Genomic DNA, 71,787 nt, shown 5'->3' with positions numbered 1-71,787 from the left:
CATGCCTGTAGGGAGGTGGGGCATGTTCGTAAGAACTGCCCCGCCTCCAAGGCCGCCAAACCACCGAAGGCGGCCAAGGCTCATTTGCCGTACCTTGTGCGGTCGATGGGCCGGCTGCTGGCGGCCACCTCCCGGAGGAGGACGGGGACTCGGTGGGGGATGCGGGAGAAAATCTAGAGACCACCGCCAGGGAGGCGGTGGATCTGCTCGTGGCCGCCGCCGAGACCATCCTCATTCCTGCAAAGGAACTCCGGGATTTTTGGCCCAGAGCCGGGGTCGCTGCAACCAAGCCCGACTGGCCCTGGAAAAATGGTCCGAGCCAGAGCTGATCAAGGGGTCCGTCCGCGCCGCCGTTAAAACCTTGGCCGCGGGCGGGCCCTTGACAAAGGCGCAACACCTTGAGCTGCGCGAGCTCGAGGGACTCCTCGCTGGGCTGCGGAGGGAGTGGAGTTCAACAAAAGACTCCGCTCCCTCCCCCACAATAGGTTAAGGTAGAGGTTGCACTATGCTTTTGCCATGAAGACAACCATAGCCAGCCTCAACATCAACGGCGGCAGAGGGGCACGCCGTAGATTTGACAATTTTTCGCTCCTGCGGGAGGGGAAATATGCGGTGTGCTTCCTGCAAGAAACCCACACCGTTCCGGGAGACGAAGCCACGTGGCTCCTGGAATGGCAAGGAGAGGTCCGCATGAGCCACCTCACCGCCATTTCTAGTGGGGTGGCCATCTTGCTGGGCCCGCATTTTCAGCCGGAGATCTTGGGGGTCGAGGAGCCCGTGCCAGGCCGCTTGCTGCACGTAACGGTTCGCCTGGGGGACGTGCCGCTCCATCTCGTGAACGTGTACGCCCCTCAGCCCGGCCCGCAGCAAACGCGCTTCTTTGAAGAGGTGTCCGCTCTTCTTGGCTCCGTCGACGTCGAGGCGAGGGACCGCTCCGGTGCCCCGCAGTGCATGACGGCGATGGAGAAGTTGAGGGACCTGGTCGGGTCCTTCGACTTGATGGACGTCTGGCGAAATCTCCACCCCGACTCCAGCGCCTTTACTTGGGTGAGGCCTGGAGTAGGATGGTCCAGAGTCGACCGCCTTTACGTGTCTCGGGCGTACGTTTCCTGCGTCCCGGCTGCCTCCATGCGGCCGGTGCCGTGTTCGGACTACCACCTGGTGTGGGCGGAGCTCGCTTCGCTCCGCGCGAGGACGGGGTCCGCGTACTGGCACTTTAACAACCGGCTGCTGGAGGACGTGCGGTTCCAGGACTCGTTCCGTCGATTCTGGTCCGACTGGAGAAGGAAGCAGGGGGGCTTCCCCTCCTTGAGGCTATGGTGGGACGTGGGCAAGGCTCACGTCCGCGTCTTCTGTCAAGAGTACGCGAGGGGGTCGACCCAGAGGCGGGCGGCCAGAGTCGGGCGCCTAGAAAAAGAGGTGCTCGACCTGGAAGCCCGTCTCGGTCAAGTCGTCCAGGACCCGGCCCTGCGGACGGTGTACGAAGTGAAGAAGGCCGCGCTGAAGGACCTGCAGCTCGTCGGGTCCCGAGACGCGTTCGTGAGGTCGCGGATCCGGTTCCTGCGGGATCTGGACCGCGGCTCCCCCTTCTTCTACTCGCTGGAAAAAAGGCAGAGTGTCCGTAAGCAGCTCTTGACACTGCTGGCTGACGACGGATCTCTCGTCTCGGATCCGGAGGGCGTCAACAACAGGGCGTGAATATTACGGGGCTCTGTTCTCTCCGGATCCGTCAAGCGAGGAAGCGCGTAGAGTTTTGTGGGAGGACCTGCCGAAGGTCAGCCCGGAGGGCGCCGAAGATTTGGAAGCTCCGCTAAGCCTGGCGGAGCTGACCAGTGCCCTCGACCGGCTCTCGAGGGGAAAATCCCCGGGGCTGGACGGGCTGACCGTGGAGTTCCACAGGGCGTTCTGGGACGTCCTGGGGGGCGACTACGCGCGGGTCCTGGGGGAAAGTCTGGCGACCGGGGAGATGCCCCTCTCTTGGCGCAGGGCAGTCATCGTCCTGCTGCCTAAGAAGGGCGATCTCCGCCACCTTAAGAACTGGCGCCCGGTCTCCCTCCTCAGCACGGACTACAAATTCTTCGCCAGAGCGATGTCTGCTCGTCTTGGTGCCGTGCTGGACCACATGATCCACCCCGACAAGTCCTACACGGTCCCGGGCCGGACAATCCACGATAACATCCATCTGGTCCGGGACCTCATCCATTGTTCCCAGGAGGCTGGTCTGTCGGTCGCCTTCCTATCCCTCGACTAAGAGAAGGCGTTCGACAGGGTGGATCACGACTATCTGCTCAGAACTCTGCGCGCTTTCGGGTTCGGGATGCATTTCGTCGCCCGGATCCGACTTTTGTACGCCGCCGCGGAGTGTCTGATTAAGGTTAACGGGTCCTTGACGGCGCCCCTTCGCTTTAGGAGAGGGGTGCGCCAGGGATGCCCCATGTCCAGCCAGTTATACGCCGTTTGCGTGGAGCCTTTCCTGCGCCTCTTGTGGACGAGGTTGACGGGACTGGCTCTGCAAGGGCCGGGCGTGGAGGTCGTCCTCTCAGCTTACGCCGATGACGTGCTCCTCGCGGTAGAGGATCCCGCTGACCTGCGGAGGATGCGTGAGTGCCAAGAGATTTACTCGGCCGCATCCTCCGCCAGAATCAACTGGGAGAAATGTTCCGGACTCCTGGTGGGTCAGTGGCGGGTGGACTCCCTGCCGGAGGAGCTCAGGCCTTTTGCCTGGAGCACGACCCATCTCCTCTATCTGGGAGTCTACCTTAGCCCAGACGAGGGAGCCTGGCCGGCGAACTGGCAGGAGCTGGAGGCCAAGGTCGCCGCTCGCCTAGGGCGCTGGACAGGACTGCTCCGAGTGCTGTCCTACAGGGGTCGAGCGCTAGTCATAAACCAGCTGGTGGCCGCAATGTTGTGGTACCGGCTGGTCACTTTGACCCCTCCCCCTGCGTTTGTCGCCAAGATACAGAAGAAGCTGGTGGACTTCTTCTGGAACAACAGGAAGCACTGGGTCTCTGCCGCGGTCTTGAGTCTCCCGCTTGAGGAGGGCGGTCAGTCGTTGGTGTGCGTCAGCGCCCAGCTCGCGACTTTCCGTCTTCAGACCCTGCAGAGATACCTTTACGTCGAGCCCCCTCCTAGGTGGTGTGCTCTGGCGACGTATTTCTTCCGCCAGCAGCGCGACCTCAATTACGACACGCAGCTCCTGTTTGTGAACTTGGGGGGTGTCAGGACCGCCCTCCGGGAGCTGTCTGTCTTTTACAAGGAACTCATCAGGGTCTGGAACAAAGTCTCCACCAAGCGCAGCTCTCCGCCGGCTGGAGTGGCGGCCGTCCTGCAGGAGCCGCTGCTCGGGAATCCGTACCTCCACGACCGAGGTTTCATGTGGCGGTCGGAAGAGAGGGCTGTGGCTGGTGAGGTGACCAGGGTCAGGGACCTGCTCGATGGCGGAGGAGCGGGCTGGATGGCGCCAGAAACGCTGGCGCGGCGCCTAAATTCTGCCAACGTCCGCCACGCGGCCAATGCCATCGAGTCGCTAAAAACAGCTCTGGGCCCTGACTCCGTTTGGTGCATCGAGGAGGCTCAAGCACGTGGGGAGATCCCGTCCCAACTGACCCCCGTCCGGACGGAATTCCTCATTGGCGCCAAACCCCGGAACCTCCCTCGGGGGCCGGCGCCTCACAACTTGAGCCGCCTCGGGGAAATCCCCTCCGTGCCCTTCAGTTCCGTGCGGAGGGGTTTCCTGTACGGGCTGCTCCTGCACACTCTCAACTTTGCCATCCTCGCCGGACGTTCGGACACGCCATGGCGTACCATCCTGCCGTCCGGAGGAGGCGGGGGTCCCCGATGGAGGGCACTCTACGCAGGGGTCCTCCCACTATTCATCGGGGACTTGGCCTGGAGGGTGGTGCACGGAGCAGTGCCGTGCAACAAATTTTTCAGCCGGTTCACGGACTCCCAGGCCGCCTGCAATTTCTGCAGTCTGGAAGAGTCCGTGTTCCATGTTTTTATGGAATGCACAAGGTTGCAGCCCCTGTTTTATTATTTGAAGGGGCTGCTCCTGAAATTCTGGCTGCACTTCAGTCCCACTCTCCTGATCTTTGGGCACCCTGTGCGGAGGGGAGCGGGTAGGTCCGAAGGCCTCCTCGTAGGACTGCTCCTGGGCACGGCCAAGGGTGCCATCAGCCGGTCCAGGCAGCGGGCGGTCGAGGGAGTCGTTCAACCTGACTGCCTGCCTCTCTTCCGCTCTTACATCCGGTCCAGGGTGTCCTTGGAGATGGAGCACGCAGTGTCCACCGGTACGCTCGCGGCCTTCCGCGAGAGGTAGGCACCGGAGGGACTGGAGTGCCCGGCAACCAAATTTTAATTTGATTTTACGTTTTAAAGTTTAATTTGTTTTAATTGCCGGTGCTTTTAGTGTCCCCCTCCCCTTTTATAGGGGGCACTTGGAAAAATGTGATTTTAGCGCCCAAAAAAAACCAACAAAAAAAAGAAACACAAAAAAAAATCACAAAAAAAGGAAAAAAAAAAAAAAGGGGCCTTGAAAATGTCTGCAGTGTCACCCAGGCGGGTGGCATGGTTTAATGTTTATGTTTTTTTTTTCAGGTAAACTCAAAAGAGTTTCATGCACAAGGACCAATTGTGGAGCAGTGGAGGTGTGTCCTGCTCAATTGGAGCTGAGCTGCTGAGAGGGGAGCAGCTACCAACTTTAGCTCCTGCCTGGAAGGCCTGGAGAGCCCTGAGAACAGCCCAGGAAGAGAAGGAAGGAAGGGGCTTCACCACCAACTTTCACCCAGAGGGAGAGGAGGAAAAAGCAGAAAACTTGTAACATCTTTACCTTTTCTACAAAGAGTTGGAGAGAAGGGGAAAGACCAACAACAACATCCAGTGTGGAAGGAGGGAGACTCTACCATTCTACAGGTGGGTGTGTTTTGGTGCAGTCCCCAATAGACTTTGTTGTATCGGTGGGGGGAGGAAAGAAGACCACTGAGGGCCGGAACATCGCGGGGGGTGTGTGTGTGTGGAAAGTGTGTGGGGGGGTCTTGCCTACAACTAGGCCCCACACACAATTGAACCCCCCCACCCCCCCAATTGCCTAGCCTGGGATAGCTGGAGCTACCAGGCTGAAGATTTCATTTCTTTAATCACCCATTTAACATCGTTAGGAGTGTGTGCCTGGTGGCTCTAGCTGCCCCAGGTGAAGACATCTTCTCCCCTCACCCGAAGACCACCCCAAAGGCTATTTTGTGTTTTGCCATCTGGGGATTGCACCCACCCACAGCTGCGAGGGGAGACCTGCCCTCGCAGCTCCCCCCCCTTCCCACGCCCCTCTCTCTTTCTCTGTTACTCTCTGTTTCTCCCCTCTCTCTCTGAGACCCCTTCCTCCTAATTTAAAAAAAGATAAAACAATTAAGACAACTGAGCAGAGGGAGCAAGGCCCCTCCCCAATTGCCAACTAGGGGAGAGGTATGCCTCGTTAAGAGCTCCTCTGCTCAGTCTTATCAAACGAGGCCTAATTAAGACCATTAAGGCCTGTGACTTTGGGGTGGGTGTAGCCCTTAAAGGGACCCCGTGATGGCGACCCCATCCACGCCAGTGGCAGGGCCAGCGAAGACATATGCGCAGGTGGCAACCGCTTCCACGGCACCTCCTGCGCCACCCGCTGCCCTGCCACCATTCACACTAATCACAAAGAAACACGGGGTCAAGAGCTACACTCACCCCACAATGAGCATCGAGGAGTGCGTGCGGGCGATGGCTGGGGTAGTCAGCCCCTCGGCCATTGTCGCAGCCTCCAAGATGTCTGGGAAGGCCGTGTTCTTCCTGGGGTCGGAGCGGGCGGTGTCCCTGGCCCTCGAAAAGGGGCTCACGGTGGGCGGGATGTTCCTGCCGGTGGACCCTCACGAGGCCACCGCGCAGAGGGTCATCGTGTCAAACGTCCCGCCCTTTGTTCCCGCTGAGCTCCTCCTCCCTCACCTACACCAACTGAGGGAGGTAAGGTCGGGGATCAACCCCATACCGCTCGGCCTCAGGGAGAACAGCCTGCGCCACGTGTTCTCCTTCCGCCGCCAGCTCTTTGTCCGGCTGGCGCGGGAGGACACGACGGAAGGGCAGTTTAATGTGATGCACGAGGGGACTGCCTACCACGTCTTCTGGACGTCGGACGGCGTGCGGTGCCATGCCTGTAAGGAGGTGGGGCATGTTCGTAAGAACTGCCCCGCCTCCAAGGCCGCCAAACCACCGAAGGCGGCCAAGGCTGGCGCCGCCGCCACCCCTCCCCCTAGTTGCGTCCGCGTGCCGGGAGCCATAGGTGCGCGGGCATCGTCGGGGGCCTTTGTTTTCACGGCCTCCGGCGGGGGGGAGGGAGAGCGTCCGACCGGAAAGAAGGCGCGGAACAAGGAGAAACATCTAAAGGCGGGTCCCCTCAGTGCGCCAGAAAGATTGACCACCGCGCTCGGCCCAACCCAGTCACCGGCGAGCGCGGGGTGCCCTGAGCCCGTGCCCGAGCCCTTGACCAATACCGCAGAGGGGCTCGGGCGAGGGCAAGATAAGGAAAAGGGGGGGGCGGAGCGGGAGGCCTCGGCAGACATGGAGGTCTCCCTGCCTCCGCGCACCCCCAGGAACAAAAGGAGGCACCGCCCCAATGAGGCGGAGGGGGAACAACATCCCTCCGCGGAGGAGGCGGTGCCCGCCGCGTGTCCCGCATCTCCCACCTGCGCCCCCAAATTGCGCTGTAGGCGGGAGGAATCTGTCCCCGGGGAGGGTGAGGCAGTCGAGGCTGCCCAGCCGCTGCCTCCTGGGGAGGGCGTGGAAGATCCGCCTGTCGTGGGGGGCGTGGGGCCAGCGGAAGAATGCGTAGCCGCCTGGTCGAGCGTCCCGGGGACTGAGGGGGCGGGGCCGAAAAGGCCGAACCTGAGCCCGCCCAGCCAATACCCACTTCCCCCGGGATTTGCTCGACTCGGTAGAAACTGAAAATGCCAATTTTATTGAATCCGTACACGCTGGGCTGGGGGGTGGCGGCGGGGAGGGAGAAGAACAACAACCCTCGCCCCCTACTGTGGAACTGGGGGAATTGGAAGACCTGGAACATTACTTTGACCAGGTCTCTCCCTGTTCCCCGGTTCCTGGGGCAGAGGGGGAACCCCTTCCGCTGTCGCTTCCCGACCCAGCACCAATTTTAAAAGAGCCCAGTGGGGACTCCTCTGCCGACGATCCTGGGGGTGGGATCGGGGCAGAGCCAGGGCCAGATGGAGCGGCCGGGCCGTTTGCCGTACCTCGTGCGGTCAACGGGCCGGCTGCTAGCGGCGACCTCCCGGAGGGGGACGGGGACTCGGTGGAGGACGCGGGTGAAGATCTCGAGTCCATCGCCAGTGAGGCGGTGGATCTGCTCGCAGCCGCCACTGAGACCCTCCTCATTCCCGTAGAGGAACTCCGGGACTTTTTGGTCCAGTGCCGGGGTCTCCGCGACCAAGCCCGTCTGGCCCTGGAAAGATGGTCCGAGCCGGGGCTGCTCGTCGCGTCCGTCCGCGCTGCCGCTTAAACCATGGCCGCGAGCGGGCCCTTATCAAAGGCTCAGGGCCTTGAGCTGCACCGGCTCAAAAAGTTCCTCGCTGGGCTGCTGAAGGAGTGGAGGTCAACAAACGACTCCACTCCTCCCCCACAATAGGTTAGGTAGAGGTTGCACTATGCTCTAGTCATGAAGATAACCATAGCCAGCCTCAACATCAACGGCAGCAGAGAGGCACGCCGTCGATTTAACAATTTTTCGCTCCTGCGGGAGGGGAAATATGCGGTGTGCTTCCTGCAAGAAACCCACACCATTCCGGGAGACGAAGCCACGTGGCTCCTGGAATGGCAAGGAGAGGTCCGCATGAGCCACCTCACCGCCACTTCTAGTGGGGTGGCCATCTTGCTGGGCCCGCATTTTCAGCCGGAGATCTTGGGGGTCGAGGAGCCCGTGCCAGGCCGCTTGCTGCACGTAACGGTTCGCCTGCGGGACGTGCCGCTCCATCTCGTGAACGTGTACGCCCCTCAGCCCGGCCCGCAGCAAACGCGCTTCTTTGAAGAGGTGTCCGCTCTTCTTGGCTCCGTCGACATCGGCGACTGCATTGTCCTCGGGGGGGATTTTAACTGCACCCTCGAGGCGAGGGACCGCTCCGGTGCCCCGCAATGCATGACGACGATGGAGAAGTTGAGGGACCTGGTCGGGTCCTTCGACTTGGTGGACGTCTGGCGAAATCTCCACCCCGACTCCAGCGCCTTTACTTGGGTGAGGCCTGGAGTAGGATGGTCTAGAGTCGACCGCCTTTACGTGTCTCGGGCATACTTTTCCTGCGTCCCGGCGGCCTCCATGCGGCCGGTGCCGTGTTCGGACCACCACCTGGTGTGGGCGGAGCTCGCTTCGCTCCGCGCGAGGACGGGGTCCGCGTACTGGCACTTTAACAACCGGCTGCTGGAGGACGTGCGGTTCCAGGACTCGTTCCGTCGATTCTGGTCCGACTGGAGAAGGAAGCAGGGGGGCTTCCCCTCCTTGAGGCTATGGTGGGACATGGGCAAGGCTCACGTCCGCGTCTTCTGTCAAGAGTACGCGAGGAGGTCGACCCAGAGGCGGGCGGCCAGAGTCGGGCGCCTAGAAAAAGAGGTGCTCGACCTGGAAGCCCGTCTCGGTCAAGTCGTCCAGGACCCGGCCCTGCGAACGGTGTACGAAGCGAAGAAGGCCGCGCTGAAGGACCTGCAGCTCGTCGGGTCCCGAGGCGCGTTCGTGAGGTCGCGGATCCGGTTCCTGCGGGATCTGGACCGCGGCTCCCCATTCTTCTACTCGCTGGAAAAAAGGCAGAGTGTCCGTAAGCAGCTCTTGACGCTGCTGGCCGACGACGGCTCTCTCGTCTCGGATCCGGAGGGCGTCAACAACAGGGCCCGTGAATATTACGGGGCTCTGTTCTCTCCGGATCTGTCCAGCGAGGAAGCGCGTAGAGTTTTGTGGGAGGAACTGCCGAAGGTCAGCCCGGAGGGCGCCGAAAATCTGGAAGCTCCGCTAAGCCTGGCGGAGCTGACCGGTGCCCTCGACCGGCTCTCGAGGGGAAAATCCCCGGGGCTGGATGGGCTGACCGTGGAGTTCCACAGGGCTTTCTGGGACATCCTGGGGGGCGACTACGCGCAGGTCCTGGGGGAAAGTCTGGCGACCGGGGAGATGCCCCTCTCTTGGCGCAGGGCAGTCATCGTCCTGCTGCCTAAGAAGGGCGATCTCCGCCTCCTTAAGAACTGGCGCCCGGTCTCCCTCCTCAGCACGGACTACAAACTTTTCGCCAGGGCGATGTCTGCTCACCTTGGTGCCGTGCTGGACCACATGATCCACCCCGACCAGTCCTACACGGTCCCGGGCCGGACAATCCACGATAACATCCATCTGGTCCAGGACCTCATCCATTGTTCCCAGGAGGCTGGTCTGTCGGTCGCATTCCTAAGCCTCGACCAAGAGAAGGCGTTCGACAGGGTGGATCACGACTATCTGCTCGGAACTCTGCGCGCTTTCGGGTTCGGGACGCATTTCGGCTCCCGGATCTGACTTTTGTACGCCGCCGCGGAGTGTCTGATTAAGGTTAACGGGTCCTTGACGGCGCCCCTTCGCTTTAGGAGAGGGGTGCGCCAGGGATGCCCCATGTCCGGCCAGTTATACGCCGTTTGCATGGAGCCTTTCCTGCGCCTCTTGCAGACGAGGTTGACGGGACTGGCTCTGCAAGGGCTGGGCGTGGAGGTCGTCCTCTCGGCTTACGCCGATGACGTGCTCCTCGCGGTAGAGGATCCCGCTGACCTGCGGAGGATGCGTGAGTGCCAGGAGATTTACTCGGCCGCGTCCTCCGCCAGGATCAACTGGGAGAAATGTTCCGGACTCCTGGTGGGTCAGTGGCGGGTGGACTCCCTGCCGGAGGAGCTCAGGCCTTTTGCCTGGACCACGACCCATCTCCTCTATCTGGGAGTCTACCTTAGCCCCGACGAGGGAGCCTGGCCGGCGAACTGGCAGGAGCTGGAGGCCAAGGTCGCCGCTCGCCTAGGGCGCTGGACAGGACTGCTCCGAGTGCTGTCCTACAGGGGTCGAGCGCTAGTCATAAACCAGCTGGTGGCCGCAATGTTGTGGTACCGGCTGGTCACTTTGACCCCTCCCCCTGCGTTTGTCGCCAAGATACAGAAGAAGCTGGTGGACTTCTTCTGGAACAACAGGAAGCACTGGGTCTCTGCTGCGGTCTTGAGTCTCCCGCTTGAGGAGGGCGGTCAGTCGTTGTTGTGCGTCAGCACCCAGCTCGCGACTTTCCGTCTTCAGACCCTGCAGAGATACCTTTACGTCGAGCCCCCTCCTAGGTGGTGCGCTCTGGCGAGGTATTTCTTCCGCCAGCAGCGCGACCTCAACTACGACACGCAGCTCCTGTTTGTGAACTTGGGGGGTGTCAGGACCGCCCTCCGGGAGCTGCCTGTCTTTTACAGGGACCTCATCAGGGTCTGGAACAAAGTCTCCACCAAGCGCAGCTCTCCGCCGGCTAGAGTGGCGGCTGTCCTGCAGGAGCCGCTGCTCGGGAATCCGTACCTCCACGACCGAGGCTTTATGTGGCGGTCGGAAGAGAGGGCTGTGGCTGGTGAGGTGACCAGGGTCAGGGACCTGCTCGATGGCGGAGGAGCGGCCTGGATGGCGCCAGAAACGCTGGCGCGGCGCCTAAATTCTGCCAACGTCCGCCACGCGGCCGATGCCATCGAGTCGCTAAAAACAGCTGTGGGCCCTGACTCCGTTAGGTGCAGCGAGGAGGCTCAAGCACGTGGGGAGATCCCGTCCGAACTGACCCCCGTCCGGACGGAATTCCTCATCGGCGCCAAACCCCGGAACCTCCCTCGGGGGCCGGCGCCTCACAACTTGAGCCGCCTCGGGGAAATCCCCTCCGTGCCTTTCAGTTCCGCGCGGAGGGGTTTCTTGTACGGGCTGCTCCTGCACACTCTCAACTTTGCCATCCTCGCCTGCCGTCCGGACACGCCATGGCGTACAATCTTGCCGTCCGGAGGAGGCGGGGTTCCCCGATGGAGGGCACTCTACGCAGGGGTCCTCCCACTATTCATCAGGGACTTGGCCTGGAGGGTGGTGCACGGAGCAGTGCCGTGCAACAAATTTTTAAGCCGGTTCACGGACTCCCAGGCCGCCTGCAATTTCTGCGGTCTGGAGGAGTCCGTGTTCCATGTTTTTATTGAATGCACAAGGTTGCAGCCCCTGTTCCACTATTTGAAGGGGCTGCTCCTGAAATTCTGGCTGCACTTCAGTCCCACTCTCCTGATCTTTGGGCACCCTGTGCGGAGGGGAGCGGGTAGGTCCGAGGGCCTCCTCGTAGGACTGCTCCTGGGCACGGCCAAGGGTGCCATCAGCCGGTCCAGGCAGCGGGCGGTCGAGGGGGTCGTTCAACCTGACTGCCTGCCTCTCTTCCGCTCTTACATCCGGTCCAGGGTGTCCTTGGAGATGGAGCACGCGGTGTCCACCGGTACGCTCGCGACCTTCCGCGAGAGATGGGCACCGGAGGGACTGGAGTGCATCATCACGCCCGGCAACCAAATTTTAATTTGATTTCACGTTTTAAAGTTTAATTTGTTTTAATTGCCGGTGCTTTTAGTGTCCCCTTCCCTTTTATAGGGGGCACTGGGAAAATTGTGATTTTAGTGCCCAAAAAAAAAGAAAAAAAAACCCAAAAAAAGGAAAAAAAGGACCTTGTAAATGTCTGGTGTGTCACCCAGGTCGGCTGGCACGGTTTAATGTTTTATGTTTTGTAGGTAGACTCTAAAAGAGTTTCATGCACAAGGACCCCCAGGTCCCTCTGCACCGCAGCATGTTGTAACTTCTCCCCATTTAAATAATATTCCCTTTTACTGTTTTTTTTCCAAGGTGGATGACCTCACATTTTCCAACATTGTATTCCATCTGCCAAACCTTAGCCCATTCGCTTAACCTAGCTAAATCTGTTTGCAGCCTCTCTGTGTCCTCGACACAACATGCTTTCCTAGTAATCTTTGTATCATCTGCAAATTTTGTTACACTACACTCTGTCCCCTCTTCCAGGTCATCTCTGTATATTGTAAACAGTTGTGGTCCCAGCACCGATCCCTGTGACACACCACTAACCACCGATTTCCAACCCGAAAAGGACCCATTTATCCCGACTCTCTGCTTTCTGTTAGCCAGCCAATTCTCTATCCATGCTAATACATTTCCGCTGACTCCGCATACCTTTATCTTCTGCAGTAACCTTTTGTGTGGCACCTTATTGAATGCCTTTTGGAAATCTAAATATACCACATCCATCGGTACACCTCGATCCACCATGCTCGTTATATCCTCAAAAAGTTCCAGTAAATTAGTTAAACATGATTTCCCCTTCATGAATCCGTGTTGCGTCTGGTTGATTGCACTATTCCTATCTAGATGTCCTGCTATTTCTTCCTTAATGATAGCTTCAAGCATTTTCCCCACTACAGATGTTAAACTAACCGGCCTATAGTTGCCTGCCTTTTGTCTGCCCCCTTTTTTAAACAGAGGCGTTACATTAGCTGCTTTCCAATCCGCTGGTACCTCCCCAGAGTCCAGAGAATTTTGGTCGATTATAACGAATGCATCTGCTATAACTTCCGCCATCTCTTTTAATACCCTGGGATGCATTTCATCAGGACCAGGGGACTTGTCTACCTTGAGATCCATTAGCCTGTCCAGCACTACCCCCCTCGTGATAGTGTTGTCTCAAGGTCCTCCCTTCCCACATTCCCGTGACCAGCAATTTTTGGCATGGTTTTTTGTGTCTTCCACTGTGAAGACCGAAGCAAAATAATTGTTTAAGGTCTCAGCCATTTCCACATTTCCCATTATTAAATCCCCCTTCACATCTTCTAAGGGACCAACATTTACTTTAGTCACTCTTTTCCGTTTTATATATCGGTAAAAGCTTTTACTATCTGTTTTTATATTTTGCACAAGTTTACTTTCATAATCTATCTTTCCTTTCTTTATTGCTTTCTTAGTCATTCTTTGCTGTCGTTTAAAATGTTCCCAATCTTCTAGTTTCCCACTAACCTTGGCCACCTTATACGCATTGGTTTTTAATTTGATACTCTCCTTATTTCCTTGGTTATCCATGGCTGGTTATCCCTTCTCTTACCGCCCTTCTTTTCACTGGAATATATTTTTGTTGAGCACTATGAAAGAGCTCCTTAAAAGTCCTCCACTGTTCCTCAATTGTGCCACCGTTTAGTCTGTGTTCCCAGTCTACTTTAGCCAACACTGCCATCATCCCACTGTAGTCCCCTTTGTTTAAGCATAGTACGCTCGTTTGAGACACTACTTCCTCACCCTCAATCTTTATTCCAAATTCAACCATACTGTGATCACTCATTCCGAGAGGATCTTTTACTCGGAGATCGTTTACTATTCCTGTCTCATTACACAGGACCAGGTCTAAGATAGCTTGCTCCCTTGTAGGTTCTGTAACATACTGTTCTGAGAAACAATCCCGTATGCATTCTATGAATTCCTCCTCAAGGCTACCCCGTGCGATTTGATTTGACGAATTGATATGTACGTTAAAATCCCCCATGATTACTGCAGTTCCTTTTTCACATGCCTCCATTATTCCCTTGATTATTGTCCGCCCCACCGTGAAGGTATTATTTGGGGGCCTATAAGCTACGCACACCAGTGACTTTTTCCCCTTACTATCTCTAATCTCCACCCACAATGATTCAACATTTTGTTCATTAGAGTCAACATCGTCTCTCACAACTGCCTTGATATCATCCTTTATTAACAGAGCTACCCCATCTCCTTTCCCTTCTTGTCTATCTTTCTGAATTGTCAGATACTCCTGTATGTTTAATTCCCAGTCTTGGCCACCCTGCAACCACGTTTCAGTCATGGCCATCAAATCAGACCCATTTGGAATGATTTGTACCGTCAACTCATTTACTTTGTTTCGAATGCTGCGTGCGTTTAGGTAAAGTATTTTAATACTAGTTTTTAAACCATGATTTTTAGTTTTGACCCCTCCTGCAGCCCCTTTATATTCATACATATTGTCCCTTCCCATCACCTTGTGGTTTACACTTACCCCAGTGCTACTCTGCTCTGTTGCCTCCTGCCTTTTGCATCCTTTCTTGGGGTTCTGTTCATCTGAGGTCTCACCCATTCTAACTAGCTCAGAGCCCTCTCCTGGGTTCCCATCCTCCTGCCAAGCTAGTTTAAAGCCCTCCCAACCGCACTATCAAAACCACCCACGAGAACATTGGTCCCGTCTCTGTTGAGGTGTAACCTGTCCGACTTGTACAGGTCCCACCTACCCCAGAAGCGGTCCCAATTCTTCAGGAAACTAAAGCCCTCCCTCCTACACCAATGCCCCAGCCATGTATTTATCTGACTAGCCTTCCTATTTCTACCCTCACTAGTACGTGGCACTGGCAGTAATCCTGAGATTACCACCTTTGAGGTCCTGGCTTTGAATCTTACTCCTAGCTCCCGAAACTCAGCTTTCAGGACCTCACCCCTCTTTCTACCTATGTCGTTAGTACCAATGAGGACCACAACCACTGGTTGTTCCCCTTCCCTCCCCAGAATGCCACTTCGGGCGATCTTTGACCAGAATAGTTAGTATCAGTAATGGTGACCATATAATTAATGTATTGTCAAAAATGTCAATTTTGTCAGCATGACTTCCGAGTGCAACATAGTCAAGTTTGCTGACCAGACAAAGATGGGAAAAAAATCAAAGTGTGAGGAGGACACACAAAATCTGCAGAAGGTTATTGACAGGTTAAGTGAGTCGGCAAAAATTTGGCAGATGCAGTATAATGTTGGAAAGTGTGAGGTCATGCACCTTGGCAGAAAAAAAATCAAAGAGCAAGTTATTATTTAAATGGAGAAAAATTGCAAAGTGCTGCAGTACAGAAGGACCTGGGGTTACTTGTGCATGAAACACAAAAGTTTAGTCTGCAGATACAGCAAGTGATCAGGAAGGCCAATGGAATGTTGGCCTTTATAGTAAAGGGGATGGAGTATAAAAGCAGGGAAGTCTTGCTGCAGCTATACAAGTTATTCGTGCGGCCACACCTGGAATATTGCGTGCAGTTTTGGTTTCCATATTTAAGGAAGGATATACTTGCTGTGGAGGCAGTTCAGAGAAGGTTCACTTGGTTGATTCCGGAGAAGAGGGGGTTGACTTATGAGGAAAGGTTTATAGGTTGGGCCTCTACTCATTGGAATTCAGAAGAATGAGAGGTGATCTTATCGAAACGTATACGATTATGAGGTGGCTTGATAAGGTGGATGCAGAGAGGATGTTTCCACTGATAGGGGAGACTAAAACTAGAGGGCATAATCTTAGAATAAGGGGCTGCCCATTTAAAACAGAGGTGAGGAGGAATTTCTTCTCTCGGAGGGTTGTAAATCTGTGGAATACGCTGCTTCAGAGAGCTGTGGAAGCCGGGACATTGAATAAATTTAAGACCGTGACCGCTAAGGGATTTATAGGTTATGGGGAGAGGGCAGGGAAGTGCACCTGAGTCCATGATCGGATCAGCCATGATGGTATTAAATGGCAGAGCAGGCTCCGAGGGGCTGTATGGCCTACTCCTGCTACTATTTCTTATGTTCTTATGGTCTTATGTTCCTCGTTCGTACAGTGATCAATATTCCTGCCTATCAGGCAGGAGACCGGGACTTAATACTGCGATGGGCAAAGTTTGAGCAGAGCCAGGATAACTCAGTCGGTAGAGCATCAGACTTTTAATCTGAGGGCCCAGGGTTCAAGTCCCTGTTCGGGCGTTGCTTTTAAATCGTGATTCTCAACTCCACTTTCATGCAGTATCATAAAACACTCGGGGTCGAAATTCGGTACCGCCGTTTGTGAGGCGGTGATTTTACCGCCGAGCGTTCGGTGCAGGATGACATCACACACTGGTGGCGTTAACTGGCACAGCGTTAGCTCTTGGCACCTCTGACAAAGAACCAACTGAATTTCTGCGCAGGTGTGGACGCCGCTTACCGTCGAAGGTCGGCATTTGCCGTACGTTAGCCGCCTCCCGCGCACAGTAACAGGTGGTGGTAGAAACTGAATTTCGACCCCGAGCATTTCATAATTATCATAGGAATAGAAGTCAACCATTTACCGCCCTCCAGCCTGTTCCACCATTATTCAGATCATGGCTGATCTGTGACCCAACTCTGTTTATAGAAACATAGAAACATAGAAAGTAGGTGCAGGCGTAGGCCTTTCAGCCCTTCGAGCCTGCACCACCATTCAATATGATCATGGCTGATCATGCAACTTCAGTACCCCATTCCTGCTTTTTCTCCATATCTCTTGATCCCTTTCGCCATAAGGGCCACATCTAACTCCCTTTTGAATATATCTAACAAACTGGCCTCAACAACGTTCTGTGGTAGAGAATTCCACAGGTTCACAATTCTCTGAGTAAAGAAGTTTCTCCAAATCTCGGTCCTAAATGGCTAACCTCTTATCCTTCACATGAGGAAAAACATTTTTAAGCAGCGAGTAGTTAGGATCTGGAATTCACTGAGGAAGGGGTGTTGGAGGCAGATTCAACTGTGACCTTCAAAATTGAATGAGATAAGTACCTGAAGGAAAAAAAAATTGCAGGGCTACGGGGAAAGGGCGGGGGAGTGGGACTAGCTGCACTGCTCTTGCAGAGAGCCGGTAGGGGCTCGATGGGCCGTATGGACTCCTACCGTGCTGTAACCATTCTATGGGCCGAAGTTTCGGGCCGCGCCTCGAACGGCATAGCCCCGAGCTGAACGTCCATTTCTCACGCTCAAAAGTGCGCAGGAAAAAAACTGCGAGATTCTCCGGCTCCTCGGAGCTCTTCACCAGCTTGGCACAGCGCGCAGGTCACAGCGGGGGGCGGAGCCAGACACTCGCGCCAATTCTCCAAGCAGTGGGTGGCGGGCCTCATTTAAATAAGGCAACATCGTGCTGGCAACCCTGCGCGTGTGCGTCGGAGCGTGCGCGCATGCGCAGTGTGAAACAAACATTGGCACTTGGCCATTTTTAAAGGGACTTGAGGAAAAGTGAAGATTTGTCTCGTGGACCCCTGGAAAGGCTTGTGATTTAATTTTAGTGATATTTTTGTGTGTGACGGTGTGCTTTTAGCAGCACTTTTGAATAAATCACCTGCTGAAATCAGTGAGTGCAGCTTTTCACTGCTAAACTTGCAGAACCGGTGCTGCATCGGTGCATGCAAATTAAGGACTGAGTGTTTTGAGAAATAAGAGTGTCAATTCAATACAGCAATGGAACAACGTCCACCAAGAACAAAGAATTTCTTGCATGAGGAAGTGGAGATATTAGTCAACGTAATGGAGCAGAGATGGCAGGAGCTCGATACCAGCAACAGAGGTCGCATAAAAGTGCCACTTAAAGAAATGAAGAAACGCTGGAACCAAGTTGCAGAAGATTACTGCGCAGTGGTGCATACCCTGAGATCTGGAAGTAAGTGTAAAAAGAAATGGCACGACCTTGGTCAAGTAGTTAGTGTAAGTAATATTTTCCATTTTTAATTCAATCGTAATTGTAACCTGGCTATCTGTATGTGCCACCTTGCAGACTGACACATTCTGTAAAAAGTTATATTTTACTCTTTGCAGAAGAAATTGGCCCACAGGGAGGTAACTCGGACAGGAGGAGGCACGCCCAATCTGCATCTACTGACACCCTTGGAACAAAGGATAGTTGCTATGATGAGTCGTACATGGAGAAAAGCAATCAGTACAGCACAAGCTGGGCCTGCACGCGAGGAAGAGGGTAGGTCCTGAAAATGCATCGTGGCCCTTTAAATCAACTTGCTGCCTGGCCTGCTATGTGTGAGAGTACTCATGCCACCCATCCGGCCCACTCCCTTGCTGTTAAACATTTGACTGTTCTGATGTATTTTGCAGAACATGATGATGATGATGACGATGCTGCTGAGGATCCTGAGGGTACAGAACAAGAACCAGTACAACCAGCTGCGGACGATCCAGACTGGATGATGGCAGCGATGACTGAAATGTCTGCAAGGGAGAGCTTCCAAATTAATGTTTATGAGCCCCCATCAAAGGGCATCAGAGTTTCAGCCCCTAGCATAGGTTTTGGTTCCACCTTCCATGGTTTTGATTCCAATGCTGTGGGTCCCAGTGGTGCTGCTGGTATAATGCAGCATTCTACAGTCAGTGCAATACCGTCCGAGCCTGCGCCTCCCACTCACATAGGTTTTGGTTCCACCTTCCATGGTTTTGATTCTGATGCTGCGGGTCCCAGTGTTGCTGCTGATATCATGGAGCAGTTTACACCCATTCACCCACCATCCCAGCCCACGGCTCGCACTCTAGTACTGCCGTCTGCAACACAGAGCGTCCCACCGTCCCAGCCCGAGCCTCTCTCTCCAGTTCTGCCGTCTGGAACACAGAGCGTCCCACAGTCCCAGCCCGAGCCTCTCTCTCCAGTTCTGCCGTCTGGAACACCGAGCGCCCCACCGTCCCAGCCCGAGCCTCTCTCTCTAGTACTGCCGTCTGCAACACAGAGCGTCCCACCATCCCAGCCCGAGCCTCTCTCTCCAGTTCTGCCGTCTGGAACACAGAACGTCCCACAGTCCCAGCCCGTGCCTCCCTGTGTAGTGGTGCCACGAGGCAGACCCAGGTAGAGGAGAAGGAGATTGGAGACACACTCTCCTGAGATGCAGCGTGTAACAGATGCGGCTCAGATTGTGGCATTGGGTATGGAGACCAATGAGCTTACCCGATCACTCATCAGTGGCGTCAGTGCAGTGGGTGAAGAGTTGACGGTCCTGACGGGAGAAATAGCAGTAATGACACGGGAACTTCGGGAGGGAATGTCCGAGGGAGTGCAATCGACGGCACAGGCCGTCAGGGAGGGCCTGGTTGAGGTAGCTGCTGCAATAAGGGCACACAGTCTGGCCAATCAAATGACACCCCCATGAAGAAGTGAACATTCACTGAGATATGGATGAGAGATGGTTGCAGCTTTTCTTTGCTGCTTTTGTTCTTGTTCTTGATGTAGCTGTAGTAGCGTTTTTCAAATTGAAACTGTTTTGTAAGTTTTGTAACTTTACAACTTATAAGTGATCTCAGGGTTTTCAAGTGATCTTATAGTGTAACTGCTCTCACATTTTGTGACTTATTTCATTTTGCATCTAAAAAGTAATCTTGAAGTTTAAGTGATCTTAAGAGTGTAAGATTTTTCACATTGAGATTGTTTTATAACTTTTGTAACTTTACAAGTTTAAAAGTGATCTTAAAGTTTTTAAGTGATCTTCAAGAGTCATATTAAAAAGTATAGTTTGAAACAACAAATATTTTATTACAGTGACGTTAACTTTTCAATAAAATATTTTTTCATTAAAACTGTTTCATGTTCCAGTAACACAACACAACGTAGGAACAACTGCAAAGAATAAACATGTCCATGCGCAACAGTGGTCACAGAGCCCTCAGGCATCAGTAGTTGAAGCGTTCACGGATGAGCTGCTGGTGCAAGGCTCGAGCAATCGTTAAAGGAGCACGATGGACGGCCCTCCTCCGACCTCGTGCTCCGGCATCAGGCACTTGCAAGCTTTCCTGATCGTCGTCATCATCCACATCCTGCTGTTCCGTAATATTATCATCATGCACTGGACCCTCACGTAGGTCTTCTGGTTCCACTACCAGCTCCTGCTGCCTCATGATGGCTAAGTTATGAAGCATGCAGCTCACAACAGTGAAGTGACTGGCAATCTGAGGAGAGTATTGCAAGTGTCCTCCAGAATGATCCAGGCATCGGAATCGCTGTTTCAATATGCCAATGGCCCTCTCAATGATGCTGCGCGTCGCAATGTGCGCCATGTTGTATTGATGGTCAGTTTCTGTCCGTGTCGTGCGTAGGGGCGTCATGAGCCAGGTGGTTAGGCTGTACCCTTTGTCTCCCAGTAGCCAGCTCTGCCCTTCTGGCTGCTGCTCAAATATGTCAGATAGAACGCTGTCGCGTAGGATGAACGCATCGTGGGTGCTGCCAGGGTATCTCGCATCGACTGACATGATGTGCTGCTTGTCGTCACACACGAACTGCACATTGATAGAGTGGAAACCTTTCCTATTTCGGTACTGCTCAGAATCCTCCACAGGTGCTCGCAAGGCTCTGTGGGTACAATCAATGCAGCCCTGTACCTTTGGGAAGCCGGCAATCCTGAAGAAGCCCACAGCCCTCTCATGGATCGCTTGTGCGGTCATTGGGAAATTGATGAAGTCATTCCTTCGCGCACACAGTGCAGCCGTGACCTGGTAAATGCAGGCATGTATTGCACATTGAGAGATGGCACACACATCTCCAGTTGTAGCCTGAAACAATCCCGAGGCATAGAAAGAAAGTGCAGCTGTTACCTTCACTGCAACAGACAGGGCAGTTGGCGCTCTGCTTCTGGGCTGCAAATCTGCTCTCAGCATATCACAGATCTCAGCGACAACTTCTCTGCGGAAACGCAGCCTTTTGACACAATCAGCCTCGCTCATGTCCAGGTACGAGTGCCTGGCTCGATATTGTCGACATGGGTAAGGTCTCCTGCCCATCAACCTACGGGCTATGACGTTCCTGGTCCGGTGAGCTCTAATCAATTCTCTCCTGTGCAGTGAATTGATGGCGAACCATTGCATAATATGTGGTGTTGACAATGCAGCACCCATTCTGCAAATTTAAGTTTAAAAGTGTCTATGCGGCTGCCTCTCCCTGTCCCAGTGTCCTCAGTCCCCCTCACAGCTCGAAGGCTGCTTGCTGTAACTTCGGCTGCTGTCGAGCCACTGACGCCGCCCCATCCCATGGCCAAATGGCCTCAGTCCCCCTCACAGCTCGAAGGCTGCTTGATTGCTGTAACTTCGCCTGCAGCCCAGTCACTGACGCCGCCCCATCCCATGGCCAAATGGCCTCAGTCCCTTTCGCAGCTCGAAAACTGCTTGCTGTATCTTCGGCTGCTGTCGAGCCACTAATGCAAGGAAGGCCTGCCCTGAAGCACCACAGCTCGAAGGCTGCTGCTGTTTTACACAGGTAGGAACATGGAATATTTAATCTTTGCTTTGCTGATAAATTTTTATTCAGGTTGGATCTTTATTTGTATAAGTATGACTGCTGAATGATTGTAGAATTTAATTACTTCCCTTCCCCCTCGTTCCCTATGCCTCATTTGTAAAGTGTAGGCAAGATTATTTCGAGCGTACAAAAATCTTCACTTACTCCATTCTAAGTTAGTTTGGAGTAAGTTTTCACTGCCTAAACTTTGAAAACAGGCGTAAGTGGCCGGACACGCCCTCTTTTGAAAAAAAAATTCTGTTCCAAAGTGAAACTGTTCTAACTGACTAGAACTGGAGCAAACTAAATGCTGAGAATTGCAATTTCTAAGATACTCCATTCGAAACCAGTTGCTCCAAAAAGACAGGAGCAACTCAGGCTGAAACTTGACGCCTATGATTCTATATAAATATAGGAGATGGGGGAAAACTGCTGTTTGACTGGGCGGGGTGCTTGGAGGCTGGAGGTCCTGTGACGAAACCTCTGGGTACATGTCCCATCAGAGTTGACAACCTTCGTCCTGGCTCACAAGTAGTGGTCACAACTGGGAACTCACCTGCTAAAACAGGCCTCTTAAAGGGAACAGCTTCATCATCCCTCTCATGCATTTAGCTTTAAACATTAATAGGTTTTACAAGGTAGGCTCCAGTGGTTGCTTTTTTTTGTTTGTTCAGCGTCGTTAATGTTGATTTTTATCAATGTGCCTCACAAAGGGGTAAGGATTGGTGTTCCTTCGAGGCTGACAATCACACTACATTATTAAAATGAGGAAGAGGAATTAGTAAGCGAGCAACAAATGCAGGTACAATAACACTGAGCATTTTTACTACACCAGTATTACCCCAGGGACAACTCCCCCCTGGGTCAGAGGAGTCCGTTTCACAAGGTCGGTTGCCATTTTGAGCATCCATTTGAAATTCTCATTCTGAATTTTGAGAGCTGGTCCACAAGTAATAGTCACACGTGGAGTACTGTCCAATGATTCTCACCCACCCACAGACTTAAACATCCACACATCTCATGCACACACGCACACCATCATCATCATCATCATCATTGGCAGTCCCTTGAAATCGAGGAAGATTTGCTTCCACTTTAAAAGTGAGTTCTCAGTTGAATGTACAGTCCAATACGGGAATTACAGTCTCTGTCACAGGTGGGACAGACAGTCGTTGAAGGAAAGGGTGGGTGGGGCGTCTGGTTTGCCGCACGCTCCTTCCGCTGTCTGCGCTTGTTTTCTGCATGCTCCTGGCGACGAGACTCGAGGTGCTCAGCGCCCTCCCGGAGGCTCTTCCTCCACTTCGGGCGATCTTTGACGAGAATAGTTAGTATCAGTAATGGTGACCATATACCGGTAACTACTGTATTATCATAAAAGTCAATTTTGTCAGCGTGACTTCTGAGTGTAACAAAGCCAAGTTTGCCGACCAGACAAAGATGGGAAGAAAATCAAAGTGTGAGGAGGACACAAAAAATCTGCAGAAGGACATTGACAGGTTAAGTGAGTGGGCAAAAATTTGGCAGATGGAGCATAATGTTGGAAAGTGTGAGGTCATGCACCTTGGCAGAAAAAAATCAAAGAGCAAGTTATTATTTAAATGGAGAAAAATTGCAAAGTGCTGCAGTACAGCGGGACTTGGGGTTACTTGTACATGAAACACAAAAGTTTAGTATGCAGGTACAGCAAGTGATCAGGAAGGCCAATGGTATGATGGCCTTTAATGTAAAGGGGATGGAGTATAAAAGCAGGGAAGTCTTGCTACAGCTACACAAGGTATTAGTGAGGCCACACCTGGAATACTGCGTGCAGTTTTGGTTTCCATATTTACGAAAGGATATACTTGCTGTGGAGGCAGTTCAGAGAAGAATCATTTGGTTGATTCTGAACATGAGGGGGTTAACTTATGAGGAACGGTTTATAGATTGGGCCTCTACTCATTGGAATTCAGAAGAATGAGAGTTGATCTTATCGAAACGGAAATGATTATGAGGGGGCTTGATAAGGTGGATGCAGAGAGGATGTTTCCACTGATAGGGGAGACTAGAACTATAGGGCATCATCTTAGAATAAGGGGTCACCCATTTAAAACAGAGTTGAGGAGGAATTTCTTCTCTCAGATGGTTGCAAATCTGTGGAATACGCTGCTTCAGAGAGCTGTGGAAGCCGGGACATTGAATAAATTTAAGACCGTGACAGACAGCTTCTCGACCGCTAAGGGATTAAGAGGTTATGGGGAGAGGGCAGGGAAGTGCACCTGAGTCCATGATCGGATCAGCCATGATGGTATTAAATGGCAGAGCAGGCTCCGAGGGGCTGTATGGCCTTCTCCTGCTACTATTTCTTATGTTCTTATGTTCTTATGTTCCTCATGTGTACAGTGATCAATATTTCTGCCTATCAGGCAGGAGACTGGGATTTAATTCCGTGACGGATAGCTCAGTCGGTAGCGCATCAGACTTTTAATCTGAGGGCCCAGGGTTCAAGTCCCCGTTTGGGTGTTGCTTTTAAATTGTGATTCTTAACTCCACTTTCATGCAGTACCAAAAAACACTCGGGTTCGAAATTCGGTACCGCCGTTTGTGAGGAAGTGATTTTACCGCCGAGCGTTCGGTGCAGGATGACATCACCACACTGGTGGCGTTAACCGGCGCAGCGTTAACTCTTGGCACCTCTGACAAAGAACCAACTGAATTTCTGCGCAGGTGTGGACGCCGCTTACCATCGAAGGTCGGCATTTGCCGTACGTTAGCCGCCTCCCGCGCACAGTAACAGGTGGTGGTAGAAACTGAATTTCAACCCCGAGCATTTCATAATTATCATAGGAATAGAAGTCAACCATTTACCGCCCTCCAGCCTGTTCCACCATTTATTCAGATCATGGCTGATCTGTGACCCAACTCTGTTTATAGAAACATAGAAACATAGAAAGTAGGTGCAGGCGTCGGCCTTTCAGCCCTTCGAGCCTGCACCACCATTCAATATGATCATGGCTGATCATGTAACTTCAGTACCCCATTCCTGCTTTTTCTCCATATCTCTTGATCCCTTTAGCCGTAAGGGCCACATCTAACTCCCTTTTGAATATATCTAACAAACTGGCCTCAACAACTTTCTGCGGTAGAGAATTACACAGGTTCACAATTCTCTGAGTAAAGAAGTTTCTCCAAATCTCGATCCTAAATGGCTAACCCCTTATCCTTCACATGAGGAAAATTATTTTTAAGCAGCGAGTGGTTAGGATCTGGAATTCACTGCAGGAAGGGGTGTTGGAGGCAGATTCAACTGTGACCTTCAAAATTGAATTCGATAAGTACCTGAGGGAAAACAAATTGCAGGGCTACGGGGAAAGGGCGGGAGAGTGTCACTGAGCCTCCAGGAGAACGCTGTGCACCTCGAGTCTCGTCGCCGAGAGCATGCAGAAAACAAGCACAGATAGCGGAAGGGGCGTGCAGCAAACCAGACTCCCCACCCACCCTTTCCTTCAACGACTGTCTGTCCCACCTTTGAGAGAGACTGTAATTCCCATATTGGACTGTACATTCAACTGAGAACTCACTTTTAAAGTGGAAGCAAATCTTCCTCGATTTCAAGGGACTGCCAATGATGATGATGATGATGATGGTGTGCGTGTGTGCATGAGGTGTGTGGATGTTTAAGTCTGTGGGTGGGTGAGAATCATTGGTCAGTACTCCACGTGTGACTATTACTTGTGGGCCAGCTCTCAAAATTCAGAATGAGAATTTCAAATGGATGCTCAAAATGGCAACCTACCTTGTGAAGCGGACTCCTCTGACCCAGGGGGGAGTTGTCCATGGGGTAATACTGGTGTAGTAAAAATGCTCAGTGTTATTGTACCTGCATTTGTTATTCGCTTACTAATTCCTCTTACTCATTTTAATAATGTAGTGTGATTGGCAGCCTCGAAGGAACACCAATCCTTACCCCTTTGTGAGGCACATTGTCAAAATCAACAGTAAAGACGCTGGCTGAAAAAACAAAAAAAAGCAACCAATGGACCCTACCTCACAAAACCTATTAATGTTTGACGCAAAATGCATGAGAGGGATGATGAAGCTGTTCCCTTTAAGAGGCCTGTTTTAGCAGGTGAGTTCCCAGTTGTGACCACTACTTGTGAGCCAGGACTAAGGTTGCCAATTCTGATGGTACATGTACCCAGAGGTTTCATCACAGGACCTCCAGCCATGTAAGGGGAGCTTGGGGTGTGGGTTCGAATTAACACTCCCCTTGGGTTCTGTACTTGCGATTTATGAGGGTGGGTGAGTAATGAGGCACCAGACACAGTGGGTAAGAGTACAAAATGGCTAATATTGTTTATTTAGAATAGCAAACACAAAGATAGAGGGCATAGGAACAGGTCATAAAATGGCAGTAATGGCAAAATCTCATTCAACAACCTGAAAAATCTCGCAACAGCAAAGGGGAAAGCTAGAGGTTAAAACATCCACTCACACACAACCACACCTCCCACTCCCACCCTTCCTTCCAATTCCTGTCCTAAATTGAGTCTGTGAGGGGGTTTGGGCGATACTCACAATCCTATCAACTCTGGGGTTCTGTCGCACTTATTTCAGCTCAGGGTCCCTCTGGGGTGGGTTTTATTGTTGTTCGGTTTTCCTCTTTGAAGTTGCATCGGTTTCTTCTATCTGCCTCTCGGTTATCGTCAGACTACAGCTGTGTATCCAGGTTATTGAACCAGGTGTCCAGGTCTGTACAGCTCTGCGTGCCCCAGCCTGATGCTTCGACTATTCTCACCCTGTCCAGTGTGTTCAGGGCTAACAGCAGCACCTGCTGCCACTTACCAACCAGGAGGTTAGCTCATGGGTTTTTAGTCTTGACCAAAATCAAAGTTTGCAAAACTCTCTCAGCTCCTTTTTGGTCCACAACTCCCTTTTTCCACAACTCCTTTTCTCCACAACTCCTTTCCTCCACAACTATCTTTCTCCACAACTGTTTATCTGGTGGTTCTGTGTCCTATATTTGTATTCAATTCAGTTCTGGTCTTTTCCCGCTCAAACCCAGTGGGTGGTCCATTGTGTAAGTTTGGGCGGGGAGATAGCTTTGCATATTTAATCAGAAGATGTCACAGGTGCACGCAGGTGTGAGGACCAGGGTATTGTTTCTGTGCACATAGGTGCTCGAAAGTCTGTGGGTCCTTTGTTATCGACCTGGGAGTCAGTGGGCCATTCCTGCAGTGATTCATAGTTTTCATTCAGAGCTATTGTCCATATTAATTAGGTAGATAATGGCCCACATTCGTAGTTTGAATTGGGGCGGGAAGTCATTTTCAAACTGGGCCGGGGAGTCCTAATTGGTTGAAGATTTCCCCACTTCAGGCCCGACTCGACCCCTGATTGGCCTGCCAGAATGCACTTTTCCCCCATTGGCCAGTGCCTCGGTCTCGCTTGTGAGCCAGATTCCACAATGTCTGTATCCGCCCACACGTTTTCCCAGCCTACTTTTACTTGGCCAAAAATGTTCATTTAGTGTATGGAACGATCCCATGTTAGTTTTCTTGTCCTTACGGTGTTTCAAATGCGGCCGTGGATTTTCGAACCTTACACTTCCCCCACTAAAACACTCTGTCTCAGGGTATTTTCAGAATGTGGAGCAAAACCTTTTCCCTCTCACAGAGCCAATCTTCCCCAAATCTTACCTAAACCCACGATAAACATTAAAATACACCAATGGTATTCATACATTTGGAATCAATACAATACTGAAAAGGTAAAATCTCAACTAATACCCTTCACCAAAATCATAATAGCACATAATATCACACATCATAGTATTACACTGTTTTTTTGTTGTTGTAGGGCGAAGCAATGCTTCTGGGATTTTGTATTGCTTTGAACAGATCTGTCAGGTGCTCTGGTAAAAAAAAATGGAATGTGGTATCTGAAACGTGCTACATAATTGTCCATGCTATTAATCATTGATGCCCCTGTGTTGAAACCGGTAAAAACATCTTTCCAGATCCCTCTTCTGTGTCTTTTCGGTTTAATGTTGTCTCTGGGTTGTAGACTGTACAGCAAAGTCTTCTTCAAATAGCCAAAGTCGAGCTCGTAGAATGTCCTGAACATTTCTCAAAGGAGAGCCTGGTAGAGGCGTTCTGTCTCTTTTGGGCACCACACAGGTAGGTGCACCTCGGTAAGGTTTAGGATGACGGAGGCCACGGCGTAGTGGACCCCCTGGTATAGCAGCTTGTCTGTGGGAACCAAAACCAAACCGTTCTCTGGTCCCTGGGTGGTGGTAGGGCATCTGTCCGTGTCAGTTGGTTCGGTCGGGGCTGTGGGCAGGGGCTGTCTGGGGTGTGCGCTCAACTCGGTGGCGTGGATGGAGCTGGGGTGGCTTACTATGCATGCGACCATGCTCCGGTCCCATCCCATCCCCTCCCCTTCATCCCGCCACTGTCGGGAGAACGCTATGGAGATGCCTGTCGGGCATATCTTCTCTGATCCCCACCTGAACACATGCACTCCTAACTCCGCCTCCCACCATTTATCCCAACACACACTCACTCCCCCCCCGCCCCCGGGTGCCCGTGATGGTCCGGTAGGTGCTGTTGTCCAGTCTTTCCCAAACTGCTGTCGGGTTTCCCATGTCCTTGCTCAGCTTCCTGAGCCACCACCACCTTCCCACCGAGATGTGCCCCTTACAGGTCAGGCGAACGTGGGGGTTAAGTGACACGAAGAGTGAGGAAGATAGTAATAGACAGGCTGGTGGAATGGCAGCTGAATTCAATGCAGAAAAGTGTGAGGTGATGCATTTTGGCAGGAAGAATGAGGAGAGACAATACAAGCTAAATGGTACAATTTTAAAGGGTGTGCAAGAGCAGAGAGATCTGAAGGTGTTTGTGCACAAATCTTTGAAGGGAGTAAGAACAAAGCAGTTAACAAATCTTGGGATCCTTGGCAAAAGTCAGGAAATTATGCTAAGCCTATATAAAACGCTAGTTCAGCCTTAGCTGTTGTATCCAATTCTGGGCACCACACTTTGCAAAGGACATGAAGGCTTTGCAGAGGGTACAGAAGAAGTTTCCAGAGATTAGAGATTACAGTTGCATGGATAGACTGGAGAAGCTGGTGTTGTTCTCCTTAAAACAGAGAAGGCTAAGAGGAGATTTGATAGAAGTGTTTAAAATTGTGAATGGTTTAGATAAGAGTAAATAAAGAGAAACTGTTTCCAATGACTGAAGGGTCCAAAGAACCAGAAGCGACATGCGTAAAAAGGTCGGAAAAATCTTTTTATGCAATGAGTGGTTAGCATTTGGAATCCACGGCCTGGTAGGGTGGTGGATACAGATTCAACAGCAGTATTCAAAAGGGAATTGAATGAACCCTTAAAGGAGAAATTTGCAAGGATATGGGGAAAGGGCCAGGGAGTGGGACTAACTGGATCGCTCTTCAAAAGAGCTGGCACAGACTCGATGGGCTGAATGGCCTCCTTCTGTGCTGCACTATTTATGATTTTATGATTATGATTCTTCCCAACCATTACGCTAACCTGGGATGTGGTCACCTCAATGCTGGGGCAGGAGACTGATGCTTCCCCATACGTGAGCTCGGGTGGCTGGAGTAGCTAGTGGAATTGGACACCACCCACCCTGACCACCTTCCCCTGTGGGTGATGGTCGGTGCCTGCCCAATGAGCACCCAAAAATAATGGCTTCCTCAGTCTCTTCCCCGGTAGCCGATGCACATTCTGATGTAGGTGCACATGAGCCGGATTTTCCTCATCTACGGTTCCCCTTCTGAAAGACAAAATCTCATTTGGTTTAAAGACCCAGAGCCCCCTGGCTCGTCCCTCCCCCATTTTCCCCTCTGTCTGCACCTCACAGTACCCCTGCACGGGTTTAAACTGTGTGTGCTTATTTTTGCTGTGGAAGTCAAGGCATTTCAACTAATTGGTCTAACCGCAAACCGCAACAAACCCTTAAAAAAACAAACCTTACACAAAAGAGGAAGTGAGAAAGAGTCAAGAGGTTCCAGGCTCCCCCATCCTATTGGCTCAAAAGCCTCACTGTTATACTCCTTATATTGCAGAGGCCACCTGAGCCCCACTACACTGGAGAAAACTTTATATATATCTGTACACACCTACTGCTTTCCTTTTTAATCTGCTTGCCACCCTTCCCGGGTGGCTGTGCTGATCCCTGGGACGCTCCTTGGTTTTCCTTTTATGCGGGGGAATGTAGGGGGGAGACCACCTCACCTTGGGCCTCTTGGGCCGGACCGACCTCCGCGGCCCCTCCGTCTCCCCTGCCAAGGTGTCCCCCGAGCTTCGGGTGGTGCTTACTGGGCTGGTACAGCCCCTCACCCCCTCCAGGGATGGCTCACTGCCCTCGGGAGCAACAAAAATCCCCCCGGCAGGCTTCTCACTGCCGGGGACTCCCGTATCCTCTGGGGACTTTAGGTTGTACAAGGGTTTCACCCAAAACCACTCGCAGCTGATACTCTCACAACGTTTCCTCTGTTCTTCCAGGGACCACTCACTGCTGGGACCCGCCGCCATCCTCTCTCCTGCAGGCTCTGGGCTGTCTGCACCGAAGGCTAGGCTAGCCCTGACAGGCTCCACATTGTCGGCGGCCTCTCCCTCCGGTACAACCCCTTCCCCGTCAGGAGACCTTGGCTGCGGGGTCACGTCCAGTGACTGGCTGCCTACCCTGCACGGACCTTTACCCCTAGTATCTCTCGGGAAAGTGAAACAGGCTGCCAGGGACGGTGGCACCCTTGGCTGCAGAGTCCAAGCGGATCTCCTAATGAGCGGAGGTGAGTCCTCGTCCCATATGTAGGGTGGGAATCCCCCTTCCTGTGGGTCCCAAATCTGTGGGTAGCTTGTACCTGTGAAGCAACTCACTGCTCCTTGTGGTGGGATCGGTGGGGCTGCAGTGGTGGGCTGGGGGCCTGGGCTTCCCATAGGGATTATCCCTCCGGGCTGTCCTTTCCCACGAGGTTTTGCCTTGTTGGGGTTAAACAGTTTACATTGGTTAATGTGAAACCATTTAACCCGGCGGGGCATCTTGACCGCGTATACCATGGGGCTTGCCTTGTCGAAAATGCTGTAAGGCCCCATGTATAGTGGCTCAAAGACTCCCATCCTGGCAAAGTTGCGGACCATGACCTGGTTCCCCCCCTGCCACTCGTGGTGTTTGCTCGGTTCCAGCAGCAATCAGTTGGTTTGATGCTGCTTCCCCATGTTAGTGGCCGCCTGCCAGTGAATCTGCTTGAGGTGCTCCAACAGACTCTTGGTAAAGCGGTCCCTATTCACCTCGATTAGTTGAGCTTCCGTCAGGACCGGGGCAAGTACATGGGTGGGGGTTCGCAAGGCTCTTCCAGTCATGAGCTCGTATGGGGCACACCCCGTGCTTTTCGACTGGCTGGCCCGGATCCCCATCAAAACTAAGGGCAACCTCTCCACCCACCTCTGCGGGGAGTCCCCAGTCTCCTTCCTGAGTTTTTCTTTCAAGGTCCTATACATACGCTCCACTAGCTCCGAGGACTGGGGGTTGTAGGCGACGTGCCACTTCCCCTCAATCCCCAGCACCTTAAGGGTTGCCTGCATGACCTGTCCCGTGAAGTGGCTCCCCCGGTCGGACTCCACGTACTGTGGAAGTCCCCACCTGGAGACGACCTCCCTAACCAATATCCTGGCGGTCCCTGCTGGTGTGGTTGTTCGACAAAGGAAGGCTTCAACCCACTTTGTGAAAGTGTCCACCAAAACCAGGCAGTACCGGTACCCTCCCTTAGCCACAGGTAGGGGCCCTATGTAAGCGATTTGTATCAATTGCCATGGTCCCTCTACCCTGCTTGCGTGTCCTAGAGACACCTTTCTTTTCCGGGATCTGGATAATTGGTTGCACAGACAAGAAAGTTCGCGCAAAATTCACGAGTGTCTTCCCGGAGCTGGGGCCACCACCCGACCTGTTCCACCCGTTGCCAGGTGACCTCCGGTCCGGGGTGTCCAGCTCAAGGCCCTGCGTGGGCCAGCTGAAGGAACTCCCTCTGGTGCTGCTGGGGCACTATCCACTGCTCCCCTTTAAACAACATCTTCTCCCTAACATGGATGCCTGTGCCTCCGTACAGTCCTTCGACCTTTTCTCCCGCAGTCAGCTTGTCCATGACGGACTTGAGGACGGGATCTCGTGCCTTTACCTGCTGGAGGTCCGGGGCCAAAGCCACCCCTGCGCTCCCTTGTGTCCCCTGTCCGTCCCGGATAGCTGCTATGGGGCCTGCCTCGAGCGGGTTCCACTTGGTTCTCGTTCGGGCTCCCTCTTTGGACAGCTGATCTGCCTTTTGGTTCCCCGCAGCCCTGGGCTCATGTTTGTTATGGGCCTTTACTTTGTGAATGCAAATGTCTGCCCCGGTCCCTACTGCCTGCATGGTGTGCTGCAGTAGGGGTTTTATGGCCAGGGGCTTACCGTCTGCAGATGTGTACCTGCGACGGGACCAGATGGCTAGGTACTCCGTGCAGGCATTGCAGGTGAACATACTATCTGAAAAGATAGTATAGGGCCATGGGAATTCGTCGGGGTGGGTGACTACATACATGACTGCCGACAGTTCAGCATGCTGGGCGCTCATGGTGGTTGGGAGCTTTATGGCCCTGGCAATGCCTGCCTGGGGATCATAAATCCCGCACCCTGTGAGCCTTTCCCCCGCCACCACCGTGCTGGACCCGTCAACATAGATCTCCCGGCTGTGGGGATGGATCCCCGCCCGGAGCCCTATGTCCACGTCCCAGTCCCCCTCAACGGAGCAACGGTGGGCTTTCCCGGGGTACAGCATGTTGGCTGCCAGTCGGGGCTCACACATCCCTTTTACTCTCAAATCCACCTGTGAGAGCAGGAGAGTCCAGCGAGCAACACTTCACAGCCCAGTGGGTGGCCAGCAGATGCCTTTCACAGTTTGAGTAACCTCTCTCAACCTCAGTGAGGACCCTGGAGGAGTAGACCACCGGTCTCAGCTGGCCGTGCCGCTGTTGCATCAGCACAGCACTTAAGCTATCCCCGCTGGCTGCTACCTCCAGGAAAAATTCCTCGCCCTCATCTACCGCTCCCAGGGCCGGAGCTTTCTGCAGGTCTCCCTTGAGGCGGGTAAACGCTGCATCACTGTCCTCATCCCACTCCCACTCCACGCCTTTGCGCAGGAGCCGGATTAGGGGGGCTGCAATGGCTGCGTAATCCTCAATGAAGTCCCTGCAATAACCGGTCAGACCCAGGAACGTCCTCACCCCTGTAAATGTCGTCGGGGCCAGTGACTCCTGAACTGTCCTCCTCTTAGCCTCATCAATGGCTCTCTCCCCTGCCCGCACAGTCAGCCCCAGGAATTTTACCTCTGTCTGGCCGATCTGTGCTTTCTTAGGGTTTACTTTAAAACCCTCCTCGTGCAGCAGTCCCAATAGCTCTGCCAGCAGGGGACCGTGCTCTTCCTCCGAATCGGAGAATAGCAGCAGGTCAGCCACATACTGGACTAGCTGTCTGGGTCTGCTGAACTCTTTCAGGCAGTTGGCCATTCACTGATGAAAAATGCTCAGACTGTTGTGGAAGCCCTGGGGAAGACAGTTCCAGGTATACTCCCTGGGGAAGACAGTTCCAGGTATACTCCCTGGGGAAGACAGTTCCAGGTATACTGCTGTCCTTTGAATGTAAAGGCGAATTTGTACTGATCCTCCCACCGCAGCGGGATGGACCAGAACCCATTCGAGATCTCCAGCACCGTAAAGACGGCTGCGGAAGCGGGGATGTCTGTGACTAGGTCGGCTACGGCTGCCACTGTGGCCGCACAGGAAGGGATATTTTTATTGAGGACTCGGTAGTCCACTGTGGCCCTCTAAGAATTGTCCGTTTTCGTAACCGGCCAAAGTGGAGAGTTCACATGTGTGGCTATTGGTCTCAACACTCCCTGTCTGACTAGAGATCCCAATGCGACCTCTAGGTCTGCCTCAGCCTCCCTGGTAAAATTATACTGCTTCTGGGGCTTAGACATGGGGTCCCCATCTACTCTGACCTCGACCCCATTTACCCGTCCACAGTCGTGCTTATGCCTGGCAAATGCCGTCAGGTTGGCCGGCACAAAAGCCTGATAGATCATCGGGGTGCCGTCTACCAGAGCGCCGAGGTCATATCCCTCCTTCGGCTTTACAGTGCAGAGGGAACCTTCCCCTGCTTCCCCTGGATGACTGCTGTACCTTCCCCCTCCCCGGTGTCAGCTGTGCCCCACAGACAGTGGTTCCTCAGGTCGACCAGAATTTGCTGTCCGCTGAGGAAATCTGCTCCTAGGATGCCTTTATCCACTCCCTCCCATGGCAGAAGGACACACTTCCACATGGTGTGGAGGGTGCCTATGTGAATCTGCAGTGGTTTGGAGAAGAAGCCTTCGCGTTCTTCTCCAGTGAAGCTGCTTAGGCAGTAGGGGATCCCACTGGATAGGGGTGAGGTGGTCGGGTCGTCTACATGAACCAGGGTGCATGAGGCCCCTGTGTCCAGCAGATAATCCCCCCGGCCCCACTCCACCCCCATCATGACACGTGGTCTGCTCCACGCATCATAGGTGACCGGTCAGAGGTACACGGGTTCCTCGGGGTCTAGTCATTGGGGGGTGTTGGTCTGGGCCTGAGGGACTTCTCCCCTGGTCACGGCTGCGACCTTCCCAGTCTGGGTAAGGAGTGCCTGCAGAGTCGTGAGGAGACCCTCGAGTGGGGCGGCAGGGCTGGGCACAGCTGGTTTTGGAGGGCTTGCGGCCACAGGGACTGGGGCTGAGGTTGGGACCTGTGGACCTCTCTTTTCCTGCCTCGGAGCCCGGCATTCCCTCCTCATGTGCCCTGTCTTCCCGTACCCGTAGCAAACCACCTCTCTGCCTGCCTGCCAATTCCCTTCTTGCCTCCACTCTCTCTTATCAGAGCCGGGGCGGATCTCACACACCTTCCCCTTGGTGGGTTTCTCCCCCCCGATTCTGCCATTGCGAAAAGAGAGGCTCAGCTGCCTCAGCACCGTCTCCTCTGTGGCTTGGGGGTCTCTGAAATCGAACCACAGGTTGGCCTGGGCGCGCAACTCAGGTAGGCTGTTTGCTACCAGTGCACGCAGCCAGCGACCACATCGGTGTGCATCCAGCTGGGTTCCGCCCAAATTCCCCCTACTGGCTTCCTCATACACTAGCCACAGTCGATCAGCGAACGCCTGGGGGGGTCTCCCCGGGTCTCTGGACAGTGGCCTGTACCCGGTCGAACGGACAACCTTCGTTCAACCCCATGGCCTCCAGGATATCCTCCTGGAGAGCGGCCACTGTTCGCTGACCCTTCTTACTCTCAGCAGAGAGAGCCTGACACAGGGCTGGGTCCAGTGAGAACAGGAGTAGTTTGCACCATTCGGCATTATCGTAGTCATTTATGTCTTCTACCTGCTCTACTTCCATAAAGTGGACAGAGGTGTCTCCTTTTCGGGTAAGTTTATTCACATGGGCCACCATCTGCCGCAGCTGGGTCACACTGTGGTGTACCACGTACTGGTTCTGTAGGGGACCCTCAGACTGACCCACTGCGGGTGGTCCGAATCTACTCTGCCTGATGGGGCACATTGGGGCTGGCCCCAGAGGTTTAGATTCCAGCATTTCACCCTGCCTCTCCTCCGGGATCCCTAATGGGGCTGTGGGAGAGGGCCTGTAGGATTCTTCCTCCCTATCCTCCTCCCCACAGCCTGTTTCACTATGCTCCGCCTTCCATACCTCGGCTGGGCTGATAAGGCACACCACTCCTTGCTTTCAGTCCAGCCAAGGGCTTTTGCCTCAGCTAGGGCCAGAGCTTTGGTGTCGGGCCGGGTGGGGATTCGAGTCTTGGGCACTTCCAGAGCTTTTGCTCCAGCTGGAACAAAGGCTGCTTTGGCTTCAGCCAGAGCCAGGGTGAGCCAATCAATTTGTTGCTGAAAGGAACAATGATCCACCTCTGCCCTGCTGTGGCACGCCTGAAGCGCAGCCTGCAGCTAGAGACTCTTACCCTCTCCCAACTTTCCTGGTTCTGAGCCTGGGCAAGTTCCTCCTGCAGTCCCCTGACGTAACCTTTTCCCTCAGTTACCTGGGACTGAAGGTACTCCCTGGGGTTGCGATAGCTTTCTCCATCCCTCTCTCATTCCTGCCTCTCCCACTTTAAATCCTGGTCCAGCTTTTCCCTTTCTTTGCTGGTCTTTACTAACTTCTCTATCTGCTCAGCTAACTCTGTCTGCAGGATGTTTACCTGCCTGTCCAACACCTGTATTTGCTTCCGAATGCAAATCAGCCACACTGCCTTTACCACTGGTCTTTTATGATCTTTACTCTGGGTCCACCTGGCTGCTGCGTCCTCAGGCCGTTCAGCCCCCAGCAGCGCCTGCACCCACTTCCTTGAGCAGTTTATCCTTGCTGTTACATACCTAGCAATTCTACCCTCCATTTTATACTCCTCTCCACCAAGACTGACTATCTCTTCACCCTCACTCAACGCATCCACTCACACACAACCACACCTCCCACTTCTACCCTTCTTACCAATTCCGATCCTAAATTGAGTCTGTGAGGGGGTTTGAGCTATACTCACAATTCTATCAACTCCGGGGTTCTGGGGGCACTTATTTCAGCTCGGGGTCCCTCTGGGGTGGGTTTTACGTTGTTGGTCATTTCGGTTTTCCTCCTCGATGTTGCGTCGCTTTCTTCTCTTTGCCTCTCAGTTGGCTCCTAAGCAAAAAGCTGCTGGAGTTAAGCTCACCTTCCCCAGAGCGAGGGCCCTGTGAAAAGCTGACTCAACTCCCAAAAGCTGACTCCAACCTCCAACCTCTGGTTGGTTTCCTTGCTCAGCTCAGCTGTGGGAAGTCACTACCACTGCCTGCTGGTTTTCAGTCTCGGTGGCTTCGTCTGCGGAACTGCTGCTTCTTCCTCTGGTGGAGCGAGAGCGAGAGGGAGAGAGAGCTCTCTAGATACAAGCTGCAAGCTCCAAGCTCCAAGCTCTCCAACTTCCAAAACCTCCCCCACCTTCCAAAACCTCCAAGCTCTCCAGCTGCTTCCACACCCTGCTGCTTCTACACCCCCGGTGGTTCTGTAAGTCCTATAACCGATTTAGTTCTGGCCTTTTTGCGCTCAAACTCAGTTGGTGGTCCAATGTGTAAGTTTGGGCGGGAAGATAGCTTTAAATATTTAGTCAGAAGATGTCACAGGTACAGATAGGTGTGAGGACAGGGATATTGTTTCAGTGCACATTGGTGCCTCAACGTCTGCTGGTCCATTGTCCACTGTCCATATTAATTCGGTAGATGATGGTCCACATTCATTTGGGTTGAGTCATATTTTCAAACTGGGCCGGGTAGTCCCCATTGGTTGAGGATCTACTTGCTTCAGGCCCGACTCGACCCCTGATTGGCCTGCCAGAATGCAATTTTCCCCCATTGGCCAGTGCCTCTGTCTCGCTTGTGAGCCAGACTCCACAATGTCTGTATCCGCCCACACGTTTCCCAGCCTGCCTGGTCTGAGGATTTTACTTGGCCAAAAATGTTCATTTAAAATGTATAGGACGATCCCATGGTAGTTTTCTTGTCCTTAGGGTGTTCCAACTAAATGCGGCTGTGGATTTTCGAACCATGCATGGTGGGGCAGTGCCATGTTGTGTCTTGCTCTGGTACATTGAATTTATATATGTGCAATGTTGCACCACAGAGGGCGCTGTGGTGGGAGACCTGAAAGTACCTGCACGAGGCAGTATAAAAGGTTGCCCACCACAACGAGAGGCCACTCTGGAGATGTTCAATAAAGGACGAAGGTCACCGCAGTTGCATCGACACCAGACCGTATGGAGTCAGTGATTAGTGTGCTACATACACCACAATGTCCTCTAGATCTAGTCTCCCCCATCAGTGGAAACATCCTCTCTGCATCCACCTTGTCAAGCCCCCTCATAATCGTATACGTTTCGAGCAGATCACCTCTCATTCTTCTGAATTCCAATGAGCAGAGGCACAATCTATAAAGCTTTCCTCATAAGTCAACCCCCTCACCTCCGGAATCAACCAAGTGAATCTTCTCTGAACTTCCTCCAAAGCAAGTATATCCTTCCTCAAATATGGAAACCAAAACTGCACGCAATATTCCAGGTGTGGCCTCACTAATACCTTGTATAGCTGTAGCAAGACTTCCCTGCTTTTATACTCCATCCCCTTTACAATAAAGGCCAACATACCATTGGCCTTCCTGATCACTTGCTGTATCTGCATACTAAACGTTTGTGTTTCATGCACAAGTACCCCCAGGTCCCTCTGTACTGCAGCACTTTGCAATTTTTCCCATTTAAATAACAACTTGCTCTTTAATTTTTTTCTGCCAAGGTGCATGACCTCACACTTTCCAACATTATACTCCAACTGCCACATTTTTTCCCACTCACTTAACCTTCAGATTTTTTGTGTCCTCCTCACACTTTGATTTTTTTCCCATCTTTGTCTGGTCAGCAAACTTGGCTACGTTACACTTGGAAGTCACGCTGACAAAATTGACTTTTATGACAATACATTAATTATATGGTCACCATTACTGATACTAACTATTCTGGTCAAAGATCGCCCGAAGTGGAGGAAGAGCCTCCAGGAGGGCGCTGAGCACCTCGAGTCTCGTCGCCAAGAGCATGCAGAAAACAAGCGCAGACAGCGGAAGGAGCGTGCGGCAAACCAGACTCCCCACCCACCCTTTCCTTCAACGACTGTCTGTCCCACCTGTGACAGAGACTGTCATTCCCGTATTGGACTGTACATTCACCTGAGAAATCACTTTTAAAGTGGAAGCAAATTTTCCTCGATTTCAAGGGACTGCCAATGATGATGATGATGATGATGGTGTGCGTGTGTGCATGAGTTGTGTGGGTGTTTAAGTCTGTGGGTGGGTGAGAATCATTGGACAGTACTCCACGTGTGACTATTACTTGTGGGCCAGCTCTCAAAATTCAGAATGAGAATTTCAAATGGATGCTCAAAATGGCAACCTACCTTGTGAAACGGACTCCTCTGACCCAGGGGGGAGTTGGCCCTGGGGTAATACTGGAGTAGTAAAAATGCTCAGTGTTATTGTACCTGCATTTGTTGCTCGCTTACTAATTCCTCTTCCTCATTTTAATAATGTAGTGTGATTGGCAGCCTCAAAGGAACACCTATCCTTACCTCTTTGTGAGGCACATTGTCAAAATCAACAGTAACGACGCTGGCTCAAAAAACCAAAAAAAGCAACCACTGGAACCTACCTCGCAAAACCTATTAATGTTTGACGCAAAATGCATGAGAGGGATGATGAAGCTGTTCTCTTTAGGAGGCCTGTTTTAGCAGGTGAGTTCCCAGTTGTGACCACTACTTGTGAGCCAGGACTAAGGTTGCCAACTCTGATGGGACATGTACCCAGAGGTGTTGGCACAGGACCTCCAGTCTCCAAGCACCCCGCCCAGTCAAACAGCAGTTTCCCCCCATCTCCTATATTTATACATGTCATGTATCTCACACTACTGTACATAACTGTATCTTACCATGCTATACATGTCTGTAACCAGAGATGACCTGTAACCACAAGCTTACCTTACCACCAGGGCTGCACTTGCAGGAGACACTGGATACCTGTCCCAGACAGGTATATAACGATAGGTCTCAGGCAAGTGTGGCATTCGAGAGCTGTGTAATAAAGATGCAGGTCCTGAGTGACCTTGACTTCAGTATGTGCCTCATGTGAATCTGTACTGCGGGGACAGGACTTTACAGTGGCGACGAGTTATGGGATTACAGAATCCACAGAATGGCGAACAACGGCTCAGATGAAAAATACAATGCTGGAGATAATTGGGAGGACTTTATAGAAAGGCTGCAGCAAAGCTTTGTAACCAAAGTCTGGTTAGGCGACGACAAGGCAGACAAGAGAAGAGCCCATCTCTTGACCAGCTGTGGCTCGAAAACATCCACTGGCACCCGAGAAACCAGCAAGCAAGTCGTTTGAAGAGTTGAGCACACTGGTAAGAGACCACCTGAAGCCAGCGAGTAGCCCTACACATGGCCAGACACAGGTTCTACAACTACAGACGCTGTGTGGGCCAGAGCATACCCGACTTCGTGGCGGAACTTCGGAGGTTGGCTAGCTTATGTGAGTTCTCCGATGAACTAGGGAGAGAAGTACTGAGAGACTTTTTTATTGAATGAATAGGCCACGCAGGCATATTCCGAAAGCTCATAGAAACCAAGAACTTGACCCCAGAGGCAGCAGCACTGGTTGCACAGACATTCTTGGCAGGAGAAGAAGAAACAAGGTTCATCTACACTGCAGGTACGACAACTAACGAAACATCGGAACAAGGGGTTCACAGCGTGAAAGAAGCTGCTACCTCCACACACAGACAAAAGCAGGAGAGCAGGCCCTCAACAGCAGGCAGTGGTGCCAGAAGCCATCAAGGGCCACGTGAACGGCCGTTCACACCTCATCAACCCACAATGCGAACAATCAACTCCAAACTGAGAGAAGCTCAAGAGAGATCAGCCAGACGCAGCTCATTCTTTGGAAACAATGGAAGTGGTCTGTGCTGGAGATGTGGGGGAAGGCACTCATCAAGGGGGTGTCGATTTCAGCATGCTGTTTGCAGAAACTGCGACTATACAGTGCATCTGGCCCGCATGTGCAGAAAAATGGCAGCTCGGCTGGTATACGAATCAGAAGGGTCGGAAAGCGGACCAGAAGACGGTGGGGACAGTACCCGGGACACCGATGTACAGCGGGTCAACACAATCAATGGCCACTGCTCCTACAACAAGACGCCTCCAATAATGATGAGGGTCCTATTCAACGGTATACCCGTCAACATGGAGCTGGATGCGGGAGCGAGTCAATCTCTCATGAGCGCTCAACAATTTGAACAGCTGTGGCCGCACAAGAGACAGACCAAAACTCACAAGGGTTGACACCAAACTAAGGACCTATACCAAAGAAATCGTACCAGTCCTTTGCAGCGCCATGCTCTCAGTCACACAAAAAGGGACAGTGAACTGACTTCCCCTGTGGATTGTGACCGGAGATCTCCCAGCACTACTGGGGAGAAGCTGGTTGGCAAAACTAAACTGGAAATGGGATGATGTTCACGCCATGTCGTCAGAGAAACGGACCTCCTGCTCAACAGTTCTAAGTCGATTTGAACATCTCTTTCAGCCAGGTGTGGGCACCTTCAAAGGGGCTAAAGTCAAAATCTACATCACACAGGATGCTAGACTGGTCAATCACAAGGCTAGAGCTGTGCCCTATGTGATGAGGGAAAAGATTGACCATGAACTGGACAGGCTTCTGCGGGAAGGCATTATCTCACCCGTGGAATTTAGCGACTGGGCAAGTCCCATCGTCCCAGTCATGAAGCCTGATGGATCTGCATGAATCTATGGGGACTACAAATCTATCATAAACAGAGTCTCCCTACAGGACCAATACCCGCTGCCCAGAGCAGAGGACTTATTTGCCACATTGGCTGGAGGAAAACTTTTCTCAAAACTAGATCTCACATCTGCGTATATGACGCAAGAATTGACCGATGAGTCCAAGCTACTCACCACCATCAACACACATCGAGGCCTTTTCATGTACAATCGATGCCCATTTGGCATCAGGTTGGTAGCTGCCTATATTCCACCGCAACATGGAGAGTCTGCTCAAGTCCATCCCAGGGACAGTTGTATTTCAAGACGACATAATTATCATGGGCAGGGACACCGACTCCCATCTCCGCAATTTGGAGGAAGTACTAAAGCGGTTGGATCAGGTAGGCCTAAAAGTTAAGAAATCCAAATGCCTGTTTCTCGCGCCCGAGGTTGAATTTTTGGGCAGAAGGATTGTCGCTGATGGAATCCGCCCAACAGAGTCCAAAACCGAAGCAATTCGCCTGGCACCCAGGCCCCGGAATGTCTCAGAACTGCGCGCCTTTCTCGGGCTACTCAATTACTTTGGGAACTTTATGCAGAACTTAAGCACGCTGCTGGAGCCTCTCCACGTGCTACTCAGAAAGGGGTGTGATTGGTTTTGTGGAGACGCCCAGGAACGCGCATTCAATAAGGCACGCAACCTTCTGTGTTCCCACAGTGTTTTGGCTTGCTTTGATCCAGGTAAAAAGCTAGTTCTTACATGTGATGCATCAGCGTACGGGGTCGGGTACGTTTTACAACATGTCAATAGTGCGGGTAAATTACAACCCATAGCTTATGCCTCCAGGTCACTTTCGCGGGCGGAGCGCGGGTACGGAATGGTGGAGAAGGAGGCGTTCGCGTGCGTTTATGGTGTCAAAAAGATGCACCAATACCTTTTCGGGGCCAAGTTCGCATTAGAAACCTACCACAAGCCCCTCGCATCCCTACTATCTGAAAGCAAGGCAATAAACGGCAACGCCTCGGCGCGCATTCAACAGTGGCACTCATGCTGGCGTCTTACGATTACACCATAAGGCACAGGCCAGGCACAGACAACTGTGCCGACGCGCTGTGCCGACGCGCTTAGCAGGCTACCCCTGGCGACCACGGAAGGGTCTGACGAATAGGACTGTGAGATAGTCATGGCAATCAATGCCACAGGTTTGCCCATGACGGCTCGCCAAATCAGAGCCTCGACGACCAGCGACCCCACGTTATCCCTCGTAAAAAGATGTGTCCTAACCGGTGACTGGGCAGAGGCTCGCGATGCCTGCCCTGAGGAGATCAAACCTTTCCATAGGCGCATGCATGAGCTGTCACTTCAAGCAGACTGCCTGATGTGGGGCAGCCGAGTAGTCATGCCTCTGCGAGGCAGAGAGACATTTGTCTGGGAGCTCCACCGCGAGCACCCAGGGATCATTCTCATGAAGGCCATAGCCAGATCCCACGTCTGGTGGCCTGGCATTGATGCGGACTTGGAGCTCTACGTCCGACGGTGCACCATTTGTGCCCAACTCAGTAATGCCCCGAGAGAGGCCCCCCTGAGCCCCTGGCCCTGGCCCACCAAACCGTGGTCGCGGGTGCACGTAGACTATGCGGGCACATTCATGGGCAAAATGTTCCTCGTAGTTGTAGATGCATTTTCTAAGTGGATCGAATGCACCATTTTAAACTCGAGCACCACCTCCACCACTGTGGAGAGCCTTGGAACCATGTTCGCAATGCACGGCATTCCTGACATATTGCTCAGTGATAATGGTCCGTGCTTCACCAGCGCAGAATTCCAAGATTTTATAAGTGACCACGGCATAAATCACATTAGGACGGCACCGTTCAAGCCGGCCTCCAACAGCCAGGCGGAGCGAGCAGTGCAGATCATGTAACAAGGCATGCTCAAAATCCAAGGTCACACGCTGCAGGGCTGCCTGTCGTGATTCTGCTGGCATTCAGATCTCGTCCACATTCATTGACTGGAGTTCCCCCCGCGCAACTATTAATGAAACGGACCTTAAAGACAAGGCTCTCATTAATCCTCCCAGACATGCATGAAATCGTTGAGACAAAGTGCCGTAAGCTAACCGAGTACCATGACCGAAATTCGAGTGGGAGGTGGAATGAGATAGGGGACAAAGTGTTTGTGCTAAACTATGGCAGGGGTCCCAAATGGCTTGCAGGGACAGTAACAGGCAAGGAAGGAAACAGGCCACTGGTGGGACAAATGGACAAAGGCCAAACCTGTCGGAGGCATGTAGACCAAGTCAAAAGTAGATTTACCAACAACACTGCTGAACCAGAGGCAGACTAGAATGTAGAACTCAAACTACACCTGGTGGACAGACAGAGGAAACAACCTGAGGAAAGGGCAATCCCAACAGACAGCCCGGGCGAGACACCAACAATCACACCAAACGAAACAGACAGCCCAGGCGAGATATCAGCAATCAACCCGAAAGAACAACAGGCACCAAGGCAAACAACTGAACCACAACTAAGACGCTCCACTCGAGAGCGTAGACCACCTGAGAAACTGAACCTATAAAGACAATAAGACCTTGGGGGAGGGTGATGTCATGTATCTCACACTACTGTACATAACTGTATCTTACCATGCGATACATGACTGTAACCAGAGATGATCAGACAAGCTTACCTGACCACCAGGGGTGCACTTGCATGAGACACTGGAGACAAGGAGAAGCTTCTTCACCCAGAGAGTGGTGAACCTGTGGAATTCTCTACCACAGGAAGTTGTTGAGACCAATCCACTAAATATATTCAAAAAGGAGTTAGATGTAGTCCTTACTACTAGGGGGATAAAGGGGTATGGCAAGAAAGCAGGAATGGGGTACTGAAGATGCATGTTCAGCCATGAACTCATTGAATGGCGTTGCAGGCTTGAAGGACCGAATAGCCTACTCCTGCACTTATTTTTTATGTTTCGATGTTTCTATGGATACTTGTCCCAGACAGGTATATAAGGACAGGTCTCAGGCAAATGTGGCATTCGTGAGCAGTGTAATAAAGGTGCAGATCCTGAGTGACCTTGACTTCAGTGAATCTGCACTGCAGGGACAGGATTTTACAATACAGAATCATAGAATATTTACAGCACAGTAGGTGTCCATATGGCCCGTTGAGCCCGTGCCGGCTCTCTGCAAGAACACTTCAGCTAGACCCACTCCCCTGCCCTTTCCCCGTAGCCCTGCAATTTTTTTTCCTTCAGGTACTTATCTAATTGAATTTTGAAGGTCACAGTTGAATCTGCCTCCAACACCCCTTCCTCAGTGAATTCCAGATCCTAACCACTCGCTGCTCAAAAATGTTTTTCCTCATGTGAAGGATAAGGGGTTAGCCATTTAGGACCGAGATGCGGAGAAACTTCTTTACTCAGAGAATTGTGAACCTGTGGAATTCTCTACCAGAGAATGTTGTTGAGGCCAGTTTGTGAGATATATTCAAAAGGGAGTTAGATGTGGCCCTTACGGCTAAAGGGATCAAGAGAAATGGAGAAAAAGCAGGAATGGGGTACTGAAGTTGCATGATCAGCCATGATCATATTGAATGGTGGTGCAGGCTCGAAGGGCTGAAAGGCCTACACCTGCACCTACTTTCTATGTTTCTATGTCTCTATAAACAGAGTTGGGTCACAGATCAGCCATGAACTGAATAAATGGTGGAACAGGCTCGAGGGCGGTAAATGGTTGACTTCTATTCCTATGATAATTATGAAATGCTCGGGGTCGAAATTCAGTTTCTACCACCACCTGTTACTGCGAGCGGGAGGCGGCTAACGTACGGCAAATGCCGACCTTCGATGGTAAGCGGCGTCCACACCTGCGCAGAAATTCAGTTGGTGCTTTGGCAGAGGTGCCAATAGCTAACGCTGCGCCGGTTAACACCACCAGTGTGTGATGTCATCCTGCACCTAACGCTCGGCGGTAAAATCACCTCCTCACAAACGGTGGTACCGAATTTCGACCTCGAGTGTTTGATGATACTGCATGAAAGTGGAGTTGAGAATCACGATTTAAAAGCAACACCCGAACAGGGACTTGAACCCTGGGCCCTCAGATTAAAAGTCTGATGCTCCACCGACTGAGCTATCCGGGCTCTGCTCAAACTTTGCCCATCGCGGAATTAAATCCCAGTCTCCTGCCTGATAGGCAGGAATATTGATCACTGTTCTAACGAGGAACAAAAGAACATAAGAACATAAGAAATAGTAGCAGGAGAAGGCCATACAGCCCCTCGGAGCGTGCTCTGCCATTTAATACCATCATGGCTGATCCGATCATGGACTCAGGTGCACTTCCCTGCCCTCTCCCCATAACTTCTTCATCCCTTAGCGGTCGAGAAGCTGTCTGTCACGGTCTTAAATTTATTCAATGTCCCTCTTCCACAGCTCTCTGAGGCAGCGTATTCCACAGATTTACAACCCTCTGAGAGAAGAAATTCCTCCTCACCTCTGTTTTAAATGGGTGACCCCTTATTCTAAGATTATGCCCTCTAGTTCTAGTCTCCCCTATCAATGGAAACATCCTCTCTGCATCTACCTTATCAAGCCCCCTCATAATCGTATACGTTTCGATAAGATCACCTCTCATTCTTTTGAATTCCAATGAGTAAAGGCCCAACCTACTCAACCTTTCCTCATAAGTCAACCGAGTGAATTTTTTTCTCAACTGCCTCCAAAGCAAGTATATCCTTCCTTAAATATGGAAATCAAAACTGCACGCAATATTCCAGGTGTGACTTCACTAATAGAAACATAGAAACATGGAAAATAGGTGCCGGAGTAGACCATTCGGCCCTTCGAGCCTGCACCGCCATTCAACAAGATCATGGCTGATCACCCACCCCAGCACCTCCCCCCCCATGCCCCCTCCACACCCCCTGACCCCCCCCAGCCACAAGGACCACATCCAACTCCCTCCCGAACACATCCAATGAACTGGCATCAACAACTCTCCGCGGCAGGGAACCCCACAGGCCAACAACTCCCTGAGTGAAGAAGTCTCTCCCAATCCCAGCCCCAAACAGCCCACACCCCCATCCCAAGAGCATGCACCCCACCGGCTCCGGACCCACCAAGCACCAGGAACACTCCCCCCGCACCCAACCCGCCCCGTTCCGTCAGAATCCTTCCCAAATTCCGAACACCCCCGGATGTCGAGCCCCCAGCCCCGGCCACCCCGGAGCCACGCCCCCGCGACGCCAACCACACCACATCCACCAACCGCCATCTGCGCAGTCAACCCGTCCACCCCACTCTGAACACTCCCCGCACCGAGGCACAGAGCCCCCAGGCCCACCCCTCCAACACACTTCGCCCAACCCAGACCTCCTGTCCCTCACCCTGGGTTTCTCTGCCCCCACCTCCACCACTCTCCCCTCCATCCTCCGCCCCCGTCTCCCCTCAACTTCCCTCTGCCTCCCCGCACAGGCTCCCATCTTGTGGGCGGTAACCTTCTGGGGCCAGTAATTTTAGCCCCTAGCGTGGAAGTCCTGCTCCCGCCGCAGAATTGGCCTTGCCACCCCTCAGTGGAAGCGGAGTGCAATTTCCAACACTCCACTTTGTATAGTTAATACCTTGTATAGCTGTAGCAAGACTTGCCTGCTTTTATACTCCATCCCCTTTACAATAAAGGTCAACATACCATTGGCCTTCCTGATCACTTGCTGTATCTGCATACTAAACTTTTGTGTTTCATGCACAAGTACCCCCAGGTCCCGCTGTACTGCAGCACTTTGCAATTTTTCTCCATTTAAATAATAACTTGCTATTTGATTTTTTTCTGCCAAGCTGCATGATCTCACACTTTCTAACATTATACTCCAACTACCAAATTTTTGCCTACTCACTTAACCTGTTAATGACCTCTTGCAGATTTTTTGTGTCCTCCTCACACTTTGATTTTTTTCCCATCTGTGTCTGGTCAGCAAACCTGGCTATGTTACATTCGGAAGTCACGCTGACAAAATTGACTTTTATGACAATACAGTAGTTATATGGTCACCATTACTGATACTAACTATTCTGGTCAAAGATCGCCCTAAGTGGAGGAAGAGCCTCCAGGAGGGCGCCGGGCACCTCGAGTCTCGTTGCCGAGAGAATGCAGAAAACAAGCGCAGACAGCGGAAGGAGCGTGCGGCAAACCAGACTCCCCACCCACCCTTTCCTTCAACGACTGTCTGTCCCACCTGTGACAGAGACTGTCATTCCCGTATTGGACTGTACATTCACCTCAGAACTTACTTTTAAAGTGGAAGCAAATCTTGATCGATTTCAAGGGACTGCCAATGATGATGATGATGATGATGGTGTGCGTGTGTGCATGAAGTGTGTGGATGTTTAAGTCTGTGGGTGGGTGAGCATCATTGGACAGTACTCCACATGTGACTATTACTTGTGGGCCAGCTCTCAAAATTCAGAATGAGAATTTCAAATGGATGCTCAAAATGGCAACCTACCTTGTGAAGCGGACTCCTCTGACCCAGGGGGGAGTTGTGCCCTGGGGTAATACTGGTGTAGTAAAAATGCTCAGTGTTATTGTACCTGCATTTGTTGCTCGCTTACAAATTCCTCTTATTCATTTTAATAATATAGTGTGATTGGCAGCCTCGAAGGAACACCAATCCTTACCTCTTTGTGAGGCACATTGTCAAAATCAACAGTAAAGACGCTGGCTGAAAAAACAAAAAAAAGCAACATCTTGAGCCTACTTTGCAAACCCGATTAATGTTTTCGCAAAATGCATGAGAGGGATGATGAAGCTGTTCCCTTTAAGAGGCCTGTTTTAGCAGGTGAGTTCCCAGTTGTGACCACTACTTGTGATCCAGGACTAAGGTTGCCAACTCTGATGGGACATGTACCCAGAGGTGTTGGCACAGGACCTCCAGCCTCCAAGCACCCCGCCCAGTCAAACAGCAGTTTTCCCCCATCTCCTATATTTATATAGAATCATAGAATGGTTACAGCACAGTAGGAGTCCATACGGCTCGTCGAGCCCGTGCTGGCTCTCTGCAAGAACACTTCAGCTAGTCCCACTCCCCCGCCCTTTCCCCGTAGCCCTGCAATTTGTTTTCCTTCAGGTACTTATCGAATTCAATTTTGAAGGTCACAGTTGAATCTGCCTCCAACATCCCTTCCTCAGTGAATTCCAGATCCTAACCACTCGCTGCTTAAAAATGTTTTTCCTCATGTTAAGGATAAGGGGTTAGCCATTTAGGACCGAGATGTGGAGCAACTTCTTTACTCAGAGAATTGTGAACCTGTGGAATTCTCTACCACAGAAAGTTGTTGAGGCCAATTTGTTAGATATATTCAAAAGGGAGTTAGATGTGGCCCTTACGGCAAAAGGGATCAAGGGGTATGGAGAAAAAGCAGGAATGGGGTACTGAAGTTGCTTGATCAGCCATGATCATATTGAATGGTGGTGCAGGCTCGAAGGGCTGAAAGGCCTACACCTGCACCTACTTTCTATGTTTCTATGTTTCTATAAACAGAGTTGGGTCACAAATCATCCGTGATCTGAATAAATGGTGGAACAGGCTCGAGGGCGGTAAATGGTTGACTTCTATTCCTATGATAATTATGAAATGCTCGGGGTCGAAATTCAGTTTCTACCACCACCTGTTACTGCGAGCGGGAGGTGGCTAACGTACGGCAAATGCCGACCTTCGACGGTAAGCGGCGTCCACACCTGCGCAGAAATTCAGTTGGTTCTTTGGCAGAGGTGCCAATAGCTAACGCTGCGCCGGTTAACGCCACCAGTGTGGTGATGTCATCCTGCACCTAACGCTCGGCGGTAAAATCATCTCCTCACAAACGGTGGCACCGAATTTCGACCCCGAGTGTTTTATGGTACTGCATGAAAGTGGAGTTGAGAATCACGAATTAAAAGCAACACCCGAACAGGGACTTGAACCCTGGGCCCTCAGATTAAAAGTCTGATGCTCTACCAACTGAGCTATCGGGGCTCTGCTCAATCGTTGCCCATCGCGGAATTAAATCCCGGTCCCCTGCCTGATAGGCAAGAATATTGATCACTGTACTAACGAGGAACATCAGAACATAAGAACATAAGAAATAGTAGCAGGAGTCGGCCATACAGCCCCTTGGAGCCTGCTCTGCCATTTAATACCATCATGGCTGATCCGATCATGGACTCAGGTGCACTTCCCTGCCCTCTCCCCATAACCTCTTAATCCCTTAGCGGTCGAGAAGCTGTCTGTCACGGTCTTAAATTTATTCAATGTCCCTGCTTCCACAGCTCTCTGAAGCAACGTATTCCACAGATTTACAACACTCTGAGAGAAGAAATTCCTCCTCACCTCTGTTTTAAATGGGTGACCCCATATTCTAAGATTATGCCCTCTAGTTCTAGTCTCCCCTGTCATGTATCTTACTTTATTATATATAACTGTATCCCAACATGCTATACATGACTGTAATAGGATGTGACCTGCAACCACCAGCATACCTTACCACCAGGGGTGCACTTGCAAGAGACAGGTATATAAGGACAGGTCTCAGGCAAGTGCAGCATTCCAGAGCTGTGAAATAAAGGTGCAGGTCCAGAGAGTCCTTGACTTCACTACATGCCTCGTGTGAATCTGTACTGAGGGGACAGGACTTTACAGTGGCGACGAGTTACGGGATTACAGAATCCACAGAATGGTGAACAACGGATCAGATGAAAAGTACAATGCTGGAGACAATTGGGAGGACTTTATAGAAAGGCTCCAGCAAAGCTTTTAACCAAAGACTGGTTAGGAGACAACAAAGCAGACAAGAGAAGAGCCCATCTTTTGACCAGCTGTGGCTCGAAATCATACGCTTTAATGAAGGATCTGCTGGCACCCGAGAAACCAGCAAGCAAGTCGTTTGAAAAATTGAGCACAGTGGTAAAAAACCACCTGAAGCCAGCGAGCAGCCTATACATGGCCAGACACAGGTTCTACAACTACAGACGCTGTGTGGGCCAGAGCATACCCGACTTCGTGGCGGAACTTCGGAGGTTGGCTATTTTATGTGAGTTCTCCGATGAACTGAGGAGAGAAATGCTGACAGACTTTTTCATTGAAGGAATAGACCACGCAGGCATATTCCGAAAGCTCACAGAGACCAAGAACCTGACCTTAGAGGCAGCAGCACTGGTTGCACAGACATTCTTTCGAGGGGAAGAAGAAACGAGGTTGATTTACAATGCAGGTACGACAACGAACAAAATTAAGAACAAGAAGTTTACAGCATTATCAAGCTGCTACCCCCATACACCGACAAAAGCGGGAGAACAGGCTCTCAACAGAAGGCAGTGGCGCAGGAAGCCATCAAGGCCCACAGGAACGGCCGTTCACACCTCATCAATCCACAATGCGAGCAATCAACTGCAAACTGAGAGAAGCTCAAGAGAGATCAGCCAGGCGCAGCTCATTCTTTGCAAGCAGTCTGTGCTGGAGGTGTGGGGGTGGGCACTCATCAAGGGGATGTCGATTTCAGCAGGCTGTTTGCAGGAACTGTGAATATACAGGGCATTTGGCCCACATGTGCAAAAAAACGGCAGCTCGGCTGGTATGCGAATCGGATGGGTCGGAAAGCGGACCAGAAGATGGTGGGGACAGTACCCGGGACACCGATGTACAGCAGGTCAACACGATCAATGGCCGCTGCTCCTACAACAGGACGCCTCCTATAATGATGAGGGTCCGACTCAACGGGGTACTTGTCAACATGGAGCGGGATACGGGAGCGAGTCAATCTCTCATGGGCGCTCAACAATTTGAACAACTGTGGCCGCATAAAAGAGACAGACCAAAACTCACAAGGGTCGACACTAAACTAAGGACTTATACCAAAGAAATCGTACCAGTCCTCGGCAGCGCCATGCTATCTGTCACACACAAAGGGACAGTGAACTGACTTCCCCTGTGGACTGTCTACGGAGACCCCCCAGCACTGCTGGGGAGAAGCTGGCTGGCAAAACTAAACTGGAAATGGGATGATGTCCATGCCATGTCATTAGAGGAACGGATCTCCTGCTCAACAGTTATAAAGTGATTTGAACATCTCTTTCAGCCAGGTGTGGGCACTTTCAAAGGGGCCAAAGTCAAAAACTACATCACACAGGATGCTAGACCGGTCCATCACAAGGCCAGAGCTGTACCCTATGTGATGAGGGAAAAGATTGAACATGAACAAGACAGGCTTCTGCGGGAAGGCATTATATCACCTGTGGAATTTAGCGACTGGGCAAGTCCCATCATCCCAGTCATGAAGCCTGATGGATCCGTACGAATCTGTGGGGACTACAAATCTACCAAAAACAGAGTCTCCCTACAGGACCAGTATCTGCTGCCCAGAGCGGAGGACTTATTTGCCACATTGGCTGGAAGTAAACTTTTCTCACAACTAGACCTCACATCTGCGTATATGACGCAAGAATTGACCGAGGAATCCAAGCTACTCACCACCATCAACACACATCGAGGCCTTTTCATGTATCAGGTCGGCAGCTGCCATTTTCTAGCACAACATGGAGGGTCTGCTCAAGTCCATCCCGGGGACGATCGTAGTTCAAGACGACATACTTATCACGGGCAGGGACACCGACTCCCATCTCCATAATTTGGAAGAAGTACTAAAGCGGTTGGATCGGGTAGGCCTACGAGTCAAGAAATCCAAGTGCCTGTTTCTCGCACCCGAGGTTGAATTTTTGGGCAGAAGGATTGCCGCTGATGGAATCCGCCCAACAGAGTCCAATACCGAAGCAATTCACCTGGCACCCAGGCCCCGGAATGTCTCAGAACTGCGCGCCTTTCTCGGGCTACTCAATTACTTTGGGAACTTTATGCAGAACTTAAGCACGTTGCTGGAGCCTCTCCATGTGCTACTCAGGAAGGGGTGTGATTGGTTTTGGCGGCGACGCCCAGGAACGCGCCTTCAATAAGGCACGCAACCTTCAGTGTTCCAACAGTGTTTTGACTTTCTTTGATCCAGGTAAAAAGCTAGTTCTCACATGCGATGCGTCAGTGTATGGGGTCGGGTGTGTTTTACAACATGTCAATACTATGGGCAAATTACAACCCATAGCTTATGCCTCCAGGTCACTTTCGCAGGCGGAGCGTGGGTACGGAATGGTAGAGAAGGAGGCGCTCGTGAGCGTGTATGGTGTCAAAAAGATGCACCAATACCTTTTCGGGGCAAGTTCACGTTAGAAACCGACCGCCTATCCGAGAGCAAGGCAATAAACGCCAATGCCTCGGCGCAAATTCAACGGTGAGCACTCATGCTGGCGTCGTACGACTATACCATAAGGCACAGAGCAGGCACAGACAACTGTGCCGACCCGCTCAGCAGGCTACCCCTGGCGACCACGGAAGGGTATGACGAACAGGACTGTGAGATAGTCATGGCAATCAATGCCTTTGAGTCCACAGGTTCGCCCATGACGGCTCGCCAAATCAGAGCCTGGATGGCCAGCGACCCCACGTTATCCTTAGTAAAAAGATGTGTCCTAACCGGTGACTGGGCAGAGGCTCGCGATGTCTGCCCCGAGGAATTAAAACCCTTTCACAGGCGCATGCATGAGCTATCACTACAAGCAGACTGCCTGATGTGGGGCAGCCGAGTAGTCATGCCTCTGCGAGGCAGAGAGGCATTTGTCCGGGAGCTCCACCGCGAGCACCCGGGGATCATTCTCATGAAGGCCATAGCCAGATCCCACGTCTGGTGGCCTGGTATTGAAGCGGACTTGGAGCTCTGCGTCTGAAGGTGCACCATTTGTGCCCAACTCAACAATGCCCCCAGGGAGGCTCCCCTGAGCCCCTGGCCCTGGCCGACCAAACCGTGGTCGCGGGTGCACGTAGACTATGCGGGCCCATTCATGGGCAAAATGTTCCACGTAGTTGTAGATGCATTTTCAAAGTAGATCGAATACACCATTTTAAACTCGAGCACAACCTCCACCACTGTGGAGATCCTCGCAACCATGTTTGCAACACACGGAATCCCTGACATATTGGTCAGTGACAATGGTCCGTGTTTCACCAGCGCATAATTCCAAGATTTTATAATTGACCACGGCATCAATCACGTCAAGACGGCACCGTTCAAGCCGGCCTCCAATGGCCAGGCGGAGAGAGCAGTGCAAATCATTAAACAAGGCATGCTTAGAATCCAAGGACCACGCTGCAGGGTCGCCTGTCGCGACTGCTGCTGGCATACAGATCTCGTCCGCACTCATTGACTGGGAGCCCCCCCGCGCAACTGTTGATGAAAAGGACTTTAAAGACAAGGCTCTCATTAATCCTCCCAGACATGCACGAAACCATTGAGGCAAAGCGCCGTAAGCTGACTGAGTACCATGACAGAAATTCGAGGGGGCGATGGAATGAGATAGGGAACAAAGTGTTTGTCCCAAATGGCTTGCAGGGACAGTAACGAGCAAGGAAGGAAACAGGCAACTGGTAGTACAAATGGACAATGGCAAAACCTGCTGGAGGCATGTAGACCAAGTCAAAAGCAGATTTACCAACAACACTGCGGAACCAGAGGCAGACTACAATATGGAACTCGCACCACAACTGGTGGACAGACAGAGGGAACAACCTGAGGAAAGGGCAATCCCAACAGACAGCCCAGGCGAGTCAACAACAATCATACCAATCGAAACAGACCGCCCAGGCGAGATACCAGCAACCACACCCAAAGAAAAACAGACACCAAGGCAAACAACTGAACCACAACTCAGACGCTCCACGTGAGAGCGTAGACCACCTGAGGGACTGAATCTATAAAGACAATAAGACCTTGGGGGAGGGTGATGTCATGTATCTTACATTATTATATATAACTGTATCCTAACATGCTATACATGACTGTAATAAGATATGACCTGTAACCACCAACATATCTTACCACCAGGGGTGCACTTGCAAGAGTCAGGTATATAAGGACAGGTCTCAGGCAAGTGCACCATTCCAGACCTGTGAAATAAAGGTGCAGGTCCAGAGTGATCTTGACTTCACTACATGCCTCATGTGAATCTGTACTGAGGGGACAGGACTTTACACCCACTATCAGTGGAAACATCCTCTCTGCGTCCACCTTATCAAGCCCCCTCATAATCGTATACGTTTCGATAAGATCACCTCTCATTCTTCTGAATTCCAATGAGTAGAGGCCAACTCTATAAACCTTTCCTCATAAGTCAACCCCCTCACCTCCAGAATCAACCAAGTGAACCTTCTCTCAACTGCCTCCAAAGCAAGAATTTCCTTCCTTAAATATGGAAACCAAAACTGCATGCAATATTCCAGGTGTGGCCTCACTAATGCCTTGTGCAGCTGTAGCAAGACTTCCCTGCTTTTATACTCCATCCCCTTTCCAATAAAGGCCAACATACCATTGACCTTCCTGATCTCTTGCTGTATCTGCAGACCAAACTTTTGTGTTTCATGCACAAGTACCCCCAAGTCCCACTGTACTGCAGCACTTTGCAATTTTTCTCCATTTAAATAATAACTTGCTCTTTAATTTTTTTCTGCCAAAGTGCATGACCTCACACTTCCCAACATTATACTCCAATTGCCAAATTTTTGCCCACTCACTTAACCTGTCAATGTCCTTCTGCAGATTTTTTGTGTCCTCCTCACACTTTGATTTTTTTCCCATCTTTGTCTGGTCAGCAAACTTGACTATGTTACACTCGGAAGTCAAGCTGACAAAATTGACTTTTATGACAATACAGTAGTTATATGGTCACTATTACTGATACTAACTATTCTGCTCAAAGATCACCCTCAGTGGAGGAAGAGCCTCCGGGAGGGCGCTGAGCACCTCGAGTCTCGTCGCCAAGAGCATGCAGAAAACAAGTGCAGACAGCGGAAGGAGCGTGCGGCAAACCAGACTCCCCACCCACCCTTTCCTTCAACGACTGTCTGTCCCACCTGTGAGAGAGACTGTAATTCCCGTATTGGACTGTACATTCACCTGAGAACTCACTTTTAAAGTGGAAGCAAATCTTCCTCGTTTTCAAGGGCTGCCAATGAAGATGATGATGATGATGGTGTGCGTGTGTGCATGAGGTGTGTGGATGTTTAAGTCTGTGGGTGGGTGAAAATCATTGGACAGTACTCCACGTGTGACTATTACTTGTGGGCCAGCTCTCAAAATTCAGAATGAGAATTTCAAATGGATGCTCAAAATGGCAACCTACCTTGTGAAGCGGACTCCTCTTACCCAGGGGGGAGTTGGCCCTGGGGTAATACTGGTGCAGTAAAAATGCTCAGTGTTATTCTACCTGCATTTGTTGCTCGCTTACTAATTCCTCTTCCTCATTTTAATAATGTAGTGTGATTGGCAGCCTCGAAGGAACACCAATCCTTACCTCTTTGTGAGCCACATTGTCAAAATCAACATTAACGACGCTGGCTGAAAAAACAAAAAAAAGCAACCACTGGAGCCTACCTTGTAAAACCGATTAATGTTTGTCGCTAAATGCATGAGAGGGATGATGAAGCTGTTCCCTTTAAGAGGCCTGTTTCAGCAGGTGAGTTCCCAGTTGTGACCACTACTTGTGATCCAGGACTAAGGTTGCCAACTCTGATGGGACATGTACCCAGAGGTGTTGGCACAGGACCTCCAGCCTCCAAGCACCCCGCCCAGTCAAACAGCAGTTTTCCCCCATCTCCTATATTTATATAGAATCATAGAATGGTTACAGCACAGTAGGAGTCCATACGGCCTGTCGAGCCCATGCCGGCTCTCTGCAAGAGCACTTCAGCTAGTCCCACTCAAAAGAACATAAGAATTATTAACAGGAGTAGGCCATGTAGCCCCTCGAGCCTGCTCCGCCACTCAACAAGATCATGGCTGATCTGGACGTGGACTCAGCTCCACTTACCCGCCCGCTCCCCGTAACCCTTAATTCCCTTATTGGTTAAAAATCTATCTATCTGTGATTTGAATACATTCAATGAGCTATCCTCAACTGCTTCCCTGGGCAGAGAATTCCACAGATTCACAACCCTCTGGGAGAAGAAATTCCTTCTCAACTCGGTTTTAAATTGGCTCCCCCGTATTTTGAGGCTGTGCCCCCTAGTTCTCGTCCCGCCGACCAATGGAAACAACCTCTCTGCCTCTATCTTGTCTATCCCTTTCATTATTTTAAATGTTTCTATAAGATCAAGGCAAAGAACAAAAAGGGCCACTGTACAGCAAAATTCTAAAAGGACAAAGGGTGTTAAAAAAACAAGCCTGAAGGCTTTGTGTCTTAATGCAAGGAGTATCCGCAATAAGGTGGATGAATTAACTGTGCAAATAGATGTTAACAATTATGATGTGATTGGGATTACGGAGACGTGGCTCCAGGATGATCAGGGCTGGGAACTCAACATCCAGGAGTATTCAACATTCAGGAAAGATAGAATAAAAGGAAAAGAAGGTGGGGCAGCATTGCTGGTTAAAGAGGAGATTAATGCAATAATTAGGAAGGACATTAGCTTGGATGATGTGGAATCTATATGGGTAGAGCTGCAGAACACCAAAGGGCAAAAAACGTTAGTGGGAGTTGTGTACAGACCTCCAAACAGTAGTAGTGATGTTGGGGAGGGTATCAAACAGGAAATTAGGGGTGCATGCAATAAAGGTGCAGCAGTTATAATGGGTGACTTTAATATGCACATAGATTGGGCGAGCCAAACTGAAAGCAATACGGTGGAGGAGGATTTCCTGGAGTGCATAAGGGATGGTTTTCGAGACCAATATGTCGAGGAACCAACTAGGGGGGAGGCCATCTTAGACTGGGTGTTGTGTAATGAGAGAGGATTAATTAGCAATCTTATTGTGCGAGGCCCCTTGGGGAAGAGTGACCATAATATGGTGGAATTCTGCATTGGATGGAGAATGAAACAGTTAATTCAGAGACCATGGTCCAGAATTTAAATAAGGCTAACTTTGAAGGTATGAGGCGTGAATTGGCTAGGATAGATTGGCGAATGATACTTAAGGGGTTGACTGTGGATGGGCAATGGCATACATTTAGAGACCGCATGGATGAACTACAACAATTGTACATTGCTGTCTGGCGTAAAAATAAAAAAGGGAAGGTGGCTCAACCGTGGCTATCAAGGGAAATCAGGGATAGTATTAAAGCCAAGGAAGTGGCATACAAATTGGCCAGAAATAGCAGCGAACCCGGGGACTGGGAGAAATTTAGAACTCAGCAGAGGAGGACAAAGGGTTTGATTAGGGCAGGGAAAATGGAGTACGAGAAGAAGCTTGCAGGGAACATTAAGGCGGATTGCAAAAGTTTCTATCGGTATGTAAAGAGAAAAAGGTTAGTAAAGACAAACGTAGGTCCCCTGCAGTCAGAATCAGGGGAAGTCATAACGGGGAACAAAGAAATGGCAGACCAATTGAACAAGTACTTTGGTTCGGTATTCACTAAGGAGGACACCAACAACCTTCCGGATATAAAAGGGGTCAGAGGGTCTAGTAGGGAGGAGGAACTGAAGGAAATCTTTTTTAGTCGGGAAATTGTGTTGAGGAAATTGATGGGATTGAAGGCCGATAAATCCCCAGGGCCTGATGGACTGCATCCCAGAGTACTTAAGGAGGTGGCCTTGGAAATAGTGGATGCATTGACAGTCATTTTCCAACATTCCATTGACTCTGGATCAGTTCCTATCGAGTGGAGGGTAGCCAATGTAACCCCACTTTTTTAAAAAGGAGGGAGAGAGAAAACAGGGAATTATAGACCGGTCAGCCTGACCTCAGTAGTGGGTAAAATGATGGAATCATTTAGTAAGGATGTCATAGCAGTGCATTTGGAAAATGGTGACATGGTAGATCCAAGTCAGCATTGATTTGTGAAAGGGAAATCATGCTTGACAAATCTTCTGGAATTTTTTGAGGATGTTTCCAGTAAAGTGGACAAGGGAGAACCAGTTGATGTGGTATATTTGGACTTTCAGAAGGCTTTCGACAAGGTCCCACACAAGAGATTAATGTGCAAAGTTAAAGCACATGGGATTGGGGGTAGTGTGCTGACGTGGATTGAGAACTGGTTGTCAGACATGAAGCAAAAATTAGGAGTAAATGGGTACTTTTCAGAATGGCAGGCAGTGACTAGTGGGGTACCACAAGGTTCTGTGCTGGGGCCCCAGCTGTTTACATTGTAAATTAATGATTTAGATGAGGGGATTAAATGTAGTATCTCCAAATTTGCGGATGACACTAAGTTGGGTGGCAGTGTGAGCTGCGAGGAGGATGCTATGAGGCTGCAGAGTGACTTGGATAGGTTAGGTGAGTGGGCAAATGCATGGCAGATGAAGTATAATGTGGATAAATATGAGGTTATCCACTTTGGTGGTAAAAACAGAGAGACAGACTATTATCTGAATGGTGACAGATTAGGAAAAGGGGAGGTGCAACGAGACCTGGGTGTCATGGTACATCAGTCATTGAAGGTTGGCATGCAGGTACAGCAGGCGGCTAAGAAAGCAAATGGCATGTTGGCCTTCATAGCGAGGGGATTTGAGTACAGGGGCAGGGAGGTGTTGCTACAGTTGTACAGGGCCTTGGTGAGGCCACACCTGGAGTATTGTGTACAGTTTTGGTCTCCTAACTTGAGGAAGGACATTCTCGCTATTGAGGGAGCGCAGCGAAGATTCACCAGACTGATTCCCGGGAAGGTGGGACTGACCTATCAAGAAAGACTGGATCAACTGGGCTTGTATTCACTGGAGTTCAGAAGAATGAGAGGGGACCTCATGGAAACGTTTAAAATTCTGACGGGTTTAGACAGGTTAGATGCAGGAAAAATGTTCCCAATGTTGGGGAAGTCCAGAACCAGGGGTCACAGTCTAAGGATAAGGGGTAAGACATTTAGGACCAAGATGAGGAGAAACTTCTTCACCCAGAGAGTGGTGAACCTGTGGAATTCTCTACCACAGAAAGTAGTTGAGGCCAATTCACTAAATTTATTCAAAAGGGAGTTAGATGAAGTCCTTACTACTCGGGGGATCAAGGGGTATGGCGAGAAAGCAGGAAGGGGGTACTGAAGTTGCATGTTCAGCCATGAACTCATTGAATGGCGGTGCAGGCTAGAAGGACTGAATGGCCTACTCCTGCACCTATTTTCTATGTTTCTATGTTTCTATCACCCCTCATCCTTCTGAACTCCAACGAGTAAAGACCCAGTATACTCAATCTATCATCATAAGGCAACCCCCTCATCTCCGGAATCAGCCTAGTGAATCGTCTCTGTACCCCCTCCAAAGCTAGTATATCCTTCCTTAAGCAAGGTGACCAAAACTGCACGCAGTACTCCAGGTGCGGCCTCACCATTACCCTGTACAGTTGCAGCAGGACCTTCCTGCTTTTGTACTCCATCCCTCTCGCAATGAAGGCCAACATTCCATTCGCCTTCCTGATTACCTGCTGCATCTGCAAACTAACTGTTTGGGATTCATGCACAAGGACCCCCAGGTCCCTCTGCACTGCAGCATGTTGTAATTTCTCCCCAGTTAAATAATATTCCCTTTTCCTGTTTTTTTCCAATGTGGATGACCTCACATTTTCCGACATTGTATTCCATCCGCCAAACCTTAGCCCATTCACTTAACCTATCTAAATCTCTTTGCAGCCTCTCTGTGTCCTCTCCATAACCCGCTTTCCCACTAATCCTTGTGTCATCTGCAAATTCTGTTACACTACACTCTGTCCCCTCTTCCAGGTCATCTATGTATATTGTAAACAGTTGTGGTCCCAGCACCGATCCCTGTGGCACACCACTAACCACCGATTTCCAACCCAAAAAGGACCCATTTATCCCGACTCTCTGCTTTCTGTTAGCCAGCCAATTCTCGATCCATGCGAATACATTTCCTCTGACTCCGCTTACCTTTATCTTCTGCAGTAACCTTTTGTGTGGCACCTTATCGAATGCCTTTTGGAAATCTAAATGCATCACATCCATCGGTACACCTCTATCCACCATGCTCGTTGTATCCTCAAAGAATTCCAGTAAATTAGTTAAACATGATTTCCCCTTCATGAATCCATGTTGCGTCTGCTTGATTGCACTATTCCTATCTAGATGTCCCGCTATTTCTTCCTTAATGATAGCATCAAGCATTTTCCCCACTACTGATGTTAAACTAAACGGCCTATAGTTAACTGCCCTTTGTCTGCCCCCTTTTTTAAACAGAGGCATTACAGTAGCTGCTTTCCAATCCGCTGGTACCTCCCCAGAGTCCAGAGAATTTTGGTAGATTATAACGAATGCATCTGCTATAACTTCCGCCATCTCTTTTAATACCCTGGGAATCATTTCATCAGGACCAGGGGACTTGTCTACCTTGAGATCCATTAGCCTGTCCAGCTTTTTCTACCCCTAGTGATAGTGATTGTTTCAAGGCCCTCCCTTCCCACATTCCCGTGACCAGCAATTTTTGGCATGGTTTTTGTGTCTTCCACTGTGAAGACCGAAGCAAAATAATTGTTTAAGGTCTCAGCCATTACCACATTTCCCATTATTAAATCCCCCTTCTCATCTTCTGAAGGACCAACATTTACTTTAGTCACTCTTTTCCGTTTTATATATCGGTAAAAGCTTTTACTATCTGTTTTTATGTTTTGCGCAAGTTTACTTTCGTAATCTATCTTTCCTTTCTTTATTGCTTTCTTAGTCATTCTTTGCTGTCGTTTAAAACTTTCCCAATCTTCGAGTTTCCCACTAACCTTGGCCACCTTATACGCATTGGTTTTTAATTTGATACTCTCCTTTATTTTCTTGGTTATCCACGGCTTGTTATCCCTTCTCTTACCGCCCTTCTTTTTCACTGGAATATATTTTTGTTGAGCACTATGAAAGAGCTCCTTAAAAGTCCTCCACTGATCCTCAATTGTGCCACCATTTAGTCTCTGTTCCCAGTCTACTTTAGCCAACTCTGCCCTCATCCCACTGTAGTCCCCTTTGTTTAAGCATAGTATGCTCATTTGAGACACTCAATCTGTATTACAAATTCAACCATACTGTGATCACTCATTCCGAGAGGATCTTTTACTAGGAGATCGTTTATTATTCCTGTCTCATTACACAGGACCAGATCTAAGATAGCATGCTCCCTTGTAGGTTCTGTAACATACTGTTCTGAGAAACAATCTCGTATGCATTCTATGATTTCCTCCTCAAGACTACCTCGTGCGATTTGCTTTGGCCAATCGATATGTCGGTTAAAATCCTCCATGATTACTGCCATTCCTTTTTCACATGCCTCCATTATTCCCTCGATTATTGTTCGCCCCACCATGAAGTTATTATTTGGGGGCCTATAAACTACGCCCACCAGTGACTTTTTCCCCTTACTATCTCTAATCTCCACCCACAATGATTCAACATTTTGTTCATTAGAGCCAATATCGTCTCTCACAACTGCCCTGATATCATCCTTTATTAACCGAGCGACCACACCTCCTTTCCCTTCTTGTCTATCTTTCCGAATTGTCAGATACCCCTGTATGTTTAATTCCCAGTCTTGGCCACCCTGCAACCACGTTTCAGTAATGGCCACCAAATAATACCCATTTGCAATGATTTGTACCGTCAACTCATTTACTTTGTTTCGAATGCTGCATGCGTTTAGGTAAAGTGTTTTAATACTAGTTTTTAAACGATGATTTTTAGTTTTGACCCCTCCTGCAGCCCCTTTATATTTATACATATTGTCCCTTCCTATCACCTTGTGGTTTACACATACCCCAGTGCTACTCTGCTCTGTTGCCTCCTGCCTTTTGCATCCTTTCTTGGGGTTCTGTTCATCTGAGTTCTCACCCACTCTAACTAGCTCAGAGCCCTCTCCTGGGTTCCCATCCTCCTGCCAAGCTAGTTTAAACCCCTCCCAACCGCGCTATCAAAACCACCCGCGAGAACATTGCTCCCGCCTCTGTTGAGGTGTAACCTGTCCGACTTGTACAGGTCCCACCTACCCCAGAAGCGGTCCCAATTGTTCAGGAAACTAAAGTCCTCCCTCCTACACCAAAGCCCCGGCCACGTATTAATCTGACTAGCCTTCCTATTTCCAGCCTCACTAATACGTGGCACTGGCAGTAATACCGAGATTACCACCTTTGAGGTCCTGGCTTTCAATCTTACTCCTAGCTCCCGAAACTCAGCTTTCAGGAACTCACCCCTCTTTCTACCTATGTCGTTGGTACCAATGTGGACCACAATCACTGGCTGTTCCCCTTCCCTTCCCAGAATGCCCTGCAGTCGCTCAGTGACACTCCCCTGCCCTTTTCCCGTAGCCCTGCAATTCGTTTTGCTTCAGGTACTTATCTAATTCAGTTTTGAAGGTCACAGTTGAATCTGCCTCCAACACCCCTTCCTGCAGTGAATTCCAGATCCTAACCACTCGCTGCTTAAAAATCATTTCCCTCATGTTAAGGATAAGGGGTTAGCCATTTAGGATCGAGATTTGGAGAAACTTCTTTACTCAGAGAATTGTGAACCTGTGGAATTCTCTACCACAGAACGTTGTTGAGGCCAGTTTGTTATATATATTCAAAATGGAGTTAGATGTGGCCCTTACGGCTAAAGGGATCAAGGGATATGGAGAAAAAGCAGGAATGGGGTACTGAAGTTGCTTGATCAGCCATGATCATATTGAATGGTGGTGCAGGCTCGAAGGGCTGAAAGGCCTACGCCTGCACCTACTTTCTATGTTTCTATGTTTCTATAAACAGAGTTGGGTCACAGGTCAGCCATGATCTGAATAAATGGTGGAACAGGCTGGAGGGCGGTAAGTGGTTGACTTCTATTCCTATGATAATTATGAAATGCTCGGGGTCGAAATTCAGTTTCTACCACCACCTGTTACTGCGCGCGGGAGGCGGCTAACGTACGGCAAATGCCGACCTTCGATGGTAAGCGGCGTCCACACCTGCGCAGAAATTCAGTTGGTTCTTTGGCAGAGGTGCCAAGAGCTAATGCTGCGCCGGTTAACGCCATCAGTGTGGTGATGTCATCCTGCACCTAACGCTCGGCGGTAAAATCACCGCCTCACAAACGGTGGTACCGAATTTTGACCCCGAGTGTTTTTTGGTATTGCATGAAAGTGGAGCTGAGAATCACGATTTAAAAGCAACACCCAAACAGGGACTTGAACCCTGGGCCTTCAGATTAAAAGTCTGATGCCCTAACGACTGAGCTATCCAGGCTCTGCTCAAGCTTTGCCCATCGCAGAATTAAATCCCGGTCTCCTGCCTGATAGGCAGGAATATTGATCACTATACTAACGAGGAACATAAGAACATAAGAACATAAGAAATAGTAGCAGGAGTAGGCCATACAGCCCCTCGGAGCTTGCTCTGCCATTTAATACCATCATGGCTGATCCGATCATGGACTCAGGTGCACTTCCCTGCCCTCTCCCCATAACCTCTTCATCCCTTAGCGCTCGAGAAGCTGGCTGTCACGGTCTTAAATTTATTGAATGTCCCTGCTTCCACAGCTCTCTGAAGCAGCGTATTCCACAGATTTACAACCATCTGAGAGAAGAAATTCCACCTCATCTCTGTTTTAAATGGGTGACCCCTTATTCTAAGATTATGCCCTCTCGTTCTTGTCTCGCCTATCAGTGGAAACATCCTCTCTGCATCAACCTTATCAAGCCCCCTCATAATCGTATATGTTTTGATAGATCACCTCTCATTCTTCTGAATTCCAATGAGTAGAGGCCCAATCTATAAAACTTTCCTCATAAGTCAACCCCCTCATCTCCGGAATCAACCGAGTGAATCTTCTCTGAACTGCCTCCAAAGCAAGTATGTCCTTCCTTAAATATGGAAACCAAAACTGCACACAATATTGCAGGGGTGGCCGCACTAATACCTTGTTTAGCTGTAGCAAGACTTCCCAGCTTTTATACTCCATCCCCTTTACAATAAAGGCCAACATACCATTGGCCTTCCTGATCACTTGCTGTACCTGCATACTAAACTTTTGTGTTTCATGCGCAAGTAACCCCAAGTCCCGCTGTACTGCAGCACTTTGCAATTTTTCTCCATTTAAATAATAACTTGCTCTTTGATTTTTTTCTGCCAAGGTGCATGACCTCACACTTTCCAACATTATGCTCCATCTGCCATAGTACCTGCATACTAAATGTTGTGTATTTCTCTGGTACATTGAATGTATATATAAGTACAATGGTGCACCACAGAGGGCGCTGTGGTGGGAGACCTGAAAGAACCTGCACGAGGCAGTATAAAAGGCTGCCCACCATACCTAGAGGCCACTTTGGAGCTGTTCAAGAAAGGACTAAGGTCACAGCAGTTAGATCAACACCAGACCGTATGGAGTAAGTCATTTGTGTGCTACATATACGACATTGGTGACGAGGAAGCGGACGAACTCCACGCAAACATGGCTAATCTGGGCTCGCTAAAGGACTTTACCGTGGGCAATGATTGGGAGGCCTTTACGGAAAGGCTCAAGTACTACTTCACAGCAAACGACCTGACGGAGGACACGGACGCAATGAGAGGTTAGCGTAAGGCGATATTGCTTTCCAGTTGTGGCGATGAGGTTTACTGTCTCGTCAGGGATTTGCTGGCACCCAGGAGCACCAGGGACAAGTCATACGAGGAGCTGACTGAACTCATTCGTGACCAGTTGAAACCGAAGGAGAGCATCCTCATGGCCAGATACAAATTTTACCATCACTGCAGACCCGAGGGCCAGGATATCACCAAATATGCTGCAGACCTCAGGAAACGTGCGGTGCTGTGTGATTTTGGCGCACACCTTGATGAGGCGTTGTGGGATGTTTTCGTTATGGGGATTGGCCACGAGGGCCTCCTTCACAAGCTGTTAGCCATGGAACCCACAGTCACTCTGACAAAGGCCATCACCATCAGCCGGGCACATATGACCTCGACCTGTAGCACCAAGCAAATAATCCACACAGTCTCGAACCCGGCAGGCACTGTCCACAGGGTAGCGCCCACCATGGACAAAACTGCAGAACGTGGCCCTGCCCGGGGCAGAGAGCACGGACCTCGGGGTCCTGGAACTCAGAGTCCGCTGGGGGGGGGGGGCAATCAAGCAGCACCGTGCTGGCGCTGCGGAGGAAGCCATGGGGTTCTCCGGTGCAGGTTTGCGGAGTACACGTGCAATACCTGCCACATCAAAGGCCACCTTCAGCGTATGTGTAAAAGAAATCAGACTCACCATGTGGCTGAGGAGATGGGGGATGATCCACTGTTCAGCGAGGAGCAGGCAGAAGAAGATGAGGTGTTGGGACTGTACATGTGTACCGACGATTCGCCCCCAGTGGTAATGGAAGTAATTATTGATGGAGTCCCAGTGAGTATGGAAGTGGATACAGGATCGGGTCCATTGTTGATGAGTCAGAGAACTTTTGAGAAACTACGACCTAAGCTGGTCCCGGTCACGGCGAAGCTGTGTACCTACACCAAGGAACTGATACCTGTTCTCGGCAGAGCGGATGTGCAGGTATCTCACGGGGGCGAGACGCACGGTTTACCCTAATGGGTCATTGCAGGCGATGGGTCAACGCTCCTCGGCAGAAGATGGATGGGAAAGGTCCGTGGGAGCTGGGAAGACTTCACTCCTCCGCAGAATGCTGTCCCCCGGGTTCTCAAAGGGCAGCGCTGACCGAGTCGGAGCTGCAGCCTAAATCCACACACAGGCGACAGCAGCCCAGAACTCCTGACCCCAAGCAATCCTGCAGCCTCAGCCTCCACAGACGAGCAGACCCTGGAAGAACAGGTTTGCAGGTCAGCCTCCACAGACGAGCAGACCCTGGAAGAACAAAGTTGCAGGTGCGGGCCTATTGCCGGGGTGCGGGCCGGCGGGGCACTGCGGGCGAGAAGCGGGAAGCCCATCGGTGGCCGGCGGATCCGGGGGGACCCCGGCAGCGGAACAGTCGGGCGGCAGCAGCGGCTGCGATGGTGGCGGCCACGGCGGTCGCAGGAGAGGCGGCCACGACAAGTGTGGAGACAACAGCGGGAGCGGAGGCTGCGGCAGCGGCGGGAATGACACAGGGGAATGCGAGCCAGAGCGGCGGATGCGGCAGCAGGCACGGAGCGACACACAGGGACTGTGACTCATCGAATCCAGGCCAACTTCTGCAAGGTGGGCCGGTTTTTTTTCTCTTTCTCTCACTTCCCTGCTTCCTTGTCCTCTCTTCTTTCTTCGCCAGCGAACTCAAGATGGCGGTGAGCCTCGTGGCAACGGAGCCCTGCAGACAAAGACCAGCAGAACACCGAAGATGGCGGCACCTCGTGAGAAGCCACAAGATGGGATCTTAAAGGGGCAATGCTCCCGGGAGTCTTCAAGGGCCTTACACCATTGACGGTCCCCACGCAAAGACTTTTGCAAGGCAAGAGCGAGTCTAAATGTGCTATGTGATGTCGGATAATGGATTTATGATAAGAATTAATATTTTAATGCTGGATGGTTACTGTGTTTAAAATAATGGATATGAATTGCGAATTACGATAAGAGTTAATAGTTCAATGCTGAATGGTTACTGTGTTTAAAATAATGGACATGAATCACGGGAAGGGTTGATACCACGAGGTTCAAGAACAAGGGACATGGATCCATGACTAACAATACCATTGGGCTAATGCGATGTTCTATTTAGAGGATTCAAGCAACGGCTTTTTGAACTGGGTGTAAGGGGAGCTCGGGGTGTGGGTTCGAATCCACACTCCCCTGGGGTTCTGTACGTGCGATTTATGAGGATGGGTGAGTAATGAGGCACCAGACACAGTGGGTAAAATTACAAAATGGTGAATGTTGTTTATTTAGAATAGTAAACACAAAGATAGAAAGAGGTCATAAATAGCAGTAATGGCACAATCTCACTCAACAACACGAATAATCTTGTAACAGGGAAGGGGAAAATAAGAGGTTAAAACATTCCACTCACACACAACCACACCTCCCACTTCTACCCTTCTTACCAATTCCTGTCCTAAATTGAGTCTGTGAGGGGGTTTGAGCTATACTCACAATCCTATCAACTCCGGGGTTCTGGGGGCACTTATTTCAGCTCGGGGTCCCTCTGGGGTGGGTTTTACGTTGTTGGTCGGTTCGGTTTTCCTCCTCGATGTTGCGTCGGTTTCTTCTCTTTGCCTCTCAGTTGGCTCCTGAGCAGAAAGCTGCTGGAGTTAAGCTCACCTTCCCCAGAGCGAGGGCCTTGTGAAAAGCTGACTCAACTCCCAAAAGCTGACTCCAACCTCCAACCTCTGGTTGGTTTCCTTGCTCAGCTCAGCTGTGGGAAGTCACTGCCACTGCCTGCTGGTTTTCAGTCTCAGTGGCTTCGTCTGCGGAACTGCTGCTTCTTCCTCTGGTGGAGCGAGAGCAAGAGGGGGAGAGAGCTCTCTAGATACAAGCTGCAAGCTCCAAGCTCCAAGCTCTCCAACTTCCAAAACCTCCCCCACCTCCCAAAACCTCCCCGACCTTCCAAAACCTCCCCAACCTTCCAAAACCTCCCCCATCTTCCAAAACCTCCCCGACCTTCCAAAACCTCCCCCACCTTCCAAAACCTCCCCCACCTTCCAAAACCTCCAAGCTCTCAAGCTGCTTCTACACCCCCGGTGGTTCTGTAGGTCCTATAAGGACAGAGAAAATAGAGTATGAGAGGAAGCTTGCAGGGAACATTAAGATGGACTGCAAAAGCTTCTACAGATATGTAAAGAGAAAAAGGTTAGAAAAGACAAACGTAGCTCCTCTGCAGTCAGAATCAGGGGAAGTCATAACGGGGAACAAAGAAATGGCAGACCAATTGAACAAGTACTTTGGTTCGGTATTCACTAAGGAGAACACAAAAGGAGGATTTAAAAGGGGTCAGAGGGTCTAGTAAGAAGGAAAAACTGAGGGAAATCCTTATTAGTTGGGAAATTGTGTTGGGGAAATTGATGGGATTGAAGGCCGATAAATCCCCAGGGCCTGATGGACTGCATCGCAGAGTACTTAAGGAGGTGGCCTTGGAAATAGTGGATGCATTGACAGTCATTTTCCAACATTCCATAGTCTCTGGATCGGTTCCTATGGAGTGGAGGGTAGCCAATGTAACCCCACTTTTTAAAAAAAGGAGGGAGAGAGAAAACAGGGAATTATAGACCAGTCAGCCTGACATCCGTAGTGGGTAAAATAATGGAACCAATTATTAAGGATGTCATAGCAGCGCATTTGGAAAGAGGTGACATGATAGGTCCAAGTCAGCATGGATTTGTGAAAGGGAAATCATGCTTGACAAATCTTCTGGAATTTTTTGAGGATGTTTCCAGTAAAGTGGACAAAGGAGAACCAGTTGATGTGGTGTATTTGGACTTTCAGAAGGCTTTCGACAAGGTCCCACACAAGAGATTAATGTGCAAAGTTAAAGCACATGGGATCGGGGGTAGTGTGCTGACGTGGATTGAGAACTGGTTGTCAGACAGCAAGCAAAGAGTAGGAGTAAATGGGTACTTTTCAGAATGGCAGACAGTGACTAGTGGGGTACCACAAGGTTCTGTGCTGGGGCCCCAGCTGTTTACACTGTACATTAATGATTTAGACGAGGGGATTAAATGTAGTATCTCCAAATTTGCGGATGACACAAAGTTGGGTGGCAGTGTGAGCTGCGAGGAGGATGCTATGAGGCTGCAGAGTGACTTGGATAGGGTTAGGTGAGTGGGCAAATGCATGGCAGATGAAGTATAATGTGGATAAATGTGAGATTATCCACTTTGATGGTAAAAACAGAGAGACAGACTATTATCTGAATGGTGACAGATTAGGAAAAAGGGAGGTGCAACAACACCTGGGTTTCATAGTACATCAGTCATTGAAGGTTGGCATGTAGGTACAGTAGGCAGTTAAGAAAACAAATGGCATGTTGGCCTTCATAGCGAGGGGATTTGGGCCGGGAGGTGTTGCTACAGTTGTACAGGGACTTGGTGAGGCCACATCTGGAGTACTGTGTACAGTTTTGGTCTCCTAACTTGAGGAAGGACATTCTTGCTATCGAGGGAGTGCAGCGAAGGTTCACCAGACTGATTCCCGGGATGGCGGGTCTGACATATCAAGAAAGACTGGATCAACTGGGCTTGTATTCACTGGCGTTCAGAAGAATGAGAGGGGATTTCATAGAAACGTTTAAAATTCTGAAGGGTTTAGACAGGTTAGATGCAGGAACAATGTTCCCAATGTTGGGAAAGTCCAGAACCAGGGCTCACAGTCTAAGGATAAGGGGTAAGCCATTTAGGACCAAGATGAGGAGAAACTTTTTCACCCAGAGAGTGTGAACCTGTGGAATTCTCTACCACAGAAAGTTGTTGAGGCCAATTCTTGCTATCGAGGGAGTGCAGCGAAGGTTACCAGACTGATTCCCGGGATGGCGGGTCTGACATATCAGATGTCAGACCCGCCATCAAAAAGGAGTTATATTCAAAAAGGAGTTAGATGTAGTCCTTACTACTAGGGGGATCAAGGGGTATGGCGAGAAAGCAGGAATGGGGTACTGAAGTTGCATGTTCAGCCATGAACTCATTGAATGGTGGTGCAGGCTCGAAGGGCCGAATGGCCTACTCCTGCACCTATATTCTATGTTTCTATGTTTCTTCCCTGTCAGGAGACTCTCGTTCTTCCAGGGACCACTCACTGCTGGGACCCACCACCACTATCTCGCTTGCAGGCTCTGGACTGTCCGCACCGAAGGCTAGGCTAGCCCTGACAGGCTCCTCACTGTCGGCGGCCCCTGTCTCTGGTACAACCCCTTCCCCGTCAGAAGACCTTGGCTGCGGGATCACGTCCAGTGACTGGCTGCCTGCCCTGTGCAGCCCTTTTCCCCTCGTACCTCTCGGGAAAGTAAAACAGGCTGCTAGGGACGGTGGCATCCTTGACTGCGGAATCCGAACGGATCTCCTAACGGATGGAGGTGAGTCCTCATCCCATATGTAAGGTGGGAATCCACCCTTCCTGTGGGTCCCAAATCTGTGGGTAGTTTGTACCTGTGAAGCAACTCACTGCTCCTTGTGGTGGGATCGGTGGGGTTGCAGTGGTGGGCTGGGGGCCTGGGCTTCCCGTAGGGATTATCCATCTGGGCTGTCCTTTCCCACGAGGTTTTGCCTTGTTGGGGTTAAACAGTTTACATTGGTTAATGTGAAACCATTTAACCCGGTGGGGCATCTTGACTGCGTATACCATGGGGCTTGCCTTGTCGACAATGCTGTAGTGGCTCAAAGACTCCCACCCTGGCAAAGTTGCGGACCATGACCTGGTTCCCCACCTGCCACTCGTGGTGTTTGCTCGGTTCCAGCAGCAATCAGTTGGTTTGATGCTGCTTCCCCATGTTAGTGGCCGCCTGCCAGTGAATCTGCTTGAGGTGCTCCAACAGACTCTTGGTAAAGCGGTCCCTATTCACCTCGATTACCTGAGCTTCCGTCAGGACCGGGGCAAGTACATGAGTGGGGGTTCGCAAGGCTCTTCCAGTCATGAGCTCGAATGGGGAATACCCCGTGCTTTTCGACTGGCTGGCCCGGATCCCCATCAAAACCAGGGGCAACCTCTCAACCCACCTCTGCGGGGAGTCCCCAGTCTCCTTCCTGAGTTTTTCTTTCAAGGTCCTATACATACGCTCCACTAGCCCCGAGGACTGGGGGTTGTAGGCGACGTGCCACTTCCCCTCAATCCCCAGCACCTCAAGGGTTGCCTGCATGACCTGTCCCGTGAAGTGGCTCCCCCGGTCGGACTCCACGTACTGTGGAAGTCCCCACCTGGAGACGACCTCCCTAACCAATATCCTGGCGGTCCCCGCTGCTGTGGCTGTTCGGCAAGGGAAGGCTTCAACCCACTTTGTGAAAGTGTCCACCAAAACCAGGCAGTACCGGTACCCTCCCTTAGCCACAGGTAGGGGCCCTATGTAATTGATTTGTTTTGATCGCCATGGTCCCTCTACCCTGCTTGCGTGTCCTAGAGACACCTTTCTTTTCTGGGGATCTAGATTATTGGTTGCACAGACAAGACAGTTCGCGCAAAATTCACGAGTGTCTTCCCGGAGCTGGGGCCACCACCCGACCTGTTCCACCCGTTGTCAGGTGACCTCTGGTCCGGGGTGTCCAGCTCAAGGCCCTGCGTGGGCCAGCTGAAGGAACTCCCTCTGGTGCTGCTGGGGCACTATCCACTGGTCTCCTTTAAACAACATCTTCTCCCTAACATGGATGCCTGGGCTCCGTACAGTCCTTCGACCTTTTCTCCCGCAGTCAGCTTATCCATGACGGCATTGAGGACAGGATCTCGTGCCTGTACCTGCTGGAGGTCCGGGGCCAAAGCCACCCCTGCGCTCCCTTGTGTCCCCTGTCCGCCCCGGATAGCTGCCATGGGGCCTGCCTCGAGCGGGTTCCACTTGGTTCCCGTTCGGGCTCCCTCTTTGGCCTGTTGATCTGCCTTTTGGTTCCCTGCAGCCCTGGGCTCATGTTTGTTATGGGCCTTTACTTTGTGAATGCAAATGTCTGCCCCGGTCCCTACTGCCTGCATGATGGCCAGGGGCTTACCGTCTGCAGATGTGTACCCGCGACGGGACCAGATGGCTAGGTACTCCGTGCAGGCATTGCAGGTGAACATACTATCTGGAAAGATAGTATAGGGCCATGGGAATTTATTCAATGTCCCGGCTTCCACAGCTCTCTGAAGCAGCGTATTCCACAGATTTACAACCATCGGAGAGAAGAAATTCCTCCTCATCTCTGTTTTAAATGGGTGACCCCTTATTCTAAGATTATGCCCTCTAGTTCTAGTCTCCCCTATCAGTGGAAACATCCTCTCTGCATCCACCTGATCAAGCCCCCTCATAATCGTATGCGTTTCGATAAGATTACCTCTCATTCTTCTGAATTCCAATGAGTAGAGGCCCAACCTATAAACGTTTCCTCATAAGTCAACCCCCTCATCTCCGTAATCAACCAAGTGAACCTTCTCTCAACTCCCTCCAAAGCAAGTATATCCTTCCTTAAATATGGAAACCAAAACTGCACGCAGTATTCCAGGTGTGGACTCACTAATACCTTGTATAGCTGTAGCAAGACTTCCCTGCTTTTCTACTCCATCCCCTTTACAATAAAGGCCAACATACCATTGGCCTTCCTGATCACTTGCTGTATCTGCATACTAAACTTTTGTGTTTCATGCACAAGTAACCCCAGGTCCCGCTTTACTGCAGCA

General features: G+C 50.9%; 4 non-coding genes across 4 annotated transcripts; 1 reads left to right on the top strand and 3 right to left on the bottom strand.

Annotated features, from left to right (window-relative positions):
• Positions 1-15,747: 15,747 nt before the first annotated feature.
• Positions 15,748-15,820, top strand: trnak-uuu (transfer RNA lysine (anticodon UUU)). The gene has a single exon. It is a non-coding gene; the product is annotated as a tRNA-Lys (tRNA).
• A 28,760-nt stretch (positions 15,821-44,580) lies between these two features.
• On the bottom strand, positions 44,581-44,653 carry trnak-uuu (transfer RNA lysine (anticodon UUU)). The gene has a single exon. It is a non-coding gene; the product is annotated as a tRNA-Lys (tRNA).
• A 3,797-nt stretch (positions 44,654-48,450) lies between these two features.
• trnak-uuu (transfer RNA lysine (anticodon UUU)) lies at positions 48,451-48,523 on the bottom strand. The gene has a single exon. It is a non-coding gene; the product is annotated as a tRNA-Lys (tRNA).
• A 14,172-nt stretch (positions 48,524-62,695) lies between these two features.
• Positions 62,696-62,768, bottom strand: trnak-uuu (transfer RNA lysine (anticodon UUU)). Its single transcript has one exon. It is a non-coding gene; the product is annotated as a tRNA-Lys (tRNA).
• Between the last annotated feature and the right edge of the window lie 9,019 nt (positions 62,769-71,787).

This window comes from Pristiophorus japonicus, chromosome 5 (assembly GCF_044704955.1).
Source record: "Pristiophorus japonicus isolate sPriJap1 chromosome 5, sPriJap1.hap1, whole genome shotgun sequence".
Lineage (NCBI taxonomy): Eukaryota > Metazoa > Chordata > Chondrichthyes > Pristiophoridae > Pristiophorus > Pristiophorus japonicus.
Note: the sequence above shows the minus strand (reverse complement) of the source record. Positions and strands in the feature narration are given on the sequence as shown.